This window comes from Callorhinchus milii, unplaced genomic scaffold (genome assembly GCF_018977255.1).
Source record: "Callorhinchus milii isolate IMCB2004 unplaced genomic scaffold, IMCB_Cmil_1.0 Scaffold10, whole genome shotgun sequence".
Taxonomy (NCBI): Eukaryota; Metazoa; Chordata; class Chondrichthyes; order Chimaeriformes; family Callorhinchidae; genus Callorhinchus; species Callorhinchus milii.
This window is the reverse complement of record NW_024704751.1, coordinates 3,752,861-3,824,949: the sequence shown is the minus strand read 5'-3', so window position 1 is coordinate 3,824,949 and position 72,089 is coordinate 3,752,861. Positions and strand designations below refer to the sequence as shown.

The 72,089-nt window shown below is 40.2% G+C and overlaps 2 protein-coding genes across 6 annotated transcripts in view; one reads left to right on the top strand and one right to left on the bottom strand.

The window, feature by feature from the left end:
* cluha (clustered mitochondria (cluA/CLU1) homolog a) overlaps window positions 1-18,610 on the top strand; it is a 48,312-nt gene extending 29,702 nt beyond the window's left edge. For all 4 annotated transcript variants that reach the window (XM_042338578.1, XM_007900719.2, XM_042338580.1 and 1 more), the window contains exons 16-26: window positions 438-682; window positions 2,079-2,163; window positions 3,342-3,495; window positions 5,514-5,653; window positions 6,127-6,207; window positions 7,521-7,646; window positions 8,815-8,936; window positions 9,054-9,147; window positions 11,536-11,670; window positions 13,940-14,013; window positions 16,314-18,610. In XM_042338578.1, coding sequence (XP_042194512.1) covers window positions 438-682; window positions 2,079-2,163; window positions 3,342-3,495; window positions 5,514-5,653; window positions 6,127-6,207; window positions 7,521-7,646; window positions 8,815-8,936; window positions 9,054-9,147; window positions 11,536-11,670; window positions 13,940-14,013; window positions 16,314-16,485 — 1,428 coding nt within the window. In that variant the 3' untranslated portion in view covers window positions 16,486-18,610. The remainder of the gene's footprint in view (window positions 1-437; window positions 683-2,078; window positions 2,164-3,341; window positions 3,496-5,513; window positions 5,654-6,126; window positions 6,208-7,520; window positions 7,647-8,814; window positions 8,937-9,053; window positions 9,148-11,535; window positions 11,671-13,939; window positions 14,014-16,313) is intronic.
* A 17,004-nt stretch (window positions 18,611-35,614) lies between these two features.
* LOC103183306 (lissencephaly-1 homolog) lies at window positions 35,615-71,173 on the bottom strand. 2 transcript variants are annotated; one of them, XM_042338490.1, is made up of 11 exons: window positions 71,058-71,173; window positions 56,928-57,159; window positions 46,638-46,722; window positions 45,682-45,756; window positions 45,160-45,366; window positions 42,065-42,233; window positions 40,315-40,417; window positions 39,803-40,031; window positions 37,727-37,828; window positions 36,911-37,067; window positions 35,615-35,741 (listed from the first exon to the last, which is right to left on the bottom strand). In XM_042338490.1, exons 2-11 carry the CDS (start codon window positions 56,957-56,959, stop codon window positions 35,668-35,670), a joined length of 1,233 nt encoding a protein of 410 aa, XP_042194424.1. In that variant the 5' UTR covers window positions 56,960-57,159; window positions 71,058-71,173; the 3' UTR covers window positions 35,615-35,667. The 2 variants fall into 2 exon arrangements, with proteins under 2 accessions (XP_042194424.1, XP_042194423.1); XM_042338489.1 differs by lacking the exon at window positions 71,058-71,173 and adding an exon at window positions 70,852-71,034.
* Between the last annotated feature and the right edge of the window lie 916 nt (window positions 71,174-72,089).

Sequence of the window (72,089 nt, the reverse complement as noted above, 5' to 3'; positions counted from 1 at the left end):
TTGGCCTGAACTGATCTTATAACCTGCTGTCTGCCATCTGCCAACACTGCCCGTTCACCAACAGCAAACACAAGAGACCAGACGGGGAGTTGGCACTCTGCCAGTTAATTGCTTCTCCAGATTTTCACCAGATGGCTTGGCAAATGTTCTCTGTGGCACAGAACAGCTCAATACCCATGTGCTACTGCGCTGAGCTGCCTCTCTAGTTCTGTCTTCAATATTGTAGATTAATTAAATTTTTCGTAGCTGCAAAATTAGGATATTTTGTTTCAACAAAAAAATGGCTGGTCTGAAAAAGTCTTTCAATTATAACAGGTCATTGTTTTGGAATTCAAGGTGCATACTTTCAGCTTTATCTATTTTAAGTGTGCGAGAAGGTTTATTGCGAGACTTTTTTAAAAAAAATCTAACCTTTTCTTCCTTCCTGCTTGCTACAGGGAGTGGAACTCTCGGGATTGTCTGTTGCCATCAGCCACTTCCTCAACTGCTTCCTCAGTTCCTTCCCCAATCCCGTTGCCCACCTCCCCACCGACGAACTGGTTTCGAAGAAAAAGAGGAACAAGAGGAAGACTCGCAACCTGGGAAATACCGACAACACCACCTGGGCCAGCACCACACCCCAGGAGCTGTGGAAGAGCATCAGCAATGAGGCCAAGGGCTACTTTGACTTCAGTGTAGACTGGTACAGTCATTGAAATGTAGCTTCAGTTGTAGCTGGAATGTAGCTTATACTTTAGATCTTCAAATCCCTTCATTCCCTGGCACGTCCCTTCCTCTCCGACCTGCTTTCTCCCCAACCCACTGCCCGTTGCCTCCGCTCGACTGGCTCTGGCCTCCTGCATGTCCCTCCTCCCTTACGTTCTACCATCAGTAGCCGCACTTTGAGCCACTACGCCCCAAAACTCTGGAATTCTCTCCCTCAATCCCTCCGCCTTGCCCCCATCCTTCCCTGTCTTCAGGTCATGCCTGAATACCTTTCTCTTCGACTGTGCCTACATCACCTCCCCCTGCTCAGTGTCGTGCGTTCGCAGGTTAGCAATCTATTAGCAATTGGCTCCAAGGTTATTTTGTCTTTTACTCTTTTTTGCGTTTAGTGATTGTTGTGATCCCGCTAAGTAACCTTTGAGACTTGGTCCCCGTCAACCACTCCCTTGCCAGCCATCCCATCACCCATTCCCATGCCAACTGTTCCGCGCCAACCGTTCCAGCGCCAAACAATGCAACCCACTCGTCCTGCACCATCAGAGGAGAAAGAAAAGCTATACTCGGGAATTGTGGCAATGCCTTAAAGGGATATAACCAATGCATGATTTCTTTTGTTTATTAGTTAATTTAGTTAATGGCTTTAAATTGAATGAAGAAGGCTGCGGAAAGTATTTCTCCTCTGGTTTAATGTTATTTCTCCTCCCCTTCCTGTGATCCTCCTGAGCCAAGATGAGGAGATGGGGACGCACTCCCAGACCTCAGTAATTCTGCTGTTTAGCTGGTCACTGGGTGGTGTGAGAGAGCAATCAATCTGCTGCTTGTCCCAGGGGGAGGAGTCTTTCCATATTCCAGTATAAGGCTTTCTCTGATGCCAAAGCTGCAGCCAGTCATTTGCTCTTAAGAGAATCCTAGGTCACACGCCAGGCTTTTGTAACGAGCATTTTATTTCTTGTAGCTTTCTATTTGCGAGGGCGTGGGTTGAAGTATTACAATTTTCACAGATGAAGGTTTGGGAATTAATTTTTTTTGCTCTTGAGAAAACCCTGTATCGTTAAAACGGCTCAAAAGATGCACTGGAGTGCCTTAGTGGGATCTCGGGAATATTCGGGAAGTAAGTTAATTTGCACACACGCTCGCACTGGTAAGCAGTGTATTAGCAGTAAGAGTTGGGGATATCAAGTCTGCACCACCCAGGGCTCCAATGAGCTGTCTGATCGGTTTCATTATGTGGAATTGCCTGCCTTAGCAAGAGGCCCACAAAGCTCTTATAACAGCGCTGTTTATTATTTGTTATGAAACGGTTATTATCGTGTCAGATGTCCAACACGAGTCGCAACAAGGTCTGATTTTCATTTGCTTCTTTTTATCTACAGCGAGAGTGTGGAACAGGCTACAGACAAGTATGGGCTACAAAAAATCACCCTCTTGAGAGAGATCTGTGTGAAATCAGGTATACAGGTAAGTCGTGCTTTATCAATAATAATAATCCTTGCATTTGATATAGTGATTTTCACGTCTTCGAGACGTCTCAAAGCGCTTTACAGAATATACTGTAGAGTGAATTGACTGTATATTTGTGGGCGAAACACGGCAGCCAATTGCATACAGCAGCGTCCCACAAACAGTCGTGGGTTGAGTGACCAAATTATTATCTTTTTTCTTGAGGGATTATTATCAGGAATAAGGAAACTTGCCCAAGGTTTCACCCTGCCGGGAATCGAATCCAGGTCTCTCGCTTGAGAGACGAGTGCTCTAACCACTGAGCTACAGGACTCCACTGTTGGCTTTGGCTTGTGCTCACTGATATATTGATTTAGTAATGTGTTGAGTAAAACCAAGCATTTTGAGATGTCTCAACGATGTAATAAGGCGTTATATCAAATGCAAAGATTATTATTATAACTATTATTATTGTTGTGCGGCACATTCCATTTAAAGCTGTAACTACCCTCTGCTCTGGGCCAAGGAGGTAAAAATGATCTAGTGTTCATGTTCTTGATTGTTCATCCATTATCTCCACGAAAACACCTGCTGACAAGTGCAGATATGAGGCAGTTACATCAGGCTCAACTGAGGTGTCCCTCCCTCTCTCTAGGCCAAACGTCAGTTGGGGAGAGTGCGGAGAGTGACTTACAACACACAGTCACTACACTTTACAGTATATCACGCGAAGCGCTTTGAGATGTCTCAATGACGTGATAAGGTGCCATATCAAATAGAAGGATTATCATTGTACGCCAGCATGAATTAGCACCTCCAGGAGGCAATGGGAGAAAAGTGGAGCAGAGTGAAACCATTTGGGGGTCATTTTATAATGAACAATGTAGACCAGCCAGAACTTTGCTTTCGTTGATTACTCAATTTTGTTCTTTTATTAGATTCAGGTCATTCAATTACCAGGATTCATGCTTGGTTTGAACCCTTGGAATGATTAAATGTACATATAAATCATATTTTTTGATGCTGAAATGTTATTTTATGTGTGTGTGTATTTTTTGTAAAAATGTACCAATTAATTCCACCGTTGAGCGTTCCACGACACTACCCGCGTGAAGGGCTCTATATAAATCTAAGTTGTTGTTGGGATACACAAATTCAGAAGTGGATTAACATGAGATGTTGCCTTGATTTTGCAGATATTGTTGAAGGAGTACAACTTTGACAGTCGTCACAGACCAACCTTCACCGAGGAGGATATCCTAAACATCTTTCCTGTTGTGAAACACGTCAATCCCAAAGCATCTGATGCCTTCCACTTCTTCCAAAGCGGACAAGCTAAAGTCCAGCAAGGTGCAGTACCTATAGAACTCACCACGCTGCATTTACTGAGTTGGCAGCCTAACGTTTCAGAGAAAGACCTGTAGGGCTGTTGCTAGGTAAACTGTGGCCACACGCCTCTACTTACCTAGCAGTAAGTAGGAAGCCGGTTGTTAGTCCATTGGCGCATCGCTTCCAGGGATAATAATCGCTCTTAAAATAATTATAATTTGGTCAACAACAACAACTTGCGCTGATAATAGCACCCTCCACGCAGTGTAGCGTCTCAGAGCGCTTAACAGTGGCAGACCCTGACTCCGAGCCGGGGGTGAGGGGGGAGGTGGTGGTAAGCACAGTCGACGAGGAAAGTTTTCAGGGGGGACTTGTAAGAGGGAGAGAGGGGGCAAGGCGGAGGGATTGAGGGAGAGTGTTCCAGAGTTTAGGGGCGTAGTGGCTGAAAGCGCGACCTCTGATGGTGGGGCGGAGAACAAGGGACGAGCAGGAGGCCGGTGCCAGTCGAGCAGAAGCGCCGGGTGTTGGATTGGGGAGTGAAGAGGTTGGAGAGGTCGGGAGGTGCCAGGGAGTGAATGGATTCAAGCACGAGTGTGAGAATTGGTCACTCAATCCACGACTGTTTGTGAGGCACTGCTGTGCCGATTGACTGCCGTGTTTTGCTCACAGAATACACAGTCGATTCGCTGTGAAGTGCTTTGAGACGTCGCAACAACGCGCTCTATCAAATGCAAGGATTATTATCATTATTATGAATCTCTGGGTTTTAACGATAATCTAGTTTATAAACCCGTTAAACAAAAGTGTAAGAGCCGTGTGACAGCAAAACAGAAATACAACCACGTACAGATCTAGCCATTACAAGCAGATAAATCATTGCTGCCTCAGGTCTGAGTATCGCTAGCGCCACTTCCCAATTTCCCACTTTCCAAGACTCTGCCCGAGTATCTTTAAATAGACTTAAAAAGTATTACAACCAATCTAACTCTGCGAGAGGGTCGTGAATCAGTTCAAAGCAAGTTCTGCGCTCAGCACGGTCGCACGGTGACTGTTTTGCTTCACCGCCTGCTGGGCTCCCCCATCTTGGCCACGCGTTTGCTGCGAGAGGCAGAATGGGGCTAAAAGCCGGCGCTGCAGGAACAGAAGGCAAACCTGCAGGCAGCTTAACCTACACCCACCATCAATCACCTTCCAGCAGCCAATTAAGAATGGCTTTGGCAGAGGGTTGAGAGCAGGTTGCTGTGCATTTGTCTCGGCTCAGTAGCAGCGTGGAGAGGCTCTGCACTGTATGGTCCAGTCTCCTCTGCACACAGAATCTAAAGACTTAAAGTATGTGCCTGAGAAAATCTCCAGAGACTGGAACATTCCAAACCCATTTGCTTCCAAGACTTGATACCTGGTACATAATCAATGTTCCTTGATGGTCCTGATCCCTTCAGCTCTGCAATGCGTGTGAGTGGAATGGTAAGAGTGTTACACTGGCCGAACGTGGTGTCTGATTAATCAGTTCCATCATCCATCTCCATCCTTCGGGTGAGACGTTAAACCGAAATCCCGTCTGCCTGCTCAGGTGGGCATTAAAGATCCCTTAAAGCACTATTTGAACAGAGACAAGCATTTTTCCCGGTGTTCTGGCCAACAAACCCCCCCCCGGCTAAAATTGGTTAATCACGTTGAGGCTGTTTGCGGAACATTTGCTGTGTGCAAATTGACTACAAACACACAATCCCTACGCTTTACAGTAAATCCTGTGAAAAGCTTTGACATGTTTCAACGACTTGGCTCGGTATTGTACAATCAGTACATTTACCCAGGGAGTTGCGTTACTTGCATGAAATGGAAAGAGAAACATTTATTTGGATATTAAGGTCCAGTAACAATCTGGTAATTGTTCCAAATCAGCTCAGAAAGTGGATTTAATTAAAAAGTGGCAGAAAAGATTACTACATTGCAGATTATGCCGTACGAAAGAGAAAGCTTGTGTGTGTTTAACATGTCCCCTAGCGCATGTGCAACACTTAACAAAATGTCTTTTGCAGGATTCTTAAAAGAGGGCTGTGAGCTAATCAATGAGGCCTTAAACCTTTTCAATAACGTTTATGGAGCGATGCATGTCGAAATCTGTGCCTGTCTGAGGCTCCTGGCCCGTCTGAATTACATCATGGGGGATTATATAGAGGTGAGACTACGGTTGCTTCACAGCTATTTAGTTGCCCAGTTCTCTTTTTCGGACACAGTCAATCCACAATCCACTATAATCAAATATAAGAATTTTTATTTGTTCTCTCTCTGCCTCCACCCTCCGGAACTCCATCCCATGGTCCTTCCGCCTCGCCCCCTCCCTCGCCGCCTTCAAGATCCGTCTCAAGACCCTCCTTTTCTACCGTGTCATCGGTCATCTTTCTATCCCTATTCTCCCTGCCCACCACCCCTCCTGATCCCAACCACCAGCTTGGGTGCAGATCCCTGACTGTCCAGCGCCTTGGGACGTTCTCCTGACATGAAAGGCGCTACACAAATGTAATCTGTTGTTGTCATTATGTGCATGGATAAACTAATTGGTTTGAGTGAAGGTTCAAGCCTAGGCAGTTTACTATGAATATACTTGTTTGATTTATAAGCAGCAGTGATTTATTTTCCCTTGATTTACAGGCCCTGAGCAACCAGCAGAAGGCCGTGCTGATGAGTGAAAGAGCACTAGGTGTTGATCACCCTAACACGATCCAGGAGTATGTAAGTACTGATAGTTTAGAAATTGAAGGGAAATGTTTAAATGCAATATTCGCTGCTATCTATACTGTGGGACAAGTGAAACCCTTTTATTAATCCAGTAGCTGAGACTTGGCAAAGAATCAATACTTTAAACTGGCGCATTCACAACATTAATTGCATGATGTATTGATTATTTGGTTGAAATAGTCACAATGGTCAGGATGCAGAATTGTAGACAAGAGACTGATGACATTGTAGATCAGTGGCAATCCTTATCAACTCGGGCTTTAGCCGGTTAAAATCCATAATGCTACATTTTTTATGTTCGCTAGCAGTAAAGGAATATTTCCTGGCAGTAAAGCATTGTTTGCACATCTAACCATCAATCAGCCATGTTAGTCTGTGCCTGTTACACTGTCAGTTTTGCTGTAAACTGACCCTTGTAGATTGCTGCCTGGCAAGCTTTTCCCCTGTTTGTCCAGCTAGGGCTTTGGCTTGCAGGGTTAACGGGAGCTGAGTGGGGGATGATTCCCTGCCTCCAGTGACTGGTCTGGCCTTTTATGTCCTGCCGATGAGCCAGTCTGCCTGGTTGATGTTTATGCAAACTTTCCAGTAATATTCATTTGTTTCGTACCACACTTCCTCGACTGTAAGTAAAACCAGTTCTGGTGTGATCCTTATTGTGAGCGCATGTGGGGAATTGGAAATGTGGACAAGATCATTTCTCACTGCTGATGTTCTTCCAACCCATTCGGATAGGTTTGAAATGTTTTCTTCATTTATGTAACAAGGTTTCGCTGTCTCTTACAAAGGAGAAAGTTTTTACAAATTAACTCCTCAAACAATACAGTGTAACTGCTTTTACCCGGTTGTTGGACACGGGGAAAATATCCAGCCCCCGACGTCAGTGAAGGTGCTAAACAGTCAGGGTGCTAAGCCAGTGCCTTTCTAGTGACAGTCAAACCATGCCACCATAAAATGCGAAAGTCTGTTACCACCCCACCACCCCACCTCTCCACCATAAATGAGGCAGTGCTGTATAGCAGAGTGCTAGCCCTATAGTAGATTGATTATTCCATGTCCCAATTGCAAAGCTGCTGAGTGCAACCATTTGGCCATGTAGCAGGTGGGTTTTCTAGGAGGCTGTTTGTAACTACCTGACTTGAAGTTGGATTGTATTATGTCGACTATTATGTAAAATGCCTGCTGTTCCGCTATTCTATGTCATGTCGAAATGCATTATATGTAACTTGCAGGACACAGATGCATTAATTCTGGAACACAGTACAATGGTGTTTAAGCTTAAGAAGCTCTATGTCCTTTTTTTTAAACAGATGCACCTTGCCCTGTACTGCTTTGCAAACGGTCAGCTGTCAACAGCCTTAAAATTACTGTATCGAGCTCGCTACCTCCTGCTGTTAGCTTTCGGAGAGGATCATCCAGAGATGGCACTGTTGGATGTGAGTATCTACAACAACAACAACAACAACAACAAGCACCTACAACAACAACTTGTACCTATATAGCGCCCTTCACGCGGGGTAGAGATCTGGGGTGCTTTTTCTGCACAATCTGGAAGAAACCACAGCCAAATCCCATTGACTTGACTTTTCCTGGGACTTGTGGGAACTTATCCCAATGTGAGCTGACACCTTCAGGAAAGGGTAGAAGGAAAACCATATCACCATTCTCTGGTTGTGTTCTTATCTGTTTTACTGACAGCATTATTATCCTAAAGTGATTATGCAATGCAGTACCACACAAAATTACATTTGTATAGCGCCTTTCACGTCAGGAGGATGTCCCAAGCCGCTGGACAGTCAGGGATCAGAGAGGGTGGAGGGAAGAGACGGGAGGAGAGTGACCGAAGGCTCAGTCGAAGAGGAGGGTTTTGAGACGCGCCTTGAAGGAGGCGAGAGAGGGAGCGAGGCCAAGGGAATGTGGGATGGAGTTTCAAAAGGTGAAACTTTGGGGTCAAAAAGGCTGAAGGCTCGACCACCAATGGTGGGGCGGGATGGGGGACGTGGAGCAGGCCACAGCCTGCTGAGCAGAGGGAACGGACAGGTTGATATACTCATGGTTCATCGATATGTTTAATAAACACCTCTCTTTGGACACCAACCCCATTTTCCACTTTCTGGTATGATATATATATATATATATATATAGTGTCTCTGGGCAGCATATCTTTCTCATTAAGGCTGTGCATTGCTGTCAGGATATTGGTCAGCAATGTAAAATGACTGGATGTTTTGCAATTCAATCCTACCACAGAGTTATAGGGTTAAAAAAACTCAAGGCTTGCATCTTTTGAGGTAATTATCTTTCCGAACTCCCAACCCTCTTCAGCTCCCCAAACCTCTGGAACTCCCTACCTCAATCCCTCTACCTTGCCCCATTTTTGCATGTCTTGAATTCGCACCTGAAGTCTTTCCTCTTTATTGCATTTACGGCCACCTCCCCTTTCTCCCTGGCTCGGAGTCAAACTTAGCCAGCGCTCTGAGATGCTCCCCTGCGTGAACGGCGCTATATAAATGCAACTTGTCCTTATTCATGGTATATATAAATGTAGTTGTACCTATTCCATTGTAAGCGGAATACTCAGGTTGTGCTTATGCTTTGGTTCAGAGTAACATTGGGCTCGTATTACATGGAGTCATGGAGTACGACCTTGCCTTGAGGTTCCTGGAGATTGCTTTGGCGATCAATGCAAAATATCACGGAGCTAAATCACTGAAGGTTGCCCTCAGGTAAGAAGCGGTGCTTAATAAAAACTAACAGCAGATTATTGTCTTTTTTTAAAAAAAACCACTTTCATATATCTCTTTAATCTGTATATTATGATTTTCTTTTAAATTTCTTCCCAGCCATCACCTGGTCGCTCGTGTCTATGAAAGCAAAGCGGAGTTCCGATCAGCCCTGCAGCACGAAAAAGACGGCTACACTATCTACAAAAACCAGGTCTGTCTCGCACGTTCAATGTGAGTTCCCAGTATCTCATTTGCACCTTGCTACACCAGCTCCGTCAGTGTTAATTACACCATCTGTATACAGTCTCGCATCATGTTGTATTTCAAATTAGTTCACAGTGCTCCTTGAAGCTGGCTTGTTTTTTCTGAGGGAAGGGAAGGTGGGTGTGGGTGGGGGAGAAAGAGTTGGGAGGCAGGTGAACTCTTTTTAAACATAAGGTCCATCTGGTTAGGTTCCCCTTTTTTTTCTGCTACAACGAAGAGTCTCTGAGACATTATCCTACATGACGTGTGCTCTATCAATACAAATTCGACCACAAATACACAGTCAATCCACTTAATAGTAAATCCTGTGAAGCGCTTTGGGATGTCCTCGCGATATGAAATAATAATGATACTTGCTTTTGATGTAGCACCTTATCATGTCATTGAGACGTCTCAAAGCCCTTCACAGAATATATTGTAAAGTGAATTGACTGTGTATTTTGTGGGCGAAACGCAGCAGCCAATTATCCACAAACAGTCGTGGATTTTTTGTTGAGGGATTATTACCCCCGGCAAATGATCTGCCAATCGACTAAAAACTGGATTCCTACTTACTGTTAGGAGTGTGGAGTAAAGAAACTTGCCTAAGGTTTCGCCCGGCCTGGGAATCAAACCCGGCTCCTCTAGCTTGTGAGGTGAGCGTGCTAACCACTACACTATGGGACTCCACAAAAAGGCACAATATCAAATGCAAGGATTATTAAATTGCTGCATTCATTTCTGTTAAACTTCTGTCAGTGCTGCTCTCCCAATTATTCATTAGGAAACAACACAGTTTGTATGCGTGTGTGTCTGCGTGTGTGTGTCTTTTTCTATTATTACCCGTTTGAAGAACGGTGCTTGAGTGAGTTACTGGTTACTGGAAGACTGTTGAAGGGTGGGTGAGGGGGGAGTGGGGGAGGGCAGGTAACTGTATTTCAACATGAATGATTCTTCAGGAAAGAAAGGGGGGAAAATAGAAATGATTTCAAATCTGCAAAACCTTTCATTCAGAGCAGTCTCTGGGGAGTTTATTTAAAATAAATAAGACCCTTGAACAAGTATTTCAGCAGCACATTTAACAAGGCATAAATTTATACTTACATAGTTGATCTGTGTTTCACGTGGAATATTGTCATGTGAAGTGTTTGAGATCTCCTCTTGACGTGAAAGGCACTATTTCACATGTAAGGATTATCATAATGTTTCTTTCAAATGTCTCGGAAGGGTCTGTATTCTCTACGCGGCGACTAAAAATGGTTCGCGTCCATTGCTTTAATCACATGTACAACTCTGGTGATGTGGAAACTGAGAGATGCAATTATTTCATCCACCTTTGCACCAGTTCAGTTATTTCTCGCATGATGTTGAGAGGGAACCCAGGGAGAATGCTAATTCAGTTTGTTCCAAATGCAGTCTGCTGTGGATTTTGCATTTAAATGTGTTCTTATAGCAGGGTGTGGGTGGGGTGGGTGGGGGGTGGGATACAGCAAGTGGCTGATCTGCATTATCAGTGACGGCATCATGTTCAACTATCAAAATGTCTTCCGACTGTTCATCAGTGTTTCCGATATGTGCTTATTAGATCTAATGGTGGATTCCATCTGGTCTCTCCTTTTCCCTGATCATTCCAACCCAGTAGTTCTCAAACCGAGACTCCCTGCCCTCTCATCATATCCTATCCCTCAATACCTTCTTCATCCAGGAACACCACTAGTGGTCTTTCACTGAAGAAGCAGACAGCAAAAGGGCAGCGGTTTGCAACAGGGGGGAGGGGGTGGGTTCACTAAAGTGTCTCAGAGATACTAACGGAGAGTCCTGGCATTAAAATGCTGTGATGTTCCCCGGCCCCCCACTTACTTGTCTCGGGTGGGGGGGGCGAGGTGGGCTCACCAGGCAGCCACGATATCCTATGGATTTGTGTTATCGGCAAGATTCCTCTTTTGCGAACGCCATTGAGAATTGGGTTATGTTTTATCCCCTCTGGCTGCTCTCTGGGAACATTTCACACCTCCTCTGTGTAAATGAAAAGATCAGCCTTCCTACCTCTTAATATTTAACTCCTGTTCCTTCACCAAATCAACTGTCATCTTATAATTTGGCAGAGAATATGGATTGGTTTCTACTTTTTTTTAAAAAATACACTCCACACGTGCACACTTTATTCAGCCCCTGAACCCACACCACATTATTCTGAGGAGCTACTGTGCTTTATTTTTATTTATAAAAGATATCTTTTACACAACAACAAATTACAGGAGGACGTCACAAGACACTGGAACCTGTGTGCAACTGTGCAATCTGGATGACATTACTACAGGCCAATCTATTGAAGTCTGAACTCTTCTCTTTACAGCTGGGTGAGAACCATGAAAAGACCAAAGAAAGTTCGGAGTATTTGAAGTACCTAACGCAGCAGGCTGTTGCCCTCCAACGCACCATGAATGAGATATACAAGAATGGATCCAATGCCAGTATTGTCCCACTCAAGGTAAGTCAGTCACCATTAATATAATAAATAAAAACACAAGTCATTGGGATGAATTAAGGTTTCAGGTAAATGACCTTTTGTCACGAGTTCTGACGATAGGTCACAGTCCTGAAAAGTTGACTCATTTTCCTTTCTCCATAGATGCTGTCTGACCTGCTGTGTGTACCCAGTGACTTCTGTTTTTATTTCAGGTTTACAGCGTCTGCAGAGCTTTGCTTTTTGTTTACCATCAGTATAATGTCCTCTTCATCAACCTCCCATGGTTCTCTCTGCTTCATTACAAGTGATCTGCATATGTTCTTTTTCTCTCGCATATTTTTATTATATACTGTATATAACAACACATTTATAAGGTACATCCTTTTAATACTAGTTTACTGATAATGCAGAGGATTGCTGCAAAGTGTAATGACTGTGTATTTTGTAGAAAAAATGGACCCCAGTTGCTGATTTATTACAGAGCGCTATCAGAGACTTGGGAAAGGTTTAATTACCTGACCATCCACATTTTCTTTGTCTGTCTCTCTCTCTCTCTCTCTCTGCCTCTCTTGACGTGAGAGTTGAGTGGGGGGGGGGGTTCTGTTCCTGATTGCTATCCTGGGACAATTGCTGGACAGTGATGGTGTGCTGGATGAGGGCATCCTGGTGATGTAGTCTGCTGTTAGGACTTGCTGCCAACAATTGTATGTGAAAACTGGCCACTTGTTTAAGGAATCCGGGGTCTGCTTGTCAATACACACGAAACCCAAACCAGTGGAGGGAGAAAGAAAGACACACAAATGCCTTCAAGCTGAGAAGTGGAGAAAATTGACAAGCAGGGGAAACTTAACAATTATCTTTACATTTACTATATCGCCCCAACGCACTTCACAGGACACACTGTAAAGTGCGGTTGCTGCGGTGTTTTGTGGGCGAACGCACTGTGTTTTAATTAGATGTATTTGATTCACGAATCCAGCTCTTTGGGGGGTACAGAAACGTGAGTTGTGGGAACTCTTCTCTCTTGCTCGATGGGCTCTTGATGCACTTGTTAGTTTTCCAGTGTGTATCTTGTGGATCAGCAACGAGGAACGTCCAGGTCATTCTAAATAAAGCGAGGGAATAAAAATGCCCTCAAATGCGTTCCGTACCACTAACCACTCTTTCCTCTGCTAAAATCGGATTTCATAAAACCCGCCTTTTTTGGTCTCAAAAGTATATAACATCAAGAGAAGGTACCTAAGTTCAGATAATTGTTAGGAAGCCAGTTAAGGCTTTGTTCTCATGGTTTATCCTGACATTTTAATCCCTAGATGAGATTACTGCTTTGTGGGTCATATACTGGAGCTTTGTGTCTCTGACTGACAAGAGAGACAGACACTTTTGAAACAGAAAAGCATGAAATTCTGTGGCATATTATAGATCTTGTCTGGAAAATGTTGCTATAAATTCATTTGGAAACACCCTTGGGGTTGTTGGCCAGTCTCCTGTGTCATCAGGTTTGTTATTTTCCAAATATTATAAAGGGAGATTGTTTATTGATTTACATCTAAACCATCTCCCTTTTCTTCCCCCCCCCACCCCGAGTTGTTTGCCAGGCGTTCTTTCGCTGTGAAGACCTGACTAATTGGGTGCCTTTGACTCCACATACTTTTTAATCTTTGACATTTTTGCAAGGAATTTCCCCCTCCACCCCCACCCAAAAAAAAATTCTGATAGGGGTTGGACATCTCAGAAAAGACAGCTCAGATACAAAAGGTCATTTTAAAAAGATCTTAATCCTAATATAAAAAAAGATGACCTTTATTTTTTTTCCCCCCCTCAAGTCTTTCCTCTCTTTACACATCCCGCATTTGACCACTACCTTTTGACATCCCCCCCCCCCCCCACACTATCTGCTAAGACATTTATATGGTGGAAAAACAGCACAATCTCTGCTCCTGTGTGCTGTGCTCTTTCTCTCTTTGGCCTGTGCTGTGCTTGTTGAGCATAAAGAGATTAGCAATTTGCTCTGTGTGTGTGTGTGTTGTGGGGGGTGGGGGTTAAATGTGATCGGCAGATATGTGGCTCTTCATTGTGTACACTGAACAGTGATTGAATCTCGAGTAATGTGCAGTATTGGTGGGTGTGTGTGTGCGTGTGTGAGATTTTGATGCAATTGTACAGACTGAGCTCTGAGCTAATCACAACTTTATACGATTGTTTTACATAAACTGTGACCTCGCTGAAGTAATGAATTATTTTGCTTGGGAGAACATTTAATCGTCTTGTATTTATTTTCTGGCCACAGTTCACGGCTCCCACCATGGCTAGTGTGCTGGAGCAGCTCAACATCATCAATGGAATTCTCTTCATTCCTCTCAGGTAAGAAAGGGATTTTAACCCACGTATTTGCCACTTCTCTTTCCCAGGGCCACTCACTTCATCGACTGTTTTATTTCCCACTCTTTACAATGTATTTGCACAAGGCTTAGAGGTTCTGCATCAGTGAAAATGCAGTGGTCTGAACTGGGTTACCAGTCATACAAAATTACATCTGTATAGCGTCTTTCACATCTGGAGGATGTCCCAAGGTGTTGGACAGTCAGGGATTTGGATCCGGGGGGAGGTGGGGGGGCTGGGATCAGGGAGGGCGGAAGGTAGGGTAGCCTGGAAGATATTTAGAAGGTGAGCTGAGCAACTCTGATGAGCGAGTGTACTTTCCCACGATGACTGAACTGATTGATGGACTGATTTTTTTTGCAAGCGACCTTGGTCGGTAAACCAGGAACAAAGAAACATAATAGAAATCAGCAAAACACGAAACATTACCATCTAAAGATGCCATTCGGTTCACTCGAATTAACGGCGGGAATAGATTCTAAAAATGTATTAGCTGAAGCCGAGTGGATTACTCACCAGTAATTTGTATGGTCGCCATCAAGTTTAAAGTGGTGGGTTTATGACCTGACTGCGCCTTTCATTACAGCATTTGATGTTACTTCATGTCTCTCACTCGTCTCCCAGAAGGATTAGAGACTGTTCACCAGAAGAACGTTTGCCTCTAGCTTTGGGTAGAATGGAAACCTTGCAATGTTTCTAAAATGGGAACACAAAACGCTGGATAGAATGGCCATTGATATTAACAAGACATTTGGAAATGTCTGAGTCTCGCCCATCTGCTTCGGCTGGTTCCTGGTCATATTTTGCACTGTAAAGTCACTTTATTTGAGGGGCGGAGTGGTCCTAGGCTTCAAAGCACAGGAACGGACTAGTAGTAGTACTTGCTCCTCCCTTTTCTTTCTCCTTTTCGAGGTTTAGACTGCACGAGTTTTCTTATTTTTGGTCCCTTACTCCATCGCAAGTGAGGAACTTGCCATGTTTGCCCAAAATATATACACTGTTTTGTCCCACTGTTCCACTTTTTTGCATGGCATCCTGTGAAGGCACTTTGAGAAGTCTCGATGACGTGATAAGGTGTTATATCAAATACAAGCATCATTATTATCAATAAGACAGTACTGGAAAGTTTCAGTGATGCAGAAGAGAGGGCGGTGGCCTGAGATGGGACTAAGACCTATCTTACACCAAGGGAGCCTTTCATTTATTGATCAAATGCAATGCTTGGAAATGTATTCTGTCCTTCTCGCACATCCAAGGATCAATTGAAAATGTTTAAATCATTGCGTCGCTCTTTATCTGGACAAAGTCTGGACTGTGCTGACCTATTAAGGATTTAACCTCTCCTCTTGCCCCTCGGGAGATTTATTTTTGACTCGGTACCTATTTTATGTATCTTGAAAGGATGAAAGACTGAGTGGGACCATTGGGAATTCAAACTCAGAACCTTTTAGTCCAAGGTCCTGCATTTAACCAACCCCACTGAATGCTTTCAACTGTAATACAAACAGAATATGCTGGATGAGTGAGGTACATTGATCAGTGTCTGAAAGAGAATGTTCCAAACGTATGACCCCAATTCTAATCAAGGCTGACACACGGAAGATTGATGTCGCTTATTGCGTTCGGGATCCCCTGATTGAACCCCTCTGCATCCTCAGCCTTCTTTCTGACAAGAATTTTGATTCCTAACTTTCTGGATTTTTCTTTCTATTCAAAAAATAAGAATTAAGCGTCCTTGCATTTGACGTACTGAGCCGTCCTCCTGACGTGAAAGGAGCTGAACCAATTGTAAGGATTATTATAGCATTTGGGAGGATGCGTGAAAGCGTTTCACAGTATTTTACTGTGAAGTGTAGTCCATGTGTACTTTGTAGACAAACGCAGTAGCCAATTTGCACACCTCAATTGTCTACAACAGCCATGGAGTGAGTGATCAATATCAGCTGGGGGATTGTCGGCCAGGACACTTCCTTTGCTTTTTGAATCCACCTGAACAAATAGACGGGACCTCACTTTAACACCTCCGACAAGGCAGTGTTTTTATCCCCCAGCCCTGTACTGGAGTGTCAACTTAAGATGAGTTCAAAATCAGTAATAGTGATACTACTACTATTAATAATCCTTGCATTTGACATAGCACCTAATCAAATCTTCGAGACGTCTCATAGCACTTCACAGAATATATTGTAAAATCAATTGACTGTATATTTTGTGAGCAAAAACTAACTGAGCCAGGCACACGTCTCACTATCACAAACTCTTTTCGTTTTTCATTTTAACAGTCAGAAAGATCTGGAGAATCTGAAAGCTGAGGTTCAGCGTCGTCAGCAGTTGCAGGAAGCAGGAAAGAGTGGGGGAGCCGAGGAAACGACAGAGGAGAATGTGTTGGAAACCGAGCCCGCAGAGAAAATTCAACCCATTGCCGAGTCAGTCACAGAACAGGCTTCAGGATAAAGGCTTGTCATCTCTGTCCCTTCCAGAACCTGCTTACACCTCAACTTGTGTTGCAGACTTTCTGGAAGGCTAGTTATATGCATATCCATCCCCATCCCACACACACACACACACCCACATGCACACAACCACACTATACAAATCTATAAGGTCATACAGACACACACACCCCTCACACGCACACAATGCACATTTCTTTACACCCTCTCCAAACACACTACATACATACCACCTACTACATACACCCCACACACACACACTAATGCACACAAAATGCACTGGCACAAAGTGTTACATCCAGCAAAGAGGGAGCCAATATTCTGCTGAAAGTGGATCTGAACAATATCAAAGCCTTAGCAGTGGCATCAACTGCAAATTGTTTAAAACAAAAATCAGAAATATGTGAAAGGAGCCATCCATTCGTTGTAAAGTTATACAGCAGCTTAGCTTGTACAGTCAAAATGATCAACCGCTTGTAAAGTAACTAATAACAGTCTAATGAAACTGTACATATAACAGAAATTCCAAATGAATGAATCTTGAAATACTTAAAAGAAAAAAAACTCTCAGGTCATTGTATGTTGTATAAGGGCATCAACCCAGAACACATTTAGACTTCAGTGATATTCAGATCCAACCACCTTGTATTATTTTTGGTTCAATTTTGAGACCCGGGTCTTACATCTACTAATCGCCCTGTGAACAACATATGGAGTGAAACTAGCCATAGTCCAGGTCATGATTGGGGTGGGGAAGCTTGCACTCGAAATCAAAATCCCATCTCTCCCTCTCAAACTTTCAATGCTGATTTCTAGTTCAATCCCACTTTATATCAAATTACTATTTCCCCCCCCACCCCCAAAAAAACCTGCCAGAAATATGTAGAATTTGCCTTTATGGCATTGAGGACTGTTGGGGGGCGAGGGATTTGTGTGTCTGTTTCTGTCGCTGTTAATCCACTTCCAAAATCCTGGGAATATTCCCACTTGGGCTTGGATCTGTCTTTAATGCCAGAGGTGACTAGTTAAAACGATGTATGTTCTTCTTTTGTTGTTTGTTTCTTTGTTAGTGCTGTAACGCTGTTTCGGAGCTTTGATTGATGGTGGGAAATCCAGTGCGTTTAAAATCCTTAGCGTCGCAGAAGCCACTTGTAATCAGAAGTCTTGGCTTCGCGCTAACTGCAAGCTCCAACTCGCCAACCCTTCCCGTGGTGGACCGTGACCAAGGGGAGACTTAACACCGTCTTTTTTTTTTACCCATTTTAAAAAAAGAAGAAAAAAAACTGTAAAGCTGTATGTATGTCGTGGTACTGACAAGATAAACTAGATAAATTTATCAAAAAAGATATGAGTGCTCTAAGGTATATTCTCAAATCGTATAATCATATATCGTGTGATGGTACTGAAGCCATGACACTCTCTTCCTTCCATTAAGGATGTGTAGTAAATGTTGGAGAGTAAAAAAAATTGCTTTTTTTTTTCCCTCTTTTTATCAAGTATTCACAGTGATTGTTGTTTAATAAGTGGGTTTGTTGTTTCCAGAGCTGTAAGTCTGTCTGATGAACACAAGGTCCTACTATTTGCTGTACGGTCTCCTATAAATGTTACTACGTTAATACCTTTGAGATTTTTTTTTCCATCATACTTTTTTTTGTGTTATCTGTAAGGTGTGGGGAGGTGCGGTGGGAGGAGGGAGGAGGAGGGAGGTGGCAACAAAAAAAAACAACAGAAAGCGGTGTCTTCAATACAAAATGCCTTGTTAAATTATTTGAATTTTACAAGCAAGTGTTCAATAAAAGCTGGTCGAGAACACAGTTCTTTTGTACCTTCGAGGACATTTTTCCACAGTTGATTCCATTGCTGTCAGCAATGAAGATGGTTTTAAAAACAAAATTAGGCCTCGACGCTCTCACCCACGCTAACGTATTTTAATTTTTTAAAAAGAGAAAATAACTAAAGACTATTTTTTAAACGGATGCATTGTGGTACTCGGTCGATTTGTAGCAAAAGTTTTAAAAAAAAACTGACAGCCTAAATTTGAATGCTTTGTTAATTTTTTTTTGAACTCTTTTTTTGGTTTATTTGAAAGAAATAAAGAATATATGATAATGAAAATCGATGTAAAACAATAGTCCTGTGCTGTACTTTAAAAGTGATTTCTTGATTTCTGCCGACACAGTTGGGAGTGCTTAAGTCACAGTGAAATTAGCTTTCACTTTGACACTGGGGGGAAGAGGAGGGTATCTCTATACCAAATGGCTTAATGGTTTTCCAAAACCAAAACTTCTCTGTGAACTGGTCAACACAAAGGTCCTGAAGCTGACTTTCAACAGCAGCAACTTGCATGTACACAGCGCCCTTCACACAGGGTAACGTCCCAGAGCGCTTGACAGTGGCGGAGCAGGATGCCAAGCGGGTGGGGGGTGGGGGGGTGGAGGGGAAGGTGACTGTAGGCGTGGTCGAATAGGAAGGTCTTCAGGCACGACCTGAAGATGAGGAATGAAGAGGGATAGAGGGTGTTCCTGAACTTCGGGGCGTAGTAGTTGAGAGCGTAGCCATCAATGGTGGAACGGAGGGCACGAGGGACATGCAGAAGGCCGGAACCAGTAAAGCGGAGGCACTTTCTCTTCATTCACCCATTTAGACAATACAAATTTCCGTATATGCAGCACCTTTCATATCAGGAGGCTTTCCCAAGGCGCGTAACAAGTCTGGCTGCGCACCCAAGCTGGGGGAGTGATGGGGAGGGGAAAGGTGACCGAAAGCGCGGTCAAAAAAGGTAGTTCTTGAGATGGACCTTGAAAGAGGTGAGGGAAGGAGCTAGTGAGTCGGAGCCTCTGGACTGAAGGGCCCAGAGAGTGGAGGGTGGAAGGACAGATCATGAGCATCTGCTCTGCAAAGTGCCATGTGCAACCATGGCTCCTGCTGTCTGTCTAATAGCAAACAAGGTACTGCGGTGGGGGGTGTGGGGGGAGGATAAACAAGCCCTACACACCCTCGCCCCTCCCTACCTCTGTGATTTTCTGTAGCCTCACCCTCCTGCCGCCTCCTCCGTTTGGCAAACCCTTTCTCTCTATATCTTGTTTCTAAGAGCAGAAAACCTACAGAGACGTGGAGTCATTTCCCTCCCCACCCTGGCCAGCTCAGTGTGCTGCACTGTCTGGACTTTGCCCTCGAGCAAAAGACTTTGCCCTCAGACAAAACGAAATAGAAATCAACAACTTGCATTTACATAACGCAACTCAAGCTGGGAAGCGTCTCAAATTGGATCGACAGGGGCAGAGCACAACACTGGGGGGTGGGGGGGGGGTGACCGTAAGAACAGTCAAACAGCAAAGTCTTCAGACACGACCTGAAGTTGGGGAATGAGGGGGCAAGGCGGAGGGATAGAGGAAGAGTGTTCCAGAAACAGAATTGTCTCATCCTGAACTGAGACTTGGAAACTACCCACATGTGAGACTCCTGTCACTAATACACCAAGATTTTGTTTCAAAATAGAAAGTAACGATGAACCCAACCGGACGAACTTTCGCTAATAGAACCTACGCGCCATTGGCTTTTTTTGAAAAAAAAATAGAACTGGGCATTGCGACTGATAGATTTGCTCTCCATTTAGCAATACAGTGAGTCCAAAGCCAACAACTGAATCCTGCCAAAGACTGGGTTAATGTTCAAAAGACCCCACACTGTTGCCAACCTCAGGCCTTGTAAACTATTCGGGTTACGTTACAGGTTATCCACTCGGCCTGTTAAGTTAAGCCAGAGTTGTGCAAGGCGGCATGAAAAAAAATAAAAAATTGCAGTACAAAGTGCCATTTTTGTTACTGCGAACCTCTTTTCCCTTCTCTCTCCGGGGTTTGGGAGGGGGGAAAAGAGAGAATTACTAACTTGTTGTGGTGCAATACCACCTGTAACAAGGTGATGGCGATCCACTGTCCAAAAAAAAAATCCCCTCAACTCGGAGCACTTTGCTGTAAGCCATTTATTTCCCCCACATGAAACTGTCAGCGAAAGGCAAACAGAGAAGTTGTGCAGGTTTCTGCATTCGCTCCCTGTCCTGAATTTAAAGAGTAACCTCTGCCTGTCTTGTAATTTTATATTTAAAAAAAATCAAAAGTTATTCCTTTCAGTGAGAATGCAAAGACGAGTGCTGGGTGTATCTCTCTCTCACGTTCTCTTCTTCTGTTGCTCTCTCTCTCCCCTCTCTCACTTTCTCTCCTCTCTCTCTCTCTGTCTGTCGTTTGCACTAATGAGCGAGAGCAGGTGCGGGAGAGGGGAGAGACACAGCTCACAAGCTGCCAGTCATTAGGACTCTTATCACCCACCACAGACCCCCCAGAGGTTTGGGCAGCTCCACACACCAGCTCGCCAATATACTTGTCTCCCCCCCCCCCCCCACCCCTCACCCCACTACACACACAAAAAAAACTTACTATTAACACTTGGTAAGTTCTATACAATGCACTGAATGCCCATTTACTCTCTTCTCTTGATAATTCCATTTCACGTCAGCAGGACCTCGCAAAAGGTTTTTGCTGTGAAGTGTAGTGTAGTGACTGTGCATTTTGCTGGCGAATGCGGCAGCCAGCTAACACACAGCATGATACCCCTGCCGTCTATTAATAAGCGGGGGAAGCAGTTTGATATAAATCAAGAGGTTTCAAGGCTGATGCAATTAGAGAATGTGGGAATGACGGCAGAAATGAGCTTTCTTGTTTATCAGAATACTGCATTTGATACACGTCGGGAGTTCGTTTCAAAGCGCATCACAGGGTTTAATGTAAAGCGTAGTGACTGTGTATTTTGTAGGTGAATGCGGCAGCCAATTTGCGCACAGCCAGTAATCCAAAAAAAAAGGCCAAGAAACGAATGACTAATTTTGTTGTGGGGATTGTCAGCCAGATCACTGGGAGAAAATCCCTTCTTTTCGAGTGGCACCACAGGATCTTTAATGTCCACCTGAACAGGCACAGACGGGGCCTCGGTTTAACGCCTACCGAAGGAAGTAGCTTCAGAGCGGCACGAGGGTAGGTGTGGGAGATGACAGCACTTTCTCGAAACGTGGCAGCCAATTGCGCAAGGCGGTGTCCCACAAACACAGTCGTGGATTGAGTGACCAAATTATTATTTAAAAGAGAATTTAAAAAAAAATTTAAAACGGTTATTACTCCCGGAGAAGCGATCCTCCAATGTAAACTGCATTGTACTATAATGGGCAGCATAACACTGAGCTGCTGAGGCTCATTCTCTTAAGAATAGAATTCAAAATCGTGGGTGAAAAAATATAACTTTTCTGCCTTCCGCTCTTTGCAAATAAATACGTCTCCTGTGATCCAACTGACCCTTTGTGCTCGTAAAGTATCGCGCCCACTAATAACGTGCTGCGCTTTGGCAGCTATGGGATATCCCACTGGGTGACTGGTGTGTTTGTTCCAATTATTCTTTCATTCATGAGGAAACGCTTCAGAACTCGCTCATACCCAAGGCACTTGGTGAGCTAATGGTCTTTAGAGCTTATACAATAGGAACATACCAACCAACACCCGCTAAAGCCAGTCGATATTGTTCACGATTTTCTAACCTCCTCCTTGCCTTACCCCCTCAAGGAATCTGCCCTACACATGCAATTACATTGTGGTTAAGAGGATGGTCGAGGGAGTCATCAGTCTCCACTTACTGACTCAGGACAGGCTTGGTTCATATAGCAAGACGCTCAATGAGAAAATTCCCCCCCACCGAGAAAAGACTCACCTGAGAAGCAGTAAAATTCTCATTTACTTTAAGGGCTCGGCTGCAACGTAAACCTTTTTAAACCACAAACCCATCCATCATCGGCATTGCCCTCTGTTGCTCCGTCATCGCTCATTGCATTTTGTCGAAACTATTCGTCAGTAATCGAATTCCGACAATACTAATGCCAAAAAGACACACTGCTTCCTATTGCAACATTTATAAAGTGCGAGTTAATTCCATTTTGCCGATGTAATATTTAATGGCAGGGACTGGTGTCAGCCACTCCAACCAGAAGTCCCATGAGTTTTAGGTCTCAGAGCTGCCCGCCTGTCATATATACATGTCTCAGCTGGAGGAGTCCTGGCCATTTTAACCAAAGCTCATTACATGAATCCCATGTTAAATAAAAAGTGTTTCATCTTGGGAAAAGGAGGGAGGGAGAGAGCAAAAGCTCATAAGATTTGGCTTGTAATTTTTTGACTTGCGCATCCCATCAGATTACCATGGAATGACTTTGATGCCTGACATGGAACTTGATAGCTCAAGAGGATAGGCGCGTGTGAGGAAGAACATTATTACAGTAACAAAAAAAAACATGTCCCCTCACAAGCTTCCTCTGACAGATAATCTTCATACACGTTCCAAGAGGGAAATACATTTGCACACACGGCTCCCTCCAAAAATTCGGACTGAGTGGTCAGAGTTTAATTCGGCGCACATATAAGATTTCAAGCTTCAGTTTGAAGATAATGCCACTGAATAATAATACAAATGGTACAATACATAATAATATTAATGATAGTGATGGGGGGGTGTGGGGACTGTAATACACACTCACATTTCTTGGCGCTGAATGTTGATTATCACTCGATGGTAAACTTTGCGGGTTCATCCACACAATGCAATCTTTTGAGTGCGAGGCTTGACGACAGCAGTCACTGTTAAACGTCTGCCATGTCAGCTGCTCTCCGCAAATAATGCACCTATACCTAACAAAACAAACTCCAACATATCGTGTGAAAAATACCATCTCCCTCGAGCGATACGAAGACTGCTTTAATCTCCCAGTTCAGGCAATAGTTATGAATATGCACCCTTCCTCCCCTTTCAGGTTTTAGAATGTTAGTCAAACACCTCAACGACTTTGCTGCCCTATAGTCATTCCTGCGTATCCATTATTTATGAAGGCGTCTTTCTCTCTCTCTCTCTCCCCCCCCCACCCGTTATTCTGTTTTGGAACCACAAAATTAATTCGGTTTTGCCACTTCCGACAACTTGCAGAGAACTGTTTCCGTAAAAGAACGGGTTGAAGTGCTTAACGATGGGATCAGAGAGCACTGAGCAAGAGATGCGAGGGAGAAATGAAGAGATTCTCTTGTCTCCTCACGTCAACATTATTCAGTTCATTTTAGATCAGTTCTATCTACTTGCTTTTAACTGTCAGCAATGTAGCTTCAGTCTTTATTGAGCACAAATGAATAATAACCCTCACATCTAGTACAGTGCTTTTCACATCGGGATGCTGTCCCAAAGCTCTTCACATGATCTATTGTAGAGAGTGCAGTGCATGACTGTGTGTTTTGTGGGCAAACGTGTGAATAAAAGATTTTTATAGTAACTATTTAGGTTATATTCTTGGGGTACAGAGCATGTCCATCGACCATGAGTGAGGCTTATTATTCAATCCCTCCCATCAATAGTTCTATTATTTAATTAATGTAGCAGATGTTGTAAATGCCCATAGGGCTTGAATCTAAAATTAACCAGAAATATGAATAGCATTTATAACATATGAAAAATGCCCATTTGTCTGTACGGACAGAAAACACTGCTGTTAGCATAAAATATTTATGATACATATTATGTTCTTAATTGACCTGAATCTTTCCTTTAGAACTGCAAAATATTTCCTGATTCTTACAACATCCCAGTGGTGAACTGCAAATTATACGAAGACTAATATATACTCTTGAGTGTTTGCAAAGCATCTCTCCAAGTACAAAACTTGTCTTGAACCATGAGAGCCACCAAAGTTTGAGTCCCTTTCCTATCTCTCGAGCTGCCTGATTTTCTTCTCACCTGCAGCGATAACTCATACACTATACAAACCACCGAAATCAAAAACAAAGGCCCTATTTCAATGGCTGCAGCTCCTGTTTGAAGAGATTTATACCTGTAACTCAGCAACTTCTTTTTAATATAAAGTTCACCGTTTATCTTAAGGTTTGCCTTGAAATCATTCCTACGCATTCTTTTCCAATTGTATTCTCCTCTCTTGAAGACAGTGATATGTATTGGAGTACAAATTCACAGGTGTGGCAGTTCCCCAGTACCAAACACTGAAAGGTTCAGTTGCATTACATTGTAATAAACTCTGTTTTACGAACCTGCAATTGGTATAGCGCCTTATCAGCGGAAGCCACAGAATATGAAATGATAATGGTTACGTGTGAGGTCTCCACTGCCACAAATATTTTTCAGAAGAGAACATGTATGCATTAAAGACCCCCAAAGGAGGTTCCGTACCCTGGACGGAATTTGTGTGAGCAGCGTTCAAACTGCAGTGCAAACTCTGCCTCTCCATCCAGCAGCGTCTTACAGACAGCCATGAAGTGAATGACCGAATCCAGTTGTTGGCCTGGACACGGGGAGATTGTTTCTACGCTACCACAGACATAGCAGTAACTGACTAGATTCCCCAAACAATTTTTGATTCAATTTGGGTTAGATTTGATTGGAATCAGGAGTTTAATGTACAAAACCATTAATATTGGTCCCCAGTGCTCTGAGAGAAAACCTCAAAATTGGAAATTTTTTTTGTATGAAATGTTATTGCAGGTCACAGGATTGAATTATTTTGTTCCCTCGTCACCCTCTGTAGCACTGATTTTTGCTGCTTTCCTCCCATTATCTATCTCAGTGATCTGAGAAGGTGGAATGCCACAGTCCAGAGGAATTCACAACAACTGCTCCACACTGGCTAACTGGAGGCAGTTATAATAATCCTTGCATTTGATAATAGTGCCTTTAACTCAAAGGACTTCACAGGATATTACTGTAAAGTATAGTGACTGTGTATTTTGTAGGTGAACACGGCAGCTAATCTGCATACGGGAATGTCCCACAAACAGCCATGAAGTGAATGAGTAATTCTATCTCAGGGATTATCGGTCAGGACACCTGGAGAAACTCCATTCTCTTTTCGAGTAGCGCCAATAATAATAATAATAATAATCCTTGCATTTGATATAGCGCTTTTCACGTCGGGAGGACGTCCCAAAGCGCTTCACAGAACACACTGTAAAGTGAATTGACTGTATATTTGTGGGCGAACGCGGCAGCCAATTGCGCACAGCAATGTCCCACAAACAGTCGTAGATTGAAAATGACCAATTTATTATTGTTTTTGGATTTTGGAGGGATTATTATTAGGCTCTGTGTGGAGTAAGGAAACTTGCCCAAGGTTTCGCCCTCTGCCAGGAATTGAACTCAGGTCTCTCACTTGCAAAGCGAGTGCTCTAACCACTGAGCTACAGGACTCCACAAATGAGATCATTAGTTTCCACCTGAACGGGCAGAAGGGACTTCATTTTAATGTGTTGTCCAAAGTACAAATCAGCACATCTCCAGTACTGCATTGGGCGTCTGCTTAGTCTGATTTACAAGTCTCAACATGGGGCTTGAACCCACAACCTTCTGCGTCAGAGGTGAGAACATTACCAACTGAGCCTGACGGACCCATATTTTATGGGGTAAAATATCATTATAGTATTTTGCTTTTCCTTCATTCCAATTCCATGATAATACACATCAACCGAGTCTCCATGAAGCACTCCATTTACCAGCCAGGCTAAAGAGCTGGCAAAACGGGGGTATTATTATTAAATATATAATGATGATTACGTAAAAATTGGAAGTATAACAATAAATACCGCTCTGTGACCCTACTCTGCTTGAGGGGGGCTGTTGTTATAGGAGTATTATAGGGTTTACAGAAAAAGGGCTGCAGGACTTTTTGACAAGTGAAGAAGTAATATGGATTGTAAAGTCACTTAGCAAGTGGACGAAAATGTAGGAAGTTAAACGTTCCTGGTTTGTTTCCAACGGTCCAGAGAATAATTGGGTGGGACAGAAGCTGATGCAATTCACACGTTTATGCAACTTCTACACGAAGCCTCCAGATGGCGTTAATTTAGGACAGCAAATGGTCGAGCCGATCAATCACCAGTTAGCAATGTTGCCGATCCTACATCTTATGCCTCTCCCGCAGTAAATCTGCCTCTATTATTTATTGTTTTCATAGGAGTGCAGTGCTATTACCTTTTGGAGACGCTGCCAAAGTTGATGCACTTTTTTTTATTATTATTTTGCTTTCACAAAAAGAAAAGCACTAAATCAGATATCGCCGCTACAGCGAGCATAGTGTCCCGAGCATCAAACACGTGGCGTCAAGACACTGAGACAGCGAGCTCAGTTCCTGATCTCCACTTGTCTCATCCTCAGGCTGGTAACATGCATCTCTCCTCATAGCCACCTCAGGGCAGCGTTAGCAGAGGCCTGGGACAGCAAATGCACGATCCGGAAGGATTGTCCTTAATGTCTGGTTCATCTAGACCAGGATCCAATGACGTTACGTGAAGCCTGTAACGAGCACTGCAACACCACACAGAAACAATAGGCATTTGCAGCACCATTTGGCTCATTGTGCCTGAGCCACTATATGCACACAACTCATGCACCTAACAATTAACTCAAGGGCACCATGCACACTCATTTCGATGAGTTAGTTATACAGTATTATCGCAACATTGCTCCAACACCTAGATTATTAAAAAAAAATCCTTGCATTTGCTTGAGTGTCTTTCATGTCAAAGGGCACCTCAAAGTGTTTCACAGGATTTACTGGCTCTGGGACGATACCCTGTGTGAGGGGCGTTATACAAGAGTTGCTATTGTTGACTGTGTGTTTTGTAGGCAAACGAAACAGCCGATTTGCACAACTCAATGTCCCACAAATAGCCGTGACGTCAACGACCAATTTTATCTGTGGGATTATTGGCCAGGACCCAAAAAGCTCCCTTGCGTCTACATAAAAATGCTATGGGATCTTTAATGTCTACCCTCGACGGGACCTCAATTATCTGAAGGACAATGCAGTACATCCCGAGCACTGCAGTCGGATACCAGATTTAATTCCTGGCTCGTGTTGTGTTGGCTGACCTCAGTTGGGAGTTGCTACAATTGACTCAGGGTCCCTGGGTTAGGGAGGAGAAAAATCAGTGACCTTCCCACTAATACTCATATCAATGACTGCTGTAAAAGTACATATGGACATCAGGTTAAAACACGATTTGGGCAATGCCACAGGCAACAGCCTTGTGTCCCTCATTGTCAAATGTATGAAGAAGACTGGGTGGGGGGAAATGCCAAAGGGACAGTGGAACCCAGGAATCATACGCCATCCAGTGCCTTTCAGTCAGTGTTTTCCAGAGGGAAGAAAATTGGAAGAGATCATTTTCTCTCATTCACTGAAAAATATTAAATAGGTTGATACAGAAGACTACCTGCATCTGTGAGTGCTTTTTTGAAATGTTACCCCATCAACATAGGCTACTCAGCTCACACAGCAATACAGCACAAGGTACTGTACATAATTGTTGTGACAAATTCATATGAAAGAAATGCATTAAGTTAAAGCAATTTAGATTTACTTTCAAAATGATTAGCAATCCTTAGAAGGCAGCAATAAAAGAGCAGATTTCTAGTAAACCAGAAACAAATTATATTCAACCCTTTAGCAAGCTTCAGCGTAAACGCTAACTGGACATTAAAGCTCAGCTTCAGTGGTCTCTAGATTGCTATTCACGTGGTCTATCAGTTCAATTTCGCTCAAGAAGCCATCAGCAGTGAGTAGATGGGAACATTTAACCTGGAAGTCACACAGTGTGAGTGAGATAATGGCAACCAAAATTGAGATTTCACTAAACTAACCTCATAAAAATCAAACTATCACAAAATAACAAGTGGTCGTTTGTTTACCTCTATTTCTCTAGATAAATACATGTATAAAATGAGGGCACTGGCTGTGAGAAGTTATTTAGGCTGCCTGCCTATCTGGCAACTGAATTAACCTCCAAACTGACACCGAAGGGCTGCTGAGTTAATGATTAGATCGCCCTATATTAATCGACTACCTTGCACTGCTGGGCTTCATAAACTCTTCCGTCAGTGTGCCTGTTGAGGTCATTACATATCTGCTATCCAAACCCACCATCAAAAAATACACGGGAAAGCAATTAATGAAAATACTGTAATTTTTATGGGATTCAAATGATGAGCGAGCTACTCTTCAAATTCAATCATCACCCAAAGCAAGCTGCTAGATGGAAACTAAATGATATTGTTCATATAAATTAGAACTTAGTGTCGGCGGGAAAGGATGAAGACCCCTTGATGAGACATATGGGCACAGTACTAAATGTTTAAATGAAAGGAAATGCCCCAAGCAGCACAGCAGGGTCTTGTCAGATTATTCAGCAACAACTGATTAGCTCAAATTTCCAATGGGAGAAAGGGATCATTTGAAATTCTGGATTGCGTGATCAGCCTCTTCCATCCTGCAAAGCACCTACCAACCGAAGCAAGTTCTAAAAAGGAAAATAAAGGCTTGAAACAAATTTTAAACCGCTAAAAATCTGAAAGTTGCAGAATCTCTCACCTCAATAAAGCTTCTTTATATTCTGTAAAATTCTGTAAAAAAAAATCGTGGATTGCTCAATGCACGAGTTTGGGGAACACTGCTGTGAGTATTTTGCCCACAAAATATAGTCAATTCACTTCACAGTATATTCTGTGAAGCGCTTTGAGAAATCTCGAAGATGTGAAAAGGCGCTGTATCAAATGCAAGGATTATTATTATTATTATGCCAGTTGGAGGGAAGAGAACAGTGTGTTGAGCCAGACTGACAATTTGAATGAATTTATAGTCGGGAGTGCAAGTTAAGACAACAACATATTTTCAACAAATTAAGCACTCTGGAACACTACCCCGAATGAAGTGTGCTACACAAACACAAGTTGTTATTCAGTGACATGATTACAGATATTCTATTTTAGCAGAGCCTCAAATAAACTCAGCAATAATTATACTTGCTTTATTCTCAGGAATGTTAAAAGTGCCTGAAACAAAAAATACTTTTGGTCTGCTATTTTAATAACTTTTTTTTAAAAAAAACTCAAAACCACGAAAATTATGGGTTTTAAAAACTGCCCTGGAACAGAGACTGATGCAGTAACCTGAAAATACAGGTTGTTTTGTCTTAAATTGATTTATTCTGCTGCTGTCATATTTAAATTGAAATATTCTGATGGGATTTATCCTCTTCCGTAAGAAACCCAACAGTTGTGATTCAAGTGCATGCAGTACAGGAAACTGATCTCCCAGAGAGAACAAAGAATTGACTCTTCCTGCAAAGGGGGATGAACAACACTTACACGTCTTTGCAATGTGGCAGTTCTATCACAATTGTCAAGGTCTCATCTGTGTTAATGGTGTAAGACTGATATGACACAAAAGACCTTGCCAGTGGCAATAGGAACAGACACATGACAGCTCATTTGTAGGCTTACGGAGAGTGATTCAAATTTCTTCAGGCTCATCGAACAAATCCTCACCTTTCATTTGTCCAACTGTAAAAGATTTTTCACCCTTTCTCTGGATCACGCAACATGCCAGGTAAAGAAAGAAAAAGGTCAGATGACTTGCTTCAAGGTTTTCATTAATCCCATGCGTATGCTCTGTAACTGAAAAGAATATCATGGGCACCCCTTGCTTTTCATGGTCTCAATGGGAGATCATTGTCGAGACGAGCTTTGGCTTCAGAGGGAAAACACTACTGTTTAATGTTTTGCCCATCGCAGAGGTGTTTTGTCAGATTTTAGTGAGGGGAGAAACAACTTGCATTTACATAGCGCCTCTTCATGTTGAATGGGGTATCGGAGTGCTTAAGAGAGAAATTATAGCAGTTCTAATTGTATTATACAATTTAACTGTATGTCAATTCCATGGTTTTTTCCCCACCTAAAAGTTTTTTTTAAAAATAACTAATCACTGATGGCTTCACTACAGCTATTAGCAAACCACCGGCTTAAATGGACCATTAAAGCCCGAAGAGCTCTTCATGTACTATGCTCATTTTACAGTCAGCTGGAAATAGCAATAGATCCACTACAATATGCCTCAACATCTCTGAATTTAAACCAAGTTTCATTTAGCTGTTCAGGTGGACATTAAAAATCCCATGGCACTAATCAAAAAGAGAATGGAATTTCTCCCAGTGACCTGACCAACAGCCCTCCAGATAAAATTGGTCTTTTGCTTCACAGCTAATTTTGGGGATAGAGTGCAATGCATAACTTGGCTACCGTGTATGCCTACAAAGTACACCTTACAGTAAAATGGTGTGAAGCATTTTGGAGATGTTTTGAAGGTCTATATCAAATGTAAAGATTTTTATTATGTAAAAAGGAGACTGAAGACCATTCTCTATTTGTGTTGTGGGGGTTGAGTTGATGAGACTGATGTTAAAATTACAACTGATTGGCTCTCACCTTGACCTAGTCCTCTCATCCTGCTATCTTTACGAAACTGAAAATGGTTTGAGGCTAGTGTTTGCTTGATTATGGTAAAGCTCAACACTCACTGACTTTGCAAAGACCAATAGATTCTTAAGCACTAAACCTCATTCAATCATCAAACTCCTAAAAAAAACACAAGCTGTGGACGGAGTAAGCAGTTTCTCTTGCGAGAATCTAAGAGTCCAAAGTGAGTTGCTCTCTTTATGAACAGATTCTATACACTTTCAGGACCTTACCACAAGGATTTGAATGCATCACTGTGATCCTTATGATGGAAACTGGATTATATGGAACAATCTGCCACATCACACAAAGAGCAAAAATGAACACACTCTAGTTTTGTATGCATTTTAATAGTCTTTACCAATTGGTACATTAAGATTTTAATATGCAGAAAACATGAATAAATCTTGTTTACACAGTTCGATAGCAACAAATCTTACTGTAAAACACACAGCAGTATATACATTCCTTAACTGATTGCTTGTACTGTGTCAATAGCTCAATTATCTTCTCACAGTCCTGGTACTTATAATTGCACCCTCTGCTTCTGCTTGTAAAATTACTTCTTGCCATAGTGTCAGTGATGAGTACAACGTCTACTTGACGGTTCACTACTGGTCTTCAGGAACACCTTAGGAACACGGAGGGGAAAAGGCAGGACTAGGAAGCAGCCAATCACATGATACAGTGGGAATGGCAAAGGTCAATTAACAGCCAGTAAAACAGCTGACAAAACAGAGTCTGTAGGGTTCAAAATGGCTCCAGTGGGAATGGCCATTTAAGAAGAGCTTGAACCAGGCAATTCACAAAAAGAGAAAGAGGCAAATAGGAGAAGCAGGGTACTGACAGTAGACTGGGCTTGGTGAGTCTATAGCCAAGCTTTCAAAACTACAGTGCTCCACAGCCCCTTACATTTGCTAGCTACTAGGTTTGTTTAGTGCCCTGGACATAGCATTGGTCACACCACACACGCACTGAAGAAAGCAGGACGGCTTTTTGTTGTTTTAAAGTGCAAGATGCTATACAACTCAAGTCATTTTGTTGCATTGACTTCAAAGAAGGCCAAATCGTACCAGATGGTTTCAATCTGTATCTATTGTAGAGGTTTATAAAGTCATCCACGATTTGGAATGGGGCACATGGGTAGTTAAGGGGCTCATTTCTGGAATGTTGATTTTGTAATGAGTTTGGGATTGGTTTTGTGCATTTCAATGAGCAAGTGAATGTACAGGTTACTCCATTTAAGAGCAGTTTTGTCTTTATAATAATTTGTTCCTATGTACACATTTTTGGATCAAAAACTGGAAAGGCGAGAGATAATTTTGGTCAAGAGACTAGGTTTATTGTTGAAAAATTCTACTTGCTCCTAAAAGGAATCGACTGTATTCCACGTGTAAAAAATGCTGTAGTTAATGGCATTACAAACTGATATGAAAAGAAAGATTTTTTTGGGGGGGCCGGAGTTTCATTCCCAATCCGTATCAGAATTATTCTAATGTTTATTAAATATTTTAATGTTTTTCAATAAAGCTAAAATAGTTGGCAAACACTTCAATGCTGACTGAGCGATCACAACTAGCGCTTCAATCTCTTCACATCACTACAAACTTTAAAACCACACTACTTAAATGTAATTTTGAATATATTTGCCAGCGTTTTCCAGTTGCTGAGCATCCAATTGAAGTACTATATTAAATACACAGGCTACCAAAGTGCAGATAGATTTAACAGGAAGCCCTTAAAAAAAACTACCAGTAAAACTAACTGAAATGAAACTGGATATTTTTGATTTGAGGTTCAAGCTCAGTGACTGCCATGAACTAGCTTAGCTGCTTCCTGCTTCAACTGCTATACGAGAACAGTCAGCAGATACCGTTTGCTCTGGTGCATTTAAGATTATACTCTGAGCTCTGAAAGCCGTGAAACAAACCACTTTTGAATGGAGTTTCAAGTGCTTTGAAGAAATGTGTTCACCAACATTAGTGATATTTATTTTTCTACGGCGAGCAAAGGGAATTGGGAATGGTGGCCCGTTATACTTGTGTGTGTAGTACAGTTGTTACAATTTAGCAAGGCATGCTATCACATCAAATATTTGCCAGATTTTAATTTTTTTAACAAGTGAAAAATTCCAGGAAGCAACTTTAAAGGACGTCTATCTATGAAATATTAAGGTCCACCTCACTGGAAGTTCAGGAAGGTCTCACTTGAAATGCATGTAATGCGATTAGGTCGAGCAACTTGGCTAAATAAGGAAGAAACAGTACAAGTAGAGTGGTGAAAAGAGAAATTCCTGGCATATCAAATGCAGTGAAGTGATAAGTCTCCTTTTCCAGCAACAGTTGCTACTGTCTGAACGGAACCACAATTTAAATATTGGGATAAAAAATATTCTGCCCCATACGATTTGCATGAGATATGCAAGTTGTGAATTGGGGTTTAGCTGTATGATGCTTGCAGCCTGTTGGCTATCAAAGGTTTTGCCTTAGAACTAGTGCTGGGGTGTGACACCATAGATACACCATTCCATTGTAAACGGTAGAAAAGGAGGGAGGAGCGAGTCACAAGTATAAGGGCAGAATATCAACATAAATATAGACTGGACAGTGCAACATTTCTCATCAAGGCCAACTCAATTACATATTTCATTGGCAACTGAAAACTTAATCCACTGCAACTATAAATTAAAAGGTAATCATCATATCACCTAAAGTTTTTCCACAAAAGACTACTGTGTGCCGGATCAGATCTCCAGCAGTTATTGCGAATCAAACTATTAACTGTCATCTCAAAGTAATGCTCTGTTCAGATTCACTAGGTCGAATCTCTCTGGCTCTTTTACTGTCGCTGCTATTGAACTGTATAGTTACAATGGCAGGCAGCCACAGAATTGACAAAACATCCCTGCACATTCTCCAGAAGAAACAAAAAATTGCATTGATTGAACATGACAAAGCAGAGCTTGATGCAATTCCGAATGCTGATGTGACATTTTAAGTTGCATTTCTCCTTTTTCATTCCGACACTGGTTCCTTCATAAGCTATACATTACTTTCCGTCCACAAGAATGCTTCAGTTCACTCAAAGGCATTGTATAAATCTACCACAGGGGCTATGTGCAAAAGTATTAAGAAAAAGCAAAAACTAAAATGCTTCCAAAGTAAACTCAAGGACTGCCTTTAAAGTGGACTGCTATGTCTGCTCAAGTTTAAAACAGCATGCTGTGTGCTTTCACTGCAGCTGATGAAAAGGCAAAAAAGGCCTTTTAATGATTCTTTGTTTTAAAGCACCATTTGCAGCCAATCCACACTGCTAACAGCCTTCAACCTAAAGCATATTTTTGTACCATTCTGTCTGAGAAATTGTATTCTTAAATATGTTAAGTTCTGGAGTGTGTCCTTCATAAAACAAACGCTCCTTGCATCAAGCAGGATGGTCAATGAATTTAGGCACAAGGTTTTCATACGTTTTAAATAAAACAGTTAAAACAAATTACACTAATCGTTACAAAATTTATCCCTCTCCAGAATGTTTCTGCAGACATCTACAAAAATGATCCTGTTTAAAATGACTGGCTATCTTAAGTTAAAAGAAGCTTTGCAATTTTTAGTGGTTTGTCATACAGCAGTATGAATAATTGTCAAAATATTATTGTAAAACATATGAACACAATGTGTCTAATATGGTCAGTGGTGCTACACAGCTTGCTGTTACTACACTTACAAAAAGGTGAACCTTAGCAAAACAAAAATTCATTGTAATTCTCTACTAACTGAACAAATCTAGCAATTTACAGTATGTATTAAAACAGTCCATCAGTGGACAGATGCAATGCTGTTAATGGTTAATTTAACCCCTGGATAATATACATCCCATAATCCACATCTGATTTAATAAATGGTCATTTTTAAAAAGATGACACTTTTTCTTATTATTTGTATTAAAGTCTCTGTCTGACCAGAAGTTGTTTTCACAGGGTGAAATGTTTGTCTGAACTAATTCTCTTCAGCAGCCTCTAGCTGGGCCTTGTTTCATGCCACTGATATTGTGCTTGTAGGGGGGGGGGGGGAGAGAGAAAGTTGGGGGGGTGCTTATTTAGCCATTTACTTTATTGCGAAAAGCTGAATTCAAAATGATGTTACTTTTGATTGTAAACCTTCAGTTTCCCCAGCCTGAGTAAGAGATCCAACAATGAGACTTTGGAATTTTACCCATTTGAAATAAAAATTAAATGGATTATTGATTGCAGTCACTCAGATCGAGTCAACTCAGAACGGTGGACAATTCCTGAATGACACCTAACGCACTCCTTAAACGAGCCCCAGTACCACTGAAACGCAACTTCAGGATTGCAGAAGTCACCAATTTGGTGCCCTGTAGACTGCAATGACATTGAAAATAAAGACCATATCTGATGAATATGAACACCATTGTCGATTTAATTTCAGAGTCATTTTAGTGCCCTATTAAACTACCCAATCAACTCTGCTTTCTAGGTCTAATATGACCAATGCCAGCCCTTGTTCTTTACCTATGGTACTTCTAGACAACGTATGTAATTTACAGTATACAATTTGGATTCACCATGCATGAATACTTTTGTGTAACATTTAATAGCTCAATCTACATCCAGAATAATTTACATGAAAGGACAATAGTTATTAAACAGAGCTCAATGGGTAACCATGGTAACTGAGTGTATCCAGGGGGGGTAGATAGGGAGGAGGAGGAAGAGGAGGTGGGGGGAGGGGGGGAGGGGGAAGAGGAGGAAGAGAAGAGAGAACAAAAAAAAACAAAAAAATCAATGCTATCAGCGGCACTCCCAGACCTTTACCGTTTGATCTACGCTTCCAGTGACAACAAATGGACCCGCCTTGTGGAAATCTGGAGGGACAAAACATAAAACATAATCAGGAAAAATAAGGATAACTTTATTAACCCATGCAGATCAAAGGGTTGCAGGTTTAATTCTAGATCTTTTCTGAGTTAGCTGATCTCGGCTGGAGGTAATATAATTGGTCTCGGTGCCCCCAACACCCCCACTCCCCTGGGATAGAGAGGGGAATGATGAGGTAGATTACACTCCTGCCAATGGCACTCTGGAGCTTACTAGCAAAAAAAAGTGTACAAGCAGCTTGGGGTAAACCACAATCAGACTTTATTCTGGAGCAACTGAATCTGTAAATCACTATAAATAAACCTTTGTTCTACCAACTGCCCTGTGGCAAATAACCAAAGCATTGGTATTTCAAAATATAATCCAATGTTATTTCCCTTTCAACTTTCCTCGCTCAACTTTAATTCCAGTCCACTACCTCGACAACAATTTGAAATCTATATAATGCCCAAGTTCTTTAATTTATGTTTTAAATCGGTACATGCACAAACGTATTTTGCATCTTCCACAATAGATTACCTATGTGCTAGTACATGCTATTGTCTGTGGTTAGGGACCACACGTCACCAATCTACATTAAGAATGCCAGCCAGTTTCAACATGAAGACTGAAATATGCAGCGTAGGAGTTCTAAGTATGCAAATGTTCATTCACTTTCTCTACAGTTGAACACACAAAATATACAAATCAATTTTGCACCTTATACATGTCTAATTCAATCCATTATTCTCATGCATATTCATAAAGCTCTCATAAATATGACCTTCAAATTAAACGAGCAAATTTACCACATTTGAAAATCTCTCCGCCTCGCACTCTCCCTCACCTCCTTCAAGACCCGTCTCAAGATCCTCCTCTTTGACTGTACCTTCAGTCACCCTCCTTCCCCCCTTGCCCCCACCTTCCCTGATCCCGACCCACAGCTTGGGTCTGAAACACTGATTATCCAGGGCCTTGGAACGTCCTCCCGATGTGAAGGGCGCAATACAAATGTATTCTTGTTGTTGTTAGTATGCAAATAGAAACCACTTTAAAGTGAACGAGCTAAATACTGTTTACATGCCCACAAGAATCCTTAAATCCGAATCATACAGAATCTGACCAGTTTATCATTTGACAGAATAATTAAGGCATAGGCTATTAGAATGATACATACCAAGAGAGGTAACGAAGTGTTCATGTGCATTCAGGGTTTTCATGCACCGTTTGTTCTTGTAGTCCCACACTCTAATAGTTTTGTCATCAGCGCAGCTCACAATAAACTTTCCTCCAGGATGAAACAGGACACCACGTACCCAGTTATCATGGCCAACCTAAATTGAACAAAGTACATTCTCATTAACGGTCCAGGACTTCAAATACACACACAAATACACACTTATACATTTTATACACGTATAAAGCATTTTGAGAGGTTGCTGGGGTCTCTTTTCTAAAATGAAGTGGGACAAACATTTACGCGACTTTTTTTTTGTTGCCATTTACACTCTTTAACCACCTCCGCCCGAACCCCACCCCCAACCCCCACTCAAAACCCTTCACAAATTTTAATCATTTTCCCTTTGTGCACCTGGGCCATGATTTTCCGGGTTAACTGAGTGTCGCTCACCACACTTCTGGTATACCACAGGCTCAGGGTCCTGGGCTACAAGCACAACTGTGCTATACCAGGGTGCATTATAACTGTGTGACTGTAAATTAACTATTGCATTAATTATATACATTACTCAACTTGGATCTCAATTTATGAAATAATAATTCCTTAAAAAAATAAAAATAATAATTTGGTCACTCAATCCACAACTGTTTGTGGGACACTGATGTGTGCAATTCATTGCCGCGTTTGGCCCACAAGATACAATCAATTCACTTGGCAGTATATTCGGTGAAGCGCTTTGAGACTTCTTGAAGAAATGATGAAGCGCTATATCAAATGCAAGGATTATGATTATGTTATTATACAACTACTCACCAGTGTCATAAGGCACATTCCAATGCTAATATCCCACATCTTAATTGTCTTGTCTCTGGATCCAGAAAGAAGGAAAGGTCCAGGCTTGCCACTCTTTTTAGCCTGAAAAGGATTAGAGTTGAAGGTTTCATACCAATTCAAGTAATTAAGATTTTCTATTTTTCAAGTACTTGATTTGCAAAGTGGCAACCTATATAAGATTACCCAAATTTAAAAAAATCCTATACCAAACTTTTTTTTATATTCAGTTGGAACACCACAAAATTCATCTCACCTCATCTAACCTGTGGGAAGAGATTTATTTGGTGTAATTGATGACTTTTTTAAAAAACATATTCACTATTCAAATGAAATATCTGATCTTGGAAATCATTTGATTCTTTCAAATACAGATTAGATAGTTTTTTTTAAAGAAATAATATTATGGGATATAGTACGTAGGTAGTTTGGGACATATGTGCATCCGACCGCCAGGAAGGTGGAAGGCAAGCTAGAGGGACTTTGGTCTTTTTTCATCTAGCATTTCTTATGTTCTTATAAAATACTATGCCAAAAAAAATGCATCTCATGTGGGAAGCAATTTAAAATGAGCAAAGCAGGATTACTTTGGTAATTCTATTTCCATTAATAAAGTCTCCATTCAGCGAAATAGGTACTCTAATGTCTGGAGTAATCTTCAGTTGTTGCACTCTACATTGCATTTGACATGAAACCATTTGAAATGTGCAGTGAATGCTGGGTCCTATCATAACTATTGTTAGTCTAAATTAAAGGTCTCAAGGTAGAAAATAACAGCTGATGTAACAAAAAATTTAACTAGCAAATACTTCCAAAATCCAAAAGGGATTCCGCCATCTGTGGTGAACTTCTAATTGACAATCTGGCTAGCAGAAAGCATTGAGCCAACAGTGGGGAAGGATAACGGTCACAGTGGGAGACACAACATGGTCGATATGCCCACAAGGCTCTAAAGCACACATTAATCACGAGCAAAACTATAAATCTGGCCATAGGAGCCATCAAACTGCACAACCCTTTGAGAACTGTAACAGCCTTCCTGTCCAAAACAAATCAAATATTCAAGAGTTTATTCCTATTTAGCCCACTCTACTGAAATTTACAGAAAACACTTGTACACATTAAAAAAAAGAATGGTTTGAAAGCTGAATAATTCCCTCAATAAATCAAAAGGAGCTCAAGTAATTCAATGGCAAGTTACCAGCTGAAATTATCTCTGCTACTGCTGCTTGCAAAGTGCTTCAACATTTGCACAAATAATTTTCAATTCTGGTTCTTTGGGGGTTCAATATGACAGTATTATAGGAGAAATATTTGAATTCTTAACCGTGTGGTTCAGTATTAACAATGGATGGCATTATATTCCCCAAACTCCTAAAAGCAGTATTAAGAGTCAAGGACCAGAAGCTCTCACAAATACAATCTAGTATCGTACGATTACTTGAATGACAAATAGGGAATGTTGAAGCTAATGTTACTTTTGTATGGTGAGTGTACATGTACCTTCCTTCCATGGATGGTATTCTGCATTATCCCAAGTTTGTCAGTTTAAACTGACATTTTCCAGTGCACAGCAAATAACAGCAATATAATCTGTGCGCACACACTCGCTCATCATAGTTCTGCCACCACTGTTAGGGATAGAAGCAGTGCAAGGACTCTCATCAGTAGCCTGTCATCTACAAAGAAAAACCTTGGGGGAGGAAGAAAGCTGCAATGTGCTATTCCCTAAACTGAATGACCAAGGTATGGATTTCTCTGGTGCTCAAGGTCACTAATTGCCAATCACATCTAACAAAAAGACATTGGATTACCTTTACAGTACAAAACAGTTTATTTAACTGAGTACATTACAATGGGAAAGGAAAAATCTAATATGTTTGACCTTTAAATTGACTTCTCTATTGAAAATCATCCTTTCAACTTTAATACTTGATCTAACAGAGTGAAGAGATCGGATTCATCTATAATTGGTGGTTTAACAGTAACAAGTAATTGCACTCTTATTCTTGCAAAATGCAGATACAACAGCACCATTCCAAATGTATGCAATCCTACCTCAGATCCTGTAGCTTCCAAAACTGTTGGGTAAGAGCTCTCTGGTGCCCACGAAAGGCATTCTACAACATGTTCGTGCTCCCTAAGCTCAGCTTTGCACTCCTTTGTCGCTACCACCCACACACGCACTGTCTGGTCATTAGAACAGCTGGCCAGAAGAGTGCCATCCTGGTTGGGTCGTACCATGCGCACCCATTCTCTATGTCCTGTGAAAGTCTTCACACAATAACTGTTGAGCAAAAAAAAATTTAAAAAAATGCATTTAAGATCACCAGTCCAGTGCTTTCACACAAAGTGAAAACACAAGTACTAAACAGCATGGCTAACCACAAGGTAAATCATATTCTCTACCAAGTGGCATACTACAACAACAGTTAGCATTTATATAGCGCCCTTCATGCAGGGTAGCGTCCCGGAGTGCTACATTTACAATATCTAAAATTGTATTAGCTGCAAGTCTAAACACTTTTGAGAGATTAATTTCACGTCTAAAATATTCCTCATGTACTCACCCAGTCTGCACCTCCCACATTTTCATGGTTTTATCCCTTGAGGCAGACACTATATGATCTCCATTAGGCATGATAGCTACTGATGAAACATTATGATCGTGGCCTGAGAAAAGAGAATTACATGAGATGGTGTTTAACAAAAGGAAAAATCAAACATCAGAATTCTATCGTTAGCTTTGCATTTTTTTCGTCTCAAATCATAAAATACTGCTGAATATTTCAGAATGACTACTCTTCCCTGCACCTCCACTCTATAAGGTTATAAAGTAACAGAATGCGTTGGGATATTTAGAATAAATATTTTCTCAAAAACCAAGCTTTTTTAATAAAGTTCCCTTAATCGCAATTATCCCAAAATCTATTACGGACATTCAGAATAACCAGTTCCTGACTGCATGTCCAGTGCTGTACGACTGTACTGTAAGCAGCCATTGGTCATGTAAAAGGGAGCAAATTGAGCTTGCTCATAACTAATGCAAGTTAACAGAAAATCTGAACTGGGTTGTAATTAGAAGCGCCAACTGAAGCCCAAATCATAAATGAGGTTAAATTTGCAATTTGTACAGTGGTAACTCACCTCACTTTTTTTTTCCATTTCACCATTATACAGCAATAAACTTATGAGCCAGGTTAACCTGATTCCTCAGTCTGTTTGCTGACCTTATTTACGAGTTTCTGCTGTTATTTCTTTGGGGTCAACTTTATCACATCTTCAATTTCAAATCATTTCCTACACTCATGTAATTTTTAAAAAGTGCCAAACAGAGGCAAATCAAACATATACATCAGTCACAAACAGAAAAAAATCTAATGGCCGGAAGTATAAAATGGCTGGAGCAGGACACTATAAACACCCTCCTCGAACGAGACACCGTAAAATATGAGAAATACATATGTCAAAGCAAATGAATAACAGTAATTAAAAGCTAAAAGGCTGTAATATCTGTTACCTTTCTGCTAGGCCAAGTCTAATCTTTCCTACTATCACTAATCCTGAACACAAGACTCCCAAATCTTTAAAATATTAATTGGAAGGAGGAGGGCAAAGAGAAAGCCAAAAGCCATAATCCCACAGATCAAAGGACATTTTGCCCTCATGTTTTAGGATATCCGAACTCAAGATTGTATTATATCCTTGCAGCAACTCCATATGTGTGATTTAATGTTTATACTTCCAAATTAAAAACTCCCAATAGAACTAGGTGATAGCAAATACCAAAGTTACTCAAATAGAAAAAAAGTTAAAGATAAAGTGCAGCGAGTATATATTTGTAAACACAATCCTCCGTATGTTAAAATTCCTAACCATAACTCTGTCACTGTGGGGATGGTGCTCTGCAGAGGTCTGATGTTTCCTGTTTTAAGAGGGGGGGAAAAAAAACAGGTGATAGTCAGGTGACAGAACTACTATTACGCAACTCGTAATCATCAGTTTCACAGTGACACTGAGATACCTGGAAGCACATAGCCTACTTTCATGACTGAGGATGATCTTGAAAGAGATGAAAAGGAAAAGGAAGGAAATGCATTTCTTTTCAAAAAGAATTGCAGAAAAATTGCTTAAGCACAACACAAAATAATGTGCTGCCAGGAAATAAAAAATCTCTGCACTAGTGTTTTCATGGCGATAAATTAAGTCTGCTGCTAAAATAAGACAGTACTGTTCCGCTCATGCTTGCAATCTTCTTGGACAGAAAAATGCCTGTATCTGCTTCTCTTCTCCGTGCCCAAAATCTAATCCAATTCTTACCATGCATGGTCCGAATGCACTCAAAGCTCTGAAAATCCCAAAGCTTGATGGTCATATCAGCAGAGCAGGATGCCAGCAGCTTGCCAGTCTGATCAAAGGAGATGTCTTGTACAGAGTCTGTGTGACCTTTCAGTGTACGTTCAAAATCTCCAGTTTCGTAGTCCCAGACCTGTCAGGTGAGCAGAAAGCTAGAATTAAATTGTTGGTTTGTTTGCTAAATCTACCCTCTTACATTTGAGCACAGCAATAATAATAATAACAATCTTTGCATTTGATATAGTGCCTTATCACATTTCTGAGACATCTCAAAGCGCTTCACAGAATATATTGTAAAGGGATTGACTGTGCAATTTGTTGGCGAAATAAGTCTACAACCTTTGTGAATAATCTAGTCATGAGCACTGCTCCAACAGCATAATCTACCCTCCCATCACAGAAAAAGCATCATCTTAACCCATCCAGGAATATGCATGGCATGTTGACAGCATATCCAAGTTTCTATTTATTCAAAATGGTGTCACAAGTGATTCTTCTAGACTGCGATGACCACCAAAGACTTAGGTATGTAAAAAAGAAAATTAGAATAATCAGTTGACAATTTAAGCATTTTCAGAACCCCATGGACAACAGCAGCATTTTTTGTGCTAGACATTACAACTGGTGTATATAATCAATATACAACGGTCATTAGGGAAACAGTTTTTGTACATCTTGAACTATACTTGCATAATTTCAGGAATAAGGATCTAGTTACTGTAGAATTATCTGGCATAAAAGATACTTTGAAAACTGTGGTACTCAGGTAAAGTTCTCTTCAAAACAAACTAATGTTTCTTAAAAATATGCTTGTGTGTAAGCCTTCCAATACCAGTAAGGCATTGAAAAATACAAGTATTTCTAAAATGTACAATGCATAGCCCATTTGTCTTCATTGTTGTTCAGGATAGTGACGGTCCCATTCACAAACACATACCAAAGCACTAAGAAAACCACTCAATCTTATAAGTTGTCAAACTACTATTTAAATAAAAAATTTCAGGGTGTTCCAGATACAGTCACTTCTTTGAACTTGGTAACATTAAAACTGGACAGTCCCAAGCTGGTGGTTGGGATCGTGAAGTGTAGACAGTGGGCAGGGGAGAGGTGGAAGGAGTTCCAGAGGGTTTGGGCGGAGAGGTAAAGCAGGCCGGAGCCCGCTGAGTGGAGGGAGCGGACAGGTTGGTATGGGGGGGGGGTCACTGAAAAAAAAAAACCCAAACCCTGTTGGAGATGAGAGACACTATTAGGCCTCAGGTAAGGCTCCATAAGATTCAGATAAACATTTCTCGTCTTGAAAGTAAATGTTCAGTTTCTTTTAAATAGGCAACCAACAGCTATTTACATTTATGTTTTCATCATTTATAAAATGTGTTCACTGCCATTTCCCCTTCATAAATACTGTATCATTAATTGCACGCTACTATGTGGACCCCTAAAGGTTACTGGATGCTATAAAATTGTTTTACGCTTTCTTTTGCTTCCCATTTCAAACAATCAAAATTGTGGAGGTCCAATCAAATAAATAGCTATATCAATCAATCTTAATTTCATGTATTCCCTTTGTGCATTCTTTTTGAAAAGCAAGCATCTCAAAACTAAAGGCAAAAATACCAGGATAATTTTACTGCATAATTTGAAGCTATACAATTAGAAAGCCTTTATATGCATTTACATTATTACTAAATATCTGTCTAGCAAGCTAACCATACGGTGATTTCCAAGTGCTGAATCCCTGAATAATTCAATACTTAGTGGTAAACATGGCAAATCAATCGGAGTTTGAAATCACCTATTTTACAAAAAAAGCATTTCTTCTCATAAGCAGTTCATCTCCATTAAGTTTATGAACGCTTCAATGGTTTCAGCAAACTGTCCGTTTCAATTTTAGGACCCAGTACTAAGCAGGATAGCACTTTACTCACCAGCTGACAATGGTCTAATAGCTCTGTGGTAGCTTGCATTCATGCTGAAAAAAATCACTTGCTGAGCAAACGCTCAGAAAAGAATGGGAGCAAATCTGAATTTAAGCCAAATGGAAACTGTGTTCTTCGGATTTCACAATTAAACCTGACACAAAAATACAGAGCAGGATATGGTTCAAGGAAGCCAATGGAGCACAACAAAAACCCTATATTCAATCAAGTGTTCTTTTTTTTCTTTATCTGGACTGCTAAGCTGTTATTTTTATATGAAAAGCTTAACAGAAATTGCACTTAAATTGCAGTTTCAAAGTCAATTTTCCTAAAATGCATAATTACAAGTAGAACAGCAGATATTGCCAAGTTGTAGCCAGAGATGGGATCAAACAATTCCATCCACGAAAACCTAGTTTGCAATGGTTATTGGAGCTCTGCAGAAGAGTGATTTCTATTCATCTTATTCTCATTTTCCACAGTTTCTGCTTAATGTTGGACTAAGCAATAACGAAGAATGGAGTACCATGCCCTTAATGGAATCTAATGGCACAAAATTCAGTCAGCTAATGATCAATTATGCTTGTGGATTGTCATTGTTGGGTTAACCCACCGATTACACAGTATGAAGAATCATGCTGCATTTTACTATTTATCCCAGAGTTCCAAGTTAAGCTGTCCGCACTAGAAGAGATAGCATTAGTTTTCACATTATTGTCCATCAACGAGTACAACATTGATGGTGTTGATCGAAAGAGAAAACAAAGTTGCATATGTTCAGTGGAAATGAAATATTCTAATTTCTCATCGAAAAATAGTTATTGTCACCTCGAGGACAAGCTGAAAAATGGATCCAGAACTCAAGTCAACCATTTAGCAACTGGTTATCTCTGGTAGAAAATAGCAACACTAAGCAATTGCCCGTGGTTAGTTTTCTTTAGTCTTAGATGCTTTTGATCATTCTCCTTCCCACCCCCCTTGCCCTCTGCCCTCCCCAATCACCAGCTCAGGTCCGAAACACTGATTGTCCAGCGCCTTGGGATGTCCTCCCGAAGTGAAAGGCGCTATACAAATGTAATTTTGTTGTTGTTGATACTGAAATGTAGAAAATATTTTCACTTTAATTAAACAAGAATTCTTTACCTTTATTGTAGCATCTTCAGAAGCCGATACCATAACACTGAAAACTGGGTGAAAAATGACTCGTGTGACTGGACTTCTGTGTCCGCTCAGAGCGTATCTTTCTGGAGGACGAGGGATCCACTCTTTGGGGTCACGCTTCTGACCCAGAGGGCCAGCTGAAGTGAACTCCTCTTTTGCCTCATTGAGTTTCGATTCTAATTCCATAACCTGTTTGATAACAATAATTTAAAAAATCAGTATTTTAATATTTAACCATATTGATTCAATTAACCTAGTAGAAAGGTACACACCGGGAACAGATTTATTAAAGTAACAAAAGTTCAAATATGAATGGGTTGAATTCACAGTTGTCTTCAAAAATATTTTACGGTTGATACTTTAACTTGCCTAAATGCAATTTCTTTTTGCATTGAAATTATATAGCAAGCATCAACTCTCTAAATAGAGATGGTATGCAGTGAACAAATGCAACATAAAGTTCACCCAAGTTCTTTGAAATGCTGTCTTATCCTGGTAACTCACCTTCTTTTGTAGTCTTATCACCGAGGTCCATTTCTTTTCCAGCAGTCCAGCATACTTCTTGTCTAATTCTTCATTCTACGAATTAAAAACTAAATTAGCCTCAAGAATACCAAAACAAAGTCCAAAAATAAACTTTGCGGCTGTTTTGAGCTAAGAAACTCGCAAAACAAAGAAGGGAGAGAGAGACCCATAGAACAGAGAGGAAAGAAAAAACAAATCTTGTACGCAACAGAAATATGCCCTCAAGTCAGTGGTCCTGTTCATATTGGGAGAAGAACACAGAATAATCCAGATTCCTTTCTTTCGTCTTTCACCTCCCACCCCATTAAAGATCAGAGCTGTCTTTCAAAGACAACAATTATAGCTACAGTTGTCCTGGCAGCACATTTGTTGTTGCAAGCAAACACTCTGATTATCTAGCATTTGGAGCCACTGCCACAAAGGAAATAGCCTCAACTGTATCCAAGATTGTTGTCCACTGCGTTATTTTAATAATAATAATAATAATCCTTGCATTTGATATAGCGCTTTTCACATCGGGAGGACGTCCCAAAGCGCTTCACAGAACACACTGTAAAGTGAATTGACTGTATATTTGTGGGCGAACGCGGCAGCCAATTGTGCACAGCAATGTCCCACAAACAGTCATAGATTGAAAATGACCAATTTATTATTGTTTTGGGTTTTGGAGGGATTATTATTAGGCTCTGTGTGGAGTAAGGAAACTTGCCCAAGGTTTAGCCCTCTGCCTGGAATTGAACTCAGGTCTCTCGCTTGCAAAGCGAGTGCTCTAACCACTGAGCTACAGGACTCCACAATATTCTATCACATTATATATTAGCATGGCACAATTGCTGCGCAACAAGAATTTTCCCTCCAACATTTATATAAGTGGTGCTACTTTTTCCTGCAGATGGATTACATTCCAGTTTTAACAAGCAAACAATTTGACTTACCATATCTAACTCTGCTTCCTTCTTAAAAACTGAATAAGCCTCTTCATAGCCATTAGAACGAAGGTAATCAGCTATAGCTCGATTTCTGAAAAAGATAAAACGTCTGTTAAAGCATAGGGTAAAGTTTATTTTATCAAAGAGCAGAATTGCCATTAGCTATTCATATTGTTTGTCAGGTTGCACTCTCTACTGAACTCATGCAGCAAAGATGCAGATCTGCCAATACAAAAGAATGCTGCTTCCTTACAATAGAAAGTTTTGCCAATTACAGAAGCTAAAATGCAACATCACACTTACAATGGCACAAGAACAACTTTGCATTAATGGCACAAGTGTGAAAAGAAAATTCAGTAATGACAGTTCGAGATTCATTGTCCTTTCACTTTTCAATTAAACCTAATAATCTGATAAATGTCTGCCTCAGTTGGCTAGCACTCTCAGCTCCGAGTCATAAAAGTGTGTCGTCAAGTCCCACGTGGGAACTTGAAGTCTAAGCTGACAGTCCAATACAGCGCTGGGGGTGTACTGCATTGTTGGTGGTGCAGTTCTTCGGTCCTATCTACCTGTTTCAGGTGGAAGTTAAAGATCCCAACAACAACTGGAGTATTTCTACTTTATTCTATTGTCCCATAGATTAAAGATACAAGTCAATTTTTAATGCCTTGAAAAGGTGAGCTACAAAAAGATAAGGCCTATAATAATCATTGCATTTGATACAGTGCCTTAGAATGTCAGAACGCTTCAAAGGGCTTCAAATCGGTGTCAAATAAAGACAAACCATCCTTAGCCAAACCTGGTAGAAAATATGCACACAGGACGGTTTGTAACATTTCTGGTTAAGACAGAGGGTGAAACTCCCTTCCATTTCTGACTCGTGCCATGAGATACTTAACATCCACCTGAACAGGAGAACACCTTTGACAATACAATGCTTCCTCTAGAACTGAACTGAGTTTCAAATTAGACTGTGAACACAAAAGTCCAAAGTGACAATCTTCTACCAAAAGAACCAGACTGGAAAGGTCTGAGGCAGGCAGACATCAACACTATGTATAATAATAATAAACCTTGCATTTGATATAGCGCTTTTCACGTCTTCTAGACGTCTCAAAGCTCTTACAGAATAAACTGTAGAGTGAATTGACTGAATGTGTGGGCGAAATGCAGCAGCCAATTGCACACAGCAGCAGCGTCCCACAAACAGTCGTGGATTGAAATGACCAATTTATTTATTATTGGTTTTTTTCTTGAGGGATTATTATCAGGCGTGTGGAATAAGGAAACTTGCCCAAGGTTTCACTCTGCCGGGAATCGAACCCAGGTCTCTCACTTGCAAAGCAAAGTGCTCTAACCACTGAGCTACAGGGCTCCACCGACCGCACAATAGAGTACATTTTGCCCACAAAATATAGTCAATTCACTTTACAGTATATTCTGTGAAGCACTGCAAGATATCTCAAAGACATGGTGTATGAGTAGCTTTAAGGGAGGTCTGTTTAATTCTAAACTAAGTGATTTACATTCGGTTAACTGAGAATGAACTGTGCATGTGCCAAAGCTTTATTGATGTCATAATGGCCGAAGTCCAAACTTTCGACTTTGCATCAAACAAAGCCAGTTTGCATCAGAATTTCCCAGTTATAACGATCAAAAATTCAACTCTACACAAGTATCAGTTTCATTTTTAAGAACATCAGTTCATCTATTTGGAAGATAGCACATATTGATGACACAATGGCATACATAGTGGTCCAAGGTCTGGACTGAGTGGAGTGTGCTTCTCCGGGTCAATATTGATGCTGCATGGATTAGGCCTTTGTCGCCAAATTGGCACCACCCGCCCTGTCTGCTCAATCAATGCTGAATTTTAGAAACTTCTGTAGCGTCAGTACTTCCGTATGTGCTGGTACAATTTCAGAGCTTCTAAATTATAATTTACATTTTTAGGGGTTTTGGTTTATCATATCAGTTGGGATCAGGGCCTGTTTGAACAGGTTCACGCAATCAACACTAATCTCTTTATTTAGGTCAGCTTTTCCTTACACTTCCTGCAGAAATTGATGTACAAACCGAAAAACGATGCTTAAATTTAAGATTCTTACATTCTCCTTACTTCTAGAGCTTTGTAGTTGTAACAATACTTTTAATGTTGGCTGTATTGCTTCAACTGAAGCAATCATATTTGATATTTCATATGTGAAGCAAAATATGGGCATTTCCATCAGGATGTTATTGAACAGCCATCAGCAGCAACAAATTTACCCTCATAATAATTCTTGTTTAGAGATTAGCCAATTACAATTAAGGAAACCAATATGCACAAAGTTATAAAAATCCTTGCATTTGGTATAGCTCCGTCCATATAAAAAAGACATCTCAAAGCACTTCATAGGATTTCTAGCAAAGTGTAGTGAGTGTATTTGTTGGTGAACGTAGCAACCCATTTGTTCATCTCAGTTAACATAAGTAAAATGGTAAAAAAAACCTAACCACTCAGAAGAAGAATGTGAAAGAAAATAGTGAGCTTAGAATTTAGACTGCCTCGCAGCACATCAAACTGAGAATAATTTCAGAGGTCTTGAAAACAAGACCGTAAATGGAACTTAAACTTTGATATTCCTTAAATAAATCAATGCACAAAAAATACTGTTCCAAAATTAATTCAGCTAATTTGTCACAAAACCAAAAGCAGACTTGTGCACAAAACCAACTGCGGATGAATGTTGCTCTGAAACATTTTTGAAGGAAATCTCAACACCACACATAGGCCAGCCTACTAAAACAGACATAGGTCTAACTACAGAGGTTTAGGCAAGGTACTGAAAATCAAGAAGTGATGTAAACATTTTATTTAGATAAGGCGATCTTACTTCCTGAACAGTTCTTGTTCATGGTTTTTTGTCTTCCATTTATGTTGAAGAACTTCTTTGCAAAACCTCAGCTTTCCATATAAATTCTAAAGAAAAACTGAGGAAACCTAATCCCAAAGCACCATAACTAAGACTTATTGTATTCTGCACAAACGTTATTGGCTTGCTGAGATAATTCTGTTAATCACCTACAGATAGAAATAAGATCAAGCACTTAGTATTGGTGCATTTTTCTCTCGTGTTAAAAGGCAGATACAAAGACATACATAAATTGTGATCAACATACCAACATACTTGCGCGCATGCACAGGCAGACACAGTTACAAAGGAAGATGCTACAGTACAAAAATCAACAGCAATATCACCAAATGACTTTTTGACACAACTGGGTAAATGAGGCAGCATCACACAAATCCAGGCATTTCCTCACAAAGAAGTCAAGAATAAAGCCACTCCCTTTGCAAAAACTAACAGGGCTCTCAAAAACATAGGCAGATGCCTACGTAAGTCACTAATTTGGTCCCTCCCTCTCCCCAACAGCAAGGAAAATGACGCATGAAGAACTATATAGAATCAATAGAAAAATTCTCACACAGAATGATATGAAGGATATTTCTTATGCTATATTCAGTTTATAGAAAATGGTTAGTGAGTACGTTTCTTTTTAAATTGCTTGCAGGACTTCTAGGTGAAATAGCATTCAACATGTTTTAAATGTTGTAGCAAAACACATCAATCTTAACGTATTTAATAAATGATTGCAGTTTCTCCACATTTCGACAATTTAGTTGCTTTTAACACTCATCCCTCTTTCTGGCGCTATTGCCCAAACAGAATGTTTGGACAAATAGAATAAATATCTATACAATTGTGCTTGAAGAATCCAAATACAGGGAAAGAGACCAAACTCTTGCCTTCGTTTCCTCGCTCATCTAAATAAATGCATGTTGCGGAGTATTCATCCTTGAACGCTACTGAAAAATAGTACATTGTGGCTTTAAGAAACACAAGCCAAAGATCTGGAGCAGAATACCAGACATAAAACAAGTCGAGAGCAGCCAATATCATCAGCATGGCGTGACTAAGGGGAAGTATACTGCTTCTTGTGGCATTATCTCATCTCCCAAATACGCACAAATCTGAGTACTCAATCCCAACCACCTTAAACTTTCAACTGTCTACAGCAGCATCAATAACTGCTTTTCAACTACTGGATTTCAGATTTACAATAAAGGGTTCTCAGCAGCAAGCATTCAGTGAACAACAAAGCGTACAGGGATGATAAAAATCAGAGGAACTGCTACATTTTCTAACAGAAACTGCTAAAGTTTTGCAGAACTTGGGCAGAAAAGAACTTGTGCTTTCGAATACTAAACCAATTTTAAAAAACATTGTACACTAGCTTTCATAACATTGCACAACCAAAAATTCAAACAATAATATTTTCAAAACATACTAGAAATTAAGGAGTGTTCTGTACATTTTTCATTCTTCTATAACATTTGCCATAAAAACAAATGTTGCAGATGATTCATGAGCAAAGCACACATTCTGAAAAGCTGCAAAAGGCTTAGTATTCAAGAGTTAAATCCAATACTTTTCTTTGACAGAATGCAGATTGGTCAGCTGAAGGTTTTACGCAGTCACAGTGCCCCTCTCCATAAAATAGTGTTGTGCTTGAAAGTGACAAAATGCAACAATCTAATATATGTGGACGGGTCACAGAGCAAACATCTGGCTGCTTGGAACACTGAAGGGCTGGTTTACTAAGATAACTTAAAAATAAAATGCATCACCGCATTTCCATTCTCTTTAGACTGAAAACATAATTCCCTTAACATCTCTGAAGATTATTCCAGCATCGTTGAATCAAGATAATCAAATGGTAGCTTTTCGAAATCATCTCACCTTGGCTTCAGCAACCACCAACAGACTTTGCACATGTTAACATCAATTATGCTTATTCAGACTCCAGGTAATATGATTATTTGTTATACCTGGAGATAAGTGATCTTTATTATGCTTTTTCTTTCTGTTCGCAATCCTAACTTATGTTAATGCCATTTATCAGTCTTGCAGGTGCGGTTTTCTTGGTGACCAATTGCAGACTCGGTCAGGCTGCTTTATGGTGCACTGATTTAACATTTGCTTATAAACGGTTACTCTGTTCTCAGTCCATCATGGGAGAACTATCCAATGTGTGAAATGGTGGGCATAATGCTGCTTAAGTTAGAAATACATACAAGGCAAAATAAGATTTCCCATATCATTTCTCTTTCAATTCACTATTTTGAAATAAACTTTAAGTTACAATAAATATAAATTACTTATTTCTAATTTTCTGTTGTTTATAATACAAGGTGCTTTCGAAACCAGAAAAGCCATCAATACCTTGACTAACCCACCCACAGTAACCCATTATATGGTAATGCTTCCAATTTCTGGATCTTTACTGCGTTTTAAATACTGAAAAATTGAAAGCTCAAAATCTCAATAAAGTATTCAAGTGAACAAGATGATAGGCAAAAAATGTTAGTGGGGTGGTTAATGTAAGTAGTGAGAGAATTAATTCAACATGGGCAACAACAGATTGGATAATTAAGGAATTAGCGCATTTAGATTCTATAGAACAAACATCAACTCAGACACCTATATCCATCCAGCCCTTATCCACGAGAATGACATGAGCTCACAAAGCTCAGACAAAGCATTTGGTCATTTTGATGAATGGAGGCTTATCTCTGGATTTCCCCCTTCCCAATCTGTTTTTCATATGTTTGTTCTCATTTACACGTTTGACTAAAACTAGAATGGGAAAAAGCTTGGCCAGGAATAATTCATACCATTAACAAAAGCTGATGCAGCCACGATGGCGGTTTCTTGAGGTTGGTAAAAAAAAACGCAGAGAGCAAAACTACACCACTTCCTATCACTTGTCTTATTTCAAGAAATAATTCACAACAAACTGGCCCGATGTGGTAGAATTTCACAGACACCGGTCAAACTGTGATCCCTCACTTAAGTGACCTTAACGTGTGACAACTGAACCATTGAAAAGAGACTCTAGGAATAACAATTTATAATATAATAAATGATGATTATATCATAATTAAAATTTATCAGGTTCCATGCTTCAAATGTCCAAAGTGTTTAAGACTATATTCTTCTTAGCTCATGAACAAGAAAGAACTTCCGATTAAAAGTAAGCAGACTGAACTATCATGACTTATTCTAGCCTTTAAAAGCGCTATGTCAAATGCAAGGATTATTATTATTATATCCACAAATACAGTGGGGGAATAATAATGTCATCCAGGTTCTTGAGCCAACCAGATAGCAAAGAACACCGACAAAATACACCCAATACAAAAGTAAGACTGTCACAATAGTGAAAACAAGTCATACCTCGTTAGATATAGCTAACCAGTCAACCTTTATGGTCCATGGGGTAGGATACCATTCATAATAAGAATTATACTTAAGCAATTGTACTTCAAAAATCCTTTATTTTTTCTAGATTAGTTTGATCCACTTTCACCACACCACTTTATATTCACTTTTAGCATTCATGTGTCCCTCTACAGTATATTAATAGAATCTAATAGTATCATGCAAGTGTTTTAAAAAAAAGCATCTGTTTTCAGTTGGTCTAAACCTTCACTCTCTTCTGATGGTTCCTTTGCTAGCTCCATGCAGGAATTGCCAGTGCAGTTGGGAAAGGTAGATACCATTTGCTGAACAAAAATTACAATCCTTTGCATCCAGAGCATTCCATGTGCTGATGTTTTAATTTACACTGCACTGTGCTGAGCAAACATTGCCTCCTTTCCACAGGGAATAGTCACTTAAGGCAGCCATCATACAGCCCCATTAACACCTGAAAAGCAGCAGTGTGAGTTGAAAGAAAAAAGGAATATCAAATCATTTACCCATAACTAAAATAAATCTTTAACAAGCAAGCACTTGTTGTAAAAATCCACGGCATCGGGGTTAAAATTCTATAAATCCTACGACATTTCGATAGGCTCTATCTATAAGTGATTTTGGAGGATGGAAGACGTTGCACCAATCACATTGAGCCAAAAACGGTTTCTGGCTATCCATTCTATAAAACTGACATATACACTGTGAAAGACCATGTACAAAATGAGTATTTAATTATTTCTTCAAGGCATAATATTCCATAGTGTGAACATTACACATCATGAAAATGCAGCACTCAGATCAAATTTCTTTGAATCATTTTGAAGGATTCTTTTAATGAGCTTTTGCACTGTAATTAAAATTCCAGCTTCATTTATAAAAGGTCAAATAATATTTTTCTTAAAAAAGGCAGAAAACGACTATTCATCCTGATGTTGAATTTAATTCTTTTACAAAATTTTTTTATTACCTTGCCCCATTAAGTCAAACATAGTAGTACTATTTTGATAGATCTTAATCAATAACAATTTGACCTACCATTGATGCATATAAATTGATACAGTTTTACTGAGGCTCAATGTTTGTGGCAGAAAGTCTGCCCTGAAAATACACAGTAACACAATAAAATTCCAAAGTCCTGACTCAGAGCAGCCTACATCATTGTTCAAGTCAACTGACTTCAACCACTTAAGTGTTCCTCCAGACGCTCCCTATTCATTGTAGCAATCAAGACAAATCTAGAAAAAAACTGTCAGAACTCAATCACTCATTCAATCATAATCATCAATGTTCAAAAACCACTTCTCTGTGAATAATTAACTATGTTTGATATGCTTTCTAAAATGCTTCAACACAGGTACAAACTTTACTCATTCTAACTAACGAGCAAACAGATAATAATATTCCTTGCATTTGATATAGTGCCTTATCACATATTCAAGCCATCTCAAAGCGCTTCACAGTACATTTCGCCCACAAATTATACAGTCAATTCACTTTACAGTATATTCTGTTATTAATTGTAACATATTGTAAAGTGAACTGACGACAAACAGTCACGGATTGAGTGACCAATTGTATTCTTATTAAGTTGGTATACATTTTAGAAAAATGATTGTCCAACAGCTTGATATGGACACAAGTACACATTTTTAGTATATTGTATAAATAAAATGTACTGTGTATTGAAACAGATGATTCCTTTGGGTAAAAATAAGCCATCACAAATGTAAAAAAGTAGAATAACCAGAAAGATGTATAATTTTATGAGCGTCTTTTGGATAAATCAAGACAATTGACAAATATGATCTATGATTAAATATACATGAAATACCAAAAACATCTAAAATGAGTTAGGTCAGCATGATCCAGCTGGCATATGTGTGAGAGGTGAGAAAGGGGGAGTGAGAGAGAGACTGTGTGAAAGAGGGAGAGAAAGAGAGGGAGAGCGATTGACAGAGGGGGGGGAGAAGAGCAAAAAGGGAAACAGAGAGTGGGTGGGGGAGAGAGAGTGATTGGCAGAGTGTATGTGTGATAGTGTGAGTGAGAGGGGAAGATTGAGAGAGAGAGAGAGAGAGAGAGAGAGAGAGAATGTGAAGGAGAGGGGAGAGAGTGAATGTGAGAGGGAGAGAAAGAAACAGAGTGTGTGAGAGGGAATAGAGAATGTGTGGGGGAGAGAGGGGAATTGAGAGAGTTAATTGAGAGAGTGTGTGAGAGAGTGATTGAGAGGGAGGAGGTGTGTGAGAGGTGTCCTTCATTCCAACCCCCGCTTCCCCTCCTCCCCACTATGACCTCCCGACCTGGCTGTTCCCTTTGCAGAGCTTGCTTCATGTCCCCACCCCCCATTTTGCCCCCTCCTCTACGGAGTCCATCTGACTCGCTCCCTCCCTTCTACAAGACCTAACTCTTTGACCTCACTTTCGGTCATCTGTTCCCCTCCCCATCCCACCTCTCTCAGCTCCAACCCCCAGCTCAGGTGCCCAAGTGACAAGTGTTGAGTGCTTAGAGATGTCCTTTCAACATGAAAAGGTTGCTGTGTAAATGCTGTTGTGTTTCTGGAAGGGAAATATGAAATATTGTTTAGCCGGCCCGCAAAACTTTTGCAAAAAGGGAAATTGGCCTTTGACAGTCAAAAGGTTGCACCATCCTGAGTTAGGTTATCTCAGCCAATATAGTGATGTACTGCAGATGTTACAATTTCTGAAAACACATTATCGAAGTGTGCTGGAAAGTGCATTTCTTTCTGGAAGTAAGCAATTACTTGAATTGAGGAACCAAAAACAAAGGGAGTGAAATTTCCCTTGCCTCAAACTATGAATAATTACTCTGTATAGATTTTAATAAAGAACTTTTCCCAGATTTAGATGAAAGCAGCAACAATACACTACGGAGCTTCCCATCAATTACCAATTCCTTCACTACATTCTTAGATTAGAACTTTCATGAGATGGCAATTACAGATCTTTTCAAGTTACTGCTGTTTTGCTTATTTCCCCTCCTATTGTACTGTTAACCAATGATGGTAAAACAATTAAATTGTATACTAGACATCATTTTCATTGTTTTAAAACATAAGATGCACCCCTTCCATTTCCACCAACAACTTGCATCTACACACCAGCAACTTTAATGCATTATAACTGATTAACAGAACAATGCAAATTAAAATCAACAAATCTTTGTTTATGATCAAAGCTTCAAGAAGATGGTGCTATTTCAAGTCCTCTTTAGGGTAGTTTCAACGGAAAGCTGCTCTTTCAAAACAAAAATGTTTGAATTCAAACACATTTTACGTTAAACAACAAATTCCAGCAGAAGGTTGATTAATTACCAAGATTTGCAACAATGCCATAGCTCAGTCCTCCATCTTAATGCACAGAACAAACTCCCAATTATTCCTCGTGCAACAACATTTGACAAGACACTATGTAGACTCCATTTGATGAAGTGGCATGTTATTCCAAAAACAATCACTTCTACAATGATTTGTATCTTAATTCTGGTTTAGCTTTGAATTTATTTTGCCTATCACGTTTTGTCCTCAAATGCAAATTTTGTCAATAGTAAAGTACAAAATCTAATTCTATTTTTTGAAAATCCCATGTCGGTTTTCAATCTTATTCCAAAGAGTAATCCTAGCTCCCTTAGTCTACCTTCATACCAGTGATCTAGCTCCACTGATTCTAGTTATTGTTCTCTGCACCAGTGACCAAAATTAGATGAAATATTTGAGGTGCTGCTTCATAGATTTTTCTTCTGTTAGTGTCCCATGATGTTCTCTGACTTATTGTCATCTCAGTGAACTTTTATGACATGAAATCCATATTTCTTAATTCTGTGTACTTTACACAGTTCTGCTTCCTTTAGCCACCAGATTATAGTGTATAAGATAAATCTTAGCTACAAAAATGACATACATTCATAATGCAAAATCTTAAATATAAATTTTTCTGGATAAAAAATCAAAGCTAAAATTTTGTTTTCCTACATTACTTACAGTTCGTCTCTTTGTCTCTGTGACAACACCATTTTGACTGTGTGAAATCAAGTCAGATTGTACAGCAGCTGCTGCCTCCTCCGCAGGAGATCCAAAATCCTTGTGAACTCCTGTATTAGTATGAGGACTGCCACACAGTGGCCCTACGCCAATGAAAAACGCGGTTTCAGAAGCCAAATCCAAGATTCAAAAGAGTGGCTTGTTCACATTCACCGAGCAATATTCATTTCACCTGGAAATAAAAAAAATTACAATTAGTCAGAAACAACTGACCAACAATTAAAGAACACTGTATATTCACAAAATTATACATATATATATCTTGCCTTCTTTGTTACCACCAAATGATAATTTCATAACAAAAATGGTACTGCTGATGGATTAGCATGTCATGCTCCACATGAACTTTCAAATCTTTTTAGCGTAAAGGCCAAATTGATGGTTATACAATTGTAATATTGGTAAATCCATCATAAGCCATGCCAAATTACATACATCTAATTTTAATTCATTGGATTTAGGTATATACAGTATAATGTTCTATTTAAAGAAATCACATCATGCAATAATAAAAATCCTCAAATGATACAAAGCCTTTAATTTCGAGAGGATGTGTCAAAGTATTTTATAAGATTTATTGTAAAGTGTAGTGGCTGTATATTTTGTAGGTAACTAAGAAGGGTACTTAAAATGAAGACCTCAATTAAACAAATCAAACTTAAAAAGTTGCATAATGCAAGATTCTACTTCCTGTTTTATATAATGCGGTCTATCCCAACAAATACACTTGAAGTTGCTATTTTCAAAACAAATAATAGTAATAATCCCAGTTATTTACACAACTGTCATCCCAATAATTAAACAAATAACTGAAGCCTCAAAGGGCATGGATATATACTTCGATTACTGCAAGCAGTTCACAATATTTTACATAGCATCTTTCACGTAGGAATGACAAAAAGTACAAAAGCGCCTTACAATATTCTTGAAATCCACAAACTCAATTCCCCATCATCACTTTTTCTTGTTCAACCATGTGTCTTGACACATGTAGAAACCCACCGTCATGCTTAACAGTATCCAAACGTTCATCACCATGCTTAACAGTATCCAAACGTTTGAGGTACCATAAAATTACTTGGTGTGCCCTGTGCAAAGATCTTTAAATATACATTGAAATAATAAACTGGATAGAGTTTAGCTTTGCTCAATTGGTAGCATTCTTGCCTCTGTGTGGTATTGGTTGAAACCCACATCAAACTTGCATCGAGGCTTATACTCCAGCCTATAGTAAAAGTTCTACTCCTTTCCCCTCTACTGGAGAAATTGATGCCCTTTATTAAAGCTTCTCTTAGTGTCCTCGCCAATAATCCTCCATGGTTACTTGTGAGATAGTGATGTGCACAAATTGGCTACCACATTGCCTGTATCCTACTCCATTGACAGTGATTACATGTAAAGCACTTTGAGATGTTGGAGGTGCTAAGATTATTAGCTGTTAGAACCTATTAATGCAGATTTATACAAGAGTTCAACATGAATGCTGGAATGTTTCATTTATATTGCTCAGTGTACCCAGAGTGAAAATGATTGAACAGAATTAGACAAGTTTCCAAATCTATTAAAATGAATTCTGGAGAAAGTGAATCCATAATTTAATCTTATTTTCTGAACAGCTGCTTTGAGCATGGTTACATCAAAGAATGCGAAAAGTTACATTTGCTTAAAATCATTTTTCTTCTCCTAGAATTCTCTCCCTTAACTGCTCATCCCCAAGTCAAGCAATCCCTCGCCAGCTCAGTTTTGCTCTTGCAGCAACTGATAGGTGGCGTACAACAGCCTTAGTTAGTTTTCTTCTCAATCTGAAGAAATTGCACACCAGTACTTCCCGCCACACTCAATGGCTTGGTTTAGGGCGAAGAATAAAATATGTTTGGAAATCTCAGGATAGAACCCATGTCCTATCCCAAACGACAAGTGCACCAACATGCTGCATCCCACTGTGTTAAATTTTTGGAAGTTTTTAAACTGCAAAAGTAATGACATTTGCAATTGCCAAGCAATTAATGCAACTGCAAGCTGTTAAGTAAAATTACATCACCATCACATAGTGAAAATCTTCTAGATTCAACCTAAAAATAAAAACTTTTTCATGATGCAGTTTCAATTGATGCAGTCCTGTAGCTCAGTGGTTAGAGCACTTGCCTTGCAAGCGAGACACCTGGGTTCAATTCCAGGCAGAGGGCGAAACTTGGGCAAGTTTCCTTACTCCACACGCCTAATAATAATCCCTCCAAAACAATAATAAATTGGTCATTTTCAATCCACTACTGTTTGTGGGACACTGCTGTGCATAATTGGCTGCCGCGTTTCACCCACAAATATACAATCAATTCACTTTACAGCATATTCTGTGAAGTGCTTTGAGACGTCTAGAAAACGTGAAAAGCGCTATATCAAATGCAAGGATATATATAATTAACATTTCCAATTAATTATTAAATGAACAGATAATATTCTGTTGATTACCATTACAGTAGCATTTTAGTGTCACAAAAATAGATATTGGATGTTCATTGATTGAAATATTGTATTACTGTATTATTATTGTAATATCAGATTCAGTCACTCCTACCAATTGATGCAAGACATTATTTAACTCTTCGAGCAATTCAAACATTTTTTCATAAATACTATACTTCCAAAGAGATGGGCCATGAAGATTTGTAAACTTACAGGAAATTTCACCAAAAAAGTAAATATAATTCTATATTTCTCTTGACTACTTAGAAACATTTGGAATTGTGTTCCTCAACCCATTCTGCTAAGCAAGCTTCAACTGTATCCAAAACACTTCAATACAAAATCTGAACTTTTACAAGGAGTTGGTAACAATATAGAAATTGGTATAGCAGTTATTCAGCATAGAAAAACTGTAGTAACTAATGAGTTAATTAATGCCTTGCTCAGAATTGCTAAAGAAAAATTGAAGCTTATTCGGGAAAGCTGAATAAATGCAAACAACAAAGAGACGTGATTCATTTGAATTAAAAAAAATGTGAGCAACAAGATTTGGTATTGTACAAGGAAGAAAAATGAACACACAAAAACTAGTGGGTCAGTTCACTATGCTGCAAGATCATAGAAAACATACAGTATATGTAAAATAAGAAAGGCTGTACCTCACAATTTTATAGATGGAGGATGCATAGTATTCCAGGAAGGATAAACTCTTGCATTCTGAAGCCGCAATGAAAAGTTCAAAAACAATCCAATGTTCAAGGAGATATTGGTTAATTAACTTTTTTTAAATCAATATTTCCATCCACACAATTTTTGGGGTCAGCCAATTGTCTGACACATGCAGAAAGCCAACACCACGTTCAAGAATATCCAAACCAAAGTTCCACACATCCCACCCACACATGAAAATTCACATGTATCGGAATGGGCACTTTCTCCCTGCTTATCTAATTCTGGAGAGTGTTAGGTGCAGGCTGAACCAACTAAAATGTAAAGTTTGCTACCCACACAAATTACAGATTTGCGCAACAAATATTTTTTTCTATCTGACCAGATCTTCAAATCCAAATTATGTTGTCCACAGACAGTTGTACATGCTATGAGATATAGTTATACAGAGGTCATGACATGTCTGATGGAGAGAGGCAGTTGTTAAGGAAATACACACATTATTTTGGAAGCTACCTACCCAAATACTGTACTACAAAAGTGATCAAGTGTATATTTAATAAATGTTAAAAGCAGTGTTAAATGTTAAAGCACTGATCTACACTACAATTATACACTCAAGACATTTTTGCAACTTGGGAATTGACTGCAGCTGTCTAGAAATTGAGGTCATTTAAAAAAAAATTTAAATTTCCACGTTTCCTCCCAATACGATGCTTTGCAACTTTAGTGGGCAAAAATCTAATTTTTTTATGCAACAGCTAATCATATTCAGCATTTTATTCCCAGCGAATGGAGAATTTGTGCTAATGAATTCCTAAACCATAATTGCTTAAAATACATTTGGCAGGATTTCAAAACAGACAAGGCCATGGCTACAATTCATTCTTTACTGGAAAAGTGTTTTTGTAAACAGAGTGGTTCCTCAATCATTTATTTTCACCAGTTATCAATGTAGACCAGAAACAGGAGCGCAAGGTGAATCTGAATTTGTAGCACCTCTGTAATCCCAATTTCCCTGCAAGTCTGCAGGTGCAAGTTCCCCCACTGGAGCTTGATATTCCAATACCAATACCCTCATCTTGCCAAACATTTTCACATTGGTGCTGTTCAAACATGTATCCAATTTCTTTTTCATGTTATAGTCTTGGCTTCAGCAGACCCTTATATGTGGCAGTGCATCTGTTTATTCATGGTTTCATACTTTGAATTTAGAAGAAAATCTACTGTGTGTTCATTTGGTCAATATATATATATATCAAACAGTGTCAGTCTGCCTCAGTTGGCTAGAGAAGAGAAGTTAAACTGAGGTCTCATCTGCATGTTGAGTGCACGCTAAAGACCCATGGCACTATTTGAAAAGAGAAGTTTTCACTGGTGTCCTGGCCAACAAACCCCCAAATAAAATTGGTGATTCATTGCGTGACTGTCTGTATATAAATTGTCTGCTGCATTCATCTACAAAATAGTCATTACCCTTTACAGCAATTTCTGTGAAGCGCTTCGAGACTTCCCCCTTATGTGAAAGGCCCTATATCAAACGCAAGGATTATTATTATTATTATTACATAATTCAATCTAATTGGCTGTTCGTTTGTTTGTTGTTTATGGAATATGCTGACATAAATTAGCTGTTGCATTCACCTATATAACATTCACTTTCATTCTAAGCAGCATATTTTGGAAAGTGCTTTGAGGTGTTTATTTTTTGGTGAAATGCACTGTATAAATGGAAGTAATTATTGAAAATAATGGCGAACAAAAAACAAACCAATATTTAGGATAAATATTCTATATCATTGCCCTTTGAATAACCACATTGTTCGGATTTAAACACTAAACAGACTATTGATACATTTTTACAATACCAAGGACAAGAGTTACATCTCTGAGTCTAACTCAAGTTAATAAATTTATATGCAACATTTGGCCAATAGAAAGACATGGACACATCATGTTGCAGCTTTTATAACAGCATTTCATGGGGACAGTAAGTTCACCTGCACGGCCATGACACTTTCTAGTAAGTCTATTAAGTGTTTTGAGATAATCATTTGCTACTAACAATTTACCAGAATATTATTTTTCCAGAAAATTAACTATTTCAGAACAATTTAAATTTTGATTTTGACTGAAATACAAAAAAAACAAAGAAAACCTGACACTTCAGCACAAATCTGTTGAACTCCAAATCTAGAGTAACAATTATTATTAGCAACGCCTAATAATAATCCCTCCAAAACAAAAAAAATAATAAATTGGTCATTTTCAATCCACGACTGTTTGTGGGAAACTGCTGTGCGCAATTGACTGCCGCGTTTCGCCCACAAATATACGGTAAATTCACTTTACAGCATATTCTGTGAAGCGCTTTGAGACTTCTAGAAGACATGAAAAGCGCTATACCAAATGCAAGATTATTATTATTAATAACCTTGATTTATTAATCAAATTAGCTCACCTAATCATGTTTTTCAAGTTTTTTTTGTTAATTCCACTAATTGAAAACTGCACCACCCAGGAAGCTGAACCTTGTGCACTTACAGCACAATGCTAAGGTATTGTTTTAACTATAAAACCAATGTGTCCATTAGTAAAGGAAATAACACTGTATACTTTAGGAGGAGCACTCCCACAAGAAAAACCTGGCCCAGGTCCTAGTGTTTTAGGCTGAATACAAACACTTCCACCTCAGAAATTAAGTTTTAGAATTCTGAGATCGACCCTTTCTCTGAGTTATTTGAAATCTAGTAATCCAAAAATTACCATTTATAATTGCTAAGATATATATTTGCTCCCCTTCGTGCTAATTTCCCTTTACACAGTATATAGAAAGCTAAATAATTTTTTTTTAAAAAGAACCAGAATCATAAGCATACAAAGTGAAACAAAAAACCCTGTAGATTTCAACCCATGTTCCAGACAAAATCCTGTGACATCATCATTTAAAATACCTTCTAAAATACATCCAGTTATTCAAGTATATAGTTGACAGTATATTCATATTTTAATCTATATAACCATCTAAGTTAATAACCATTGTTGGGAATCAAAAATGCTTCAGTGATAAAATTACAATCTCATTCACAACCATTATTTTGTACAATTGGGAAATTACAATAATTTTTTTACACTTCATCCCAGAAACCTAGAAGTCTCAAATTAAATGTCACTTTTTAACCTAACAGCAGCTGATTTTCTGCACACATGCTATTGGCCACTTGTGTGAAAAGGGGGTAGCCACTAAAGAAAATTTAAGTAATCATAAATTATATTGAGTGTCTGGCAACTTGTTAATTGAGAAGCTCACACAGTTCTGCAAAGAATAGCACAATTTTCTAGACACAGTATCCCCAGCTGCTTTATACCAGCCACAAAGGTATGTAGCTTAGGGTACAGGATTGATTTACAGCTTGGTGTCTACCACCCACCAAGTCTTCAATGTACTGACTATCAATGAACCAAATCAGATATCTCAGTTAAAGCACAATTCTGTTATTTTCGCTGTCCATCACACACAGTAGCTCACAAGTTCAAAGATCAAAAAAAACATCAAAATGGCAAACTACATTTCAGAGCTTCGGACCAAAATAAATAGTGCCCTATGCTATGGTTTGTCAAAGACACTGATCACATTCCTTTTGATAAATTTGCCACGACTGTTAGGTGATCTGTATTTTTGCTGCCGTCTATTCATATTGGCCTTGTACAATAGACTATTGCCTTAAAAATACAGTCACCTCACCTTACAATATGTCCTGTGAAATGTTTGGGAGACACCCTCCAGTCATGAAAGGTGCTATATCAAAATGCAATGATTATTATTTTTTGTTTATCAGCACAAGTGGTAGAGTAGGAAACTCTAGAAGTACTAGACACATTTGGGTTAACCAAAATAAGTTTCGGCTATTTGATTTAGAGATAAGGTACATTAAATTTTGGGAAACCTACCCTGTATCCTTGGTACAGAAATGTTTGAAACTGAACATGACATACATGGGAAGATAAAACCAATCGTGACATGTACTCGCGGTGATTGTTTTTTTTAGAAAATCATGCACCATATCATCTAAGATAAGAAACTGCTTCCAACTCTAGATGCCTATACCAACATAAACTGTATGGGAGTAAAGCAAGCCTCTTAAAATCAAAGACACGAAAAATACTTAATGATTTCCTTTTTCTCTCGTTATATTAAGTTTTCAACCGAGAAGACAAAATTATAAAATATGCTTAAAACTAACAAATATATGTCCCAACACATTTCAGACACTTTGCTCCTGCTCACCAAATCTCTTTCCCTAACTACCGTGAGAGGCAAGAGCACCCGCCTCGCAAGTGAGAGACCTGGGTTCGAATCCCGGCAGGGCGAAACCTTGGGAAGGTTTCCTTACTCCACACACCTGATAATATTCCCTCAAGAAAAAAAATAATAAATTGGTCACTTCAATCCACGACTGTTCGTGGGATACTAGTGTGGGCAATTGGCTACTGCGTTTCGCCCACAAATATACAGTGAATTCACTTTACGGTTTATTCTGTGAAGGGCTTTGAGACGTCTTGAAGACGTGAAAAGCACTATATCAAATGCAAGGATTATTATTATTACCTTTGCTTGTGCTTTCAAAACCGGTTCTGAAAAAAGCTCTCTGTGCCTTTGACCACCTCCTGCATATCATTCCTCAGTGAAATATACTATACAAGCTCAAGTTGTATTTAAAATATGCACCAATATTCCCCTGTAAAGTCCTATATACTCCTGTATAAGTCCCCTGTAAACTAGGCATAAACCATAAGCATAGGGAACATGTTGCCAGACTTTTTTCTCTTTGTATTCATACACACATTCATAATATCCAGGTTTGATTACGCAAACTCCCTGCTTGTCGGCTTCCCCAACTCCTCCCTCCATAGGTTCAGATCATCCAGATCTCTATAGCCCGTGTCCTCTCCCTCACCTAGCTCCGCGACCCATCAGCTCCATCCTTGCCAGACTCCACTGGCTTCCCATCACACAGAGGATACAGTTCAAGTTTCTGGTCCTCACTTTCAAAGCTCTTCATGGTCTTGCTCCCTTTTACCTTTGTGACCTCCTAACCCCTACTAACTTGCCCGCTCCCTCCGCTCAGCAGGCTCCGGCCTGCTTCACATCCCCCCGTCTCGCCCGCTCCGCCATTGGCGGGCAGGCCATTCAGCCACTTTGTCCCCACCCTCTGAAATTCTATTCCCACTGTCCCTCTGCCTCAACCCCTCCCTTGCCTCCTTCAAGGCTCGTCTCAAGACCCTCCTCTTCAACCACGACCCCCCCCGCTCTCCACCCTCCCCGATTCCGACCCTCAGCTCGGATCTGAAACCTCAATTGTCCAGCGTCTTGGGATGTCCTCCTGACGTGAAAGGCGCGATACAAATGAAATTTTGTTGATGATGTATACAGGATTAAAAATTCCCTTCTCTTCCCTCCCTTTTCCCTCAATGTTTAAACAATATCACACATAGCCACAAATCTACAGGATTGTTCATCAAAACCCCAAGAGAAACTACTCTTTTTCTGAATATCACCACAGCCTTTAACACTACCTAAATAAGCATAGTGCATAATCAGCAATCCGAGAAAGTTGCATGTCTATAAAAAGGCGTACAATATTTCATGGAATAATGGATGCTGGAGCCACCAGAAGGAGCTCAGACAAGTGTGCTCCCAAAACCTCCAGCTGAAATACAGCTCTGCACAACATACTATATTCATCCAACTGCACCACCAATGTCTGGCAGAGAAATTCTAGCTGTGCTGTGTTCCACTTTAGATGTGTAATGTTAAGACTCTGAGACAGTTGACCTCAACAATTGACAAGCTTCACCTCACTCACTCAAAGCTGCTTCTCTAACTATCTTTTGGCTAAAATGCATCCAATTTTGTCAATTTTTCATCATAGGAAACTGTCATTGTGTGGGTCCTGCAACCTTGTTTCAATCCTTTGATTTCTCTTTTTCCTTTATGTATCTATGCATCAGTACCATACTATTTGACCATAAGATTTTTTTTCAATCCTAAATATTACATTTCATAATTGATACTCGTGGATTATGAGGAACAGAAAAAAAATCCTGTCACCACACATGAAATTGTGCACAAGATCACTAGCACAATTCCCACCCTAGTAATAGAGCACAATGTGCGAATTCCACACAGCCATACATTTTTTTTGCCAATAGAGCAAAGGTTAATGCCAAGAGAACGTAGGTTAGGAAGATTTGGGGAGAAAGGAAGAGAGAGGGAGGCTAGCACAATACAATGTCATTACAACCATGGAGAATACTCTAAATTATCAGTTTTTTAAATTGGAAAACTTGTCATGGTTATTAGGATAATTTTGATGCATCATATTTATATTATAATATTATTCCAAAGTAGACAAAACATATTGTTTGACTGGTCTAAAGTTACCAGTTATCAGCCTGGCTCAGTTGATAGCACGCTTGTGATTGATTCACAAGGTTGTAAGTTGAGATTTTGAGATCAATCAAGTCCATTCCAGCGCTGCATTGTCGGAGATGACCTCTTTGGGTTGAAATGTTAACTGGTTCTCGTGGACTTAAAGATTTGATGACATTATTCAAAACGATAAGGGATTATATGCTGCCAAACAATGCCCCCGATAACTAAATGGTTATTACTTCCATGCCAATTTGCAGGACACTGTCATAATAATTATGAATTACTTTACACAAACTGACTGCAAGGTTTGCCTCCGAATACATTGTCACTACATTTTACAGAAAACTGAGGCACTTCAAAACATTTTGACATGATAAAGAGCCATATCAAACACACTTTCTACTCTCTCAAAGATGACTAGGAACATGGGGCGGGTCACCTTACATTAAGGATAATAGGAATTATTATTTGTATACTGGTATATCCTTTTTTAATTTTTGAAAATGAATAGTCATTGATCACCAATTTGAGAAGATTTCTAGTTTCCATCTCCAGGCTAATGAATATAGCCTCCATTTTGGATTTCAGTGTATTAAGAACTGTTCTTCTTAAAAAAAAGTTTGCAGTACAATATTATAGCTTCTGAATATGACGCACCAATGCCATGGGTATCATTTCTGAGTTAAAAGTATCAAACAGTCTAGCTAATTCTGCTTACTAGACATTTCAAACTTCTAGGCTATTAAAGCAAAGATTAGCTTTTCTAAAAATGTAACTCTCAAAAAGGGGACATATAGTTTTACCTGAGGCTCTGAAAAAACATTTTACTCTAATTGCTTTCCAATTTTTTTTCTCTGATCTAACTTCCTACCATTGTCACAATTAAAACAGAATTGCAAAAACTCAAAATGAAGCTGTAGATCATTCTCAATATGTATTGATTCCTTGCAATAAAGCTGCTTCATTCCTGATGCAGTATTCCTTTTTTAAAAAAAAATGAGCAACTGAGTCATCTCAGCAATGACTGAAGGAAGGTATGATGGGTAATGTCAGAAGCATTGGCATGATCTGAGATTAACTTGCAACCTAACCCTTTCAGAGAAAGGTAGATGCTTTGCAGATTTACATTAAAATAGAGTAATAACTCCACTGTATACCAATAATTTCACACTGAAATACAAATTCCAGGAAACATTACATACAGTTAAAATTCTCTCCCTAAAACTGTATACTGGTTCTCTTCAAGAGCAATGTTTTAATGAGGGCATATTATAGTGAACATCTCATATGGTTCCTTGATTAGATTGGAGCTCTAAATGTGAGCCGCTATATCAGTATTGCAGTGTTGGCCTAGTGTTGCATTCTTTTCAGAATTCCATTAACGTCACAACATACAATATGGTTAATAAAAGTCCCAGTGGGAACAAACGACAACAATCCCATTAACTGAACCAAGAATCAGAATTTGCAAAGTCATAAGCAAAGGCTGTAAACAAAATATTTGTGAAAACCTGCTGCAACAGTAAAAATAGATTTGCAAAGGAATATCATATTTATTGAAAGGTTGTTGGAATATAGGCTATGTTTTAAAAGTAGGGACCACATTTTAAACTCATTAGAATTATAGCTATTAAGGTATTTGCATTTGAAACTTTCATACTATAAGTGCCTCTGAATGGGTGCAGAAATCCAGGATATTTTTTCAAATGTTTTTCTACAACTGAGACCTTTGCAGATCAGTATCTTTACCCATACTATTCAGCGTCATTGCAGGGTATTGTGGCAGAGATCTCATCTAAGGCTCCAATTCTCCTTTCCTCGCATGAACTAGGCCTTTCAAACCAATTTCTTCCAGGCCTTCAAATTTATTTTTCTATCATAAATAATGCACAAAAAGGTACCAATGATACAGAATCGAATTTGTGCTATCGTTTGCATTTACTTCACAAAAAAATGGTTACCTGATCTGATTTGAAGCCATCCAAACATTTTTTTAAAAAAAACTCAGAATGCTTCACGACAGGTTATCCAAACTGTATGAATTAGATCCAGGTCTTTCTTAACAGCATTTAGGTAGAACATGTCATAGAATTCCAATTGCTGAATCTTTTTGCTCATTGAAAGCAAAATGTTCATGTACTGATCTATACAACATACATGTAGACTCAACAGCAACCAAATCACAGCCACATGTTCAAAACTCCAGTATGCATTTTTTTCATATTTTTCCATTTTAATTTTTGAAAAGTCAATTTGATTTTCTCATTATGGAAGACCCAAATTGAACTTGGTAGGTTGTACATTAAAACATATCTTTTTTTTTCTAGTTATACTTTAAGTTAACATTATAGATAATGCCAAAGCACATTCATGCACTGGATTCACCCAGTCAGGTTAACAAAACCCTACGAAAATCTCAAGTTGACTAATAGACTGAGGTTGAAGAATTTAATCTGAGTGTTTGACTATATCTTGCCCAGCTAAGCATAAAGTGACCAAACAGGTCTAAACATGGTTATTTGTGCAATGTGTCATATCATCTATTATGGATTCTTGCTAACATCTGTTCCAATACCACGTATTTGAAAATGGATAATGACAACGTTTCATTGATCCCCGAAAAAGCATAAAATCGGTTTAAAAACCTAAAACCTTTTAAATCATGCGACAAAGACATCACATCCGCGGGCATTCATTCGGTTCAGGTTGAGCATTCTGCAAGAACAGCAGGACTGGGGGGGGGGAGAGAGAGAGAGAGAGAGAGAGAGGGTGTGGAAAAAAAAACTGGCTAAAAAAATGTCGTAATGTGAATTCTGCATCACCAGAAAAAGCCGAATGAATGCACGGCAGAGCCCGTCGCACCGCATCGACCAAAGGAATAACCATCAAGGTGTGTGTGTGTGTGTGTGTTTTTTAAAAAAAAATGTCATTCGGTGTTGCATCAGGTATTCCGGGAGTCAACGAGCCCCCTAAGAAGCGACAGAAAGACATGGAAATATCGAATACCGATTCGATCATAAATAGTTGGATGCCACCCTCTTTGGGCGTCTCACAAGTCAAGATCCACCCTGCGGTAAAATAAAAATTCTGGTTTCTTCTCACTCCACCCAAACTCGTCAGTGCCGCTTTTACAACCAGATCAGCTCCTTGAACCCATCCGTTCTGTTACGTAGACTTTTATACATCTTTTTTTTAAAATTAAACCCCCCCCACCACCACCACCACCACCACGCACACGCGAATAAAAAAAAACACACACACACACACAACAGATCAGATTTTGATGATGCATCTCAAAAGAGTCGGGCGGCGGCCACGCCGGCGGCGAGAGGAAAAAAAAGGGAGGGAGAAAGAGAGAGAGGGAGAGGGTGTGTGTGTGTGTGTGGGGGGGGGTGGGTGTAGGTGGTGGTTGGGGTGTGTGTGTGTGGGTGGGGAGGGGGGTGATCGTCAAAAGAAAAGGGAAAAAATAAAACCAACCCGTATTTTTCGCGCACGGAAGGAAGGAACGGGGTCACCCCGAAATTCATGAAAATAAAAGCCGCCCTCCTCCTCCCGGCCCCCCCCCCGACCACCACCACCAAAAATAATAATAATAATAATAATAATCATCCTCGCATTTGATATAGCGGCTTATCACGTCTTCGAGACGTCTCAAAGCGCTTGACAGAACCTACCGTGAAGTGAATCGACTGGATATTTTGTGGGCGAAACGCCACGAATGGTGGGTGGTGGGTGGGAGGGTGAGGGAGGGAGGGGGTTTAGGGGGGTGGGGAGAGGGGGAAGAGATGCAGAAAACACGACGAATTGTGGAATTTCTCGAACAAGGATAATAATTTTTTTGAAAAAAAAGGCCACGTCGCCCACTCACCCTCACGGGATAGACAGATTATATATATATATATACGTATGTATGTATAAATATATTTGCGTGTCTTTTAAAGAAAAAAAAAGAAAAACTAAAAATAGGATATATATTTTTTCGGAGAAAAAAAAAGGTCGGTCAGGAAGGAAGGAAAGAAAGGAAGGGAGGGAGGGAGGAGGAAGAGGAGGAGGAGGGGGGCACTGCACTGGTGGCGGGCGACAGCATCGGATCATTTGAAGGTCCCCCCGGTCGGTCCCTGTCTGTGTTTCACCAACGGCCGGGCGCCATTTTATTACCACACACAGCAAAGCAGAATCAGTGAGAGGAAAGTCTTTCTCGCCCCGGCTTCTCTCTCTCTCCCTCCCTCTTTCTTTCTCTCCCTCCCTCTCTCTCTCTCCTCCTCCTCTCTAGTTTCCAAACGGACACCGACTTACCGCGGACAGAGAGTCGGCTTTCGTGTGCTTGGGTAACGGCGACCATTCAGACGAGAATCCAGGGTGTTTTTTTTTCTCCACCACACCACACCCCCCCCACCCACCAACCGCCGGCTGTCAAAAGAGGTTAAAGCCGCCGCCGCCTCCTCCTCGTCGTTTTTTTTCCTCGTTCCCCCTCTCTCTCTCTCTCTCTCCGGCTCACTCACCCTCCGCTCCGTCTCTCCCTCTACGCTGCCGTGTGGAGTCTGCGCAGAACGAGCTGCGCACTTCGTCCGTTTCTCTCTCTCTCTCTCTCTCCCCTTTCGTCCGAAATGACTGACTTCGCCTGCGCCGCTGTGTCTCGCGTCCGTGCGTAGCGTAACGTAACGTAGCGTGCGTGTCGCGTGATGGCGGGGGTGCGGTGGAGTGGAGACGCCCCCCCCCCCGCCCCTCTCCCTCCCGCTCCGACTTTTGCGCGTGCGCACCTACGGTCGCCCTGAACTGCGCCAACGCGTGAGCGCGAGAGGAGAGGGCGCGAGCCCAGGGTGACGCCACCGACCGTTGGCGAGCATGCGCAGTGGGGCCGCACTGGCTTGGCAGCTCAACCCTTAGCTAACCCTTGAGGTCTTGGAGTGGTTCTCTCTCTCTCTCTCTCTCTGCTCTTACGATGCACAACCTTTAATTTAATGTAAGTATTTATTCCAATGCCCTCCCTTTTTTTTAAAACTTGCCCCCACCCCAAAAAAAATGATGTTACGGACCAATCTTCAACAGCTAATCGTGGTCAGGGCGTTCCACGTGCCAACCCTCCTCGGTGTAAGGCGAGTGCTGATTGTCCTTACGTTTCGGTGGTAGCCACTCACAGGATTTTGCTGTAAAGTGTAGTGACTGTGTTCGCGGGCCAACACTGTAACCAGTTTGCACACGGCCACGGAGGAAGGAGGACGTGACCAACTGGCAGAGTCGGGGGGGGGGGCGATTCTCGGCCACCACGCAGGGGAGAAACCTTTTTACGAAGGACTTCAGTTTAACGGATCATTCGAGGGACCACACTATCTCTTGGGAGTTTCTCCTGCATTAGGAGCTCGACGTCGACAACAAAATTACATTTCTAGAGCGCCTTTCACGTCGGGAGGACGTCTCGACGCGCTGAACAGTCAGGTGTCGGGGCCCGAGCATGGCGGTGGGGGTGGTGGTGGAGGAGTGAGGGAAGGCAGAGAGGTGGGAGGGAGACCATAGGCACGGTCAAAGAGAAAGGT

What these genes read in the sequence shown, in the direction of transcription:
- LOC103183306 (XM_042338490.1), bottom strand. Translation starts at nt 56,959, where the DNA reads ATGGTGTTGTCACAGAGACAAAGAGACGAACT. An exon ending in CTGAAGATGCTACAATAAAG is followed by an intron (nt 42,234 to 45,159) that starts GTAAAGAATTCT and finishes CTCACCTGACAG; the next exon opens with GTCTGGGACTACGAAACTGG. An exon ending in TGGAAGCTACAGGATCTGAG is followed by an intron (nt 37,829 to 39,802) that starts GTAGGATTGCAT and finishes AATCCTTTTCAG; the next exon opens with GCTAAAAAGAGTGGCAAGCC.